Below are 71590 nucleotides of genomic sequence, written 5' to 3'. Positions count from 1 at the left end.
CGCCTGGAATGCAGCGATCAGCTCACCCTCTATTCCGTCGCTCGAACTGCTGGACGAAGACATGGCGTTGAGAGGGAGTGGAAATGGAGAGTGGAGGAGATGAAATGGGTGTGGAGTGAGTGAAACCAGATGGAGGTATTTATAGAGGGGGGGCTGAAATTTTAGGGTTTTTTGAAGTACCAACGGCTACCCCAACGGCTAGCTGAGGTGGACGAATCAGATCGCGCCACCTCAGCCACTACCGCCCCTCTCCCGCCCCACTCCCGCCCGCCCTCTCGCCCGCCCCACTCCTGCCCCGGCCCGCCAACGCGCCGCCCCGCCTCCCGCCCCGCTCCCGCCTCACTCCCGCCGCCAATGCGGGCGGTAGCCGGGCGGTAGCGGGCGCTACCGCCGGGCGAGCCCGCCAACGCCTGCGGCTCCAGTCCCGCCCGCCTCCCGCCCGCCTCCCGCCCCGCCGCGGGCGGTACTGAAAGAACATTTCCCGCCCTTTTGGGTTTTGTGTGTTTGACGTCAACACTATGTATATTTTTATGTGTGTCTATGTAGACAGGTACAAGCCATCAAAAATTGATGGATCGGTGTATTGGTTTTGTCTGTTCGAATGTTCTCGCGGGTTTTCCGGATCCGGCGGAAGTTCCGGCCAAGTCCGGCGGAAGTTCCGGCCTGTCTTTTTCAGCAGCTGCTTCTCGCGCGATCCGGACTCAGCTTTCTCTTTAGGGGCGGAAGTTCCGGTGGAATTGGCCGGAAGTTCCGCCAGCGGAAGTTCCGCCCAACTTTCGGGCAAGTTCCGAATTGCGAGTTTGTGGCTCGGCATGTCTCTGTAAGGTTTTTGCCAATTTCCGAACTTGGCCGGAACTTGGCCGGAACTTCCGGCCACCGGAAGTTCCGCCCAAGTTCCGCCCCTTCATGTGCTTTGCGGGTATTTTTACAGGGCGGAAGTTCCGGCCCGAGTGGCCGGTACTTCCGAGAAGCCGGAACTTCCGCCATCCTGGCCGGAACTTCCGGTGTTAGTGGTTTTCGTCCCCAACGGTCGGATCCGAAAGCTCCTCCCATATAAATAGCTTTCTCCTCCAAAGGGATAAGTTGCTCAATCATTGCAAGAAAAATCTGCCAAGCTTCACCACCATTAGAGCCACCTCAAGAACACAAGATTTGCAAGATCTTCTTCCTCCCCAACCAAAGCTCTTGATCTTTGGGGATTCGAAGGAGAAGACACCGATCTACATCCTCACCGAAGCGTTCTTCATTTCCCCTCTCTTGTTTGAGGGATCTCATGCTAGTGTTCCTATTTGGTTCCCTAGTTGATTTGTTGTTGATGTGTTGTTGTTGATTGTTGTATTGTTACAGATTTGGGAGCCTCCAATTTGGTTGTGGATGTGTGCCCCAAGAACTTTGTAAAGGCCCGGTTTCCGCCTCGAGGAAATCCCTTAGTGGAAGTGGGCTAGGCCTTCGTGGCGTTGCTCACGGGAGATCCGAGTGAAGCCTTCGTGGCTGTTGGTTTGGCTTGCGTAGCAACCACACTCCTCCAAACGTAGACGTACCTTCTTGCAAAGGAAGGGAACTACGGGAATCATCTCCGTGTCATCGCGTGCTACACTCTCGGTTACCTCTATCCCACTCTATCTACTATTGCGTAGCTATACCTTGCTTAGTTGATATCCTTGTCATATAGGTAAATTCACTTAGTTGCATATCTAGAGAATTTACCTTTCGTGTCAAGCCTAATTTGAAAAAGAACTAAAAATTGGTTAGCACCTATTCACCCCCCCTCTAGGTGCGGCATACGATCCTTTCAATTGGTATCGAGCCTCGGCTCTTATTTCGGGCTTAACCGCCTAAGAGTATGCCGGACGAGATGCCCTCGGTAGGGGCCGCCCGAGACGGTCTCCGTGGAAGACTTCAATTCATTGAAGTCCTCCATGGAAGCCCAAATGGAAAGCATGAAAAAGATGATTGCCGAGCTATTGGCTCCGGCCCTACCCAAGGCACCTAGTGTAGAGGTAAAAGACACGGGTGCGTTAGATGATGGAGAGGCTTCGGACTTACCCTCATCTACCAAACCCGTGGAAGGTGACAACTTAAACACTATCAAAGCTACAAGTGCATCTCCCAAGGGAACTAGTGAAAGTGAGAGCTACAATCGAGTACCTCCACCTTTCCAATCACCCGATATACCGGTTCCCATGCCTCATTTGAACATTAGGGGCGACCCACCTAAGTTTTCCGTTGATAATTTCGATACTTGGCAATTTGAGTTCCGCTCTCATGTTTGTAGTGCCTCCAATGAACTATGGAGAATCATCTTGGAGGGCTTCAAGCCATACAACCCCGACAAGTTGACTAGAAGAGAAGTCGTTGATAGTCAACTCAACAACACCGCCCTTCACATGATTCAAACTAGTGTGGGGACTCCGGAATTGCATCGTGTCCGGAACTACACCACCGCCAAGGAAGCTTGGGACGGCTTGGCCGCTAGTTGCATTGGAAGTGAGAGCACAAGGAGGAACAAGTATAATGCTCTTAAGAATAAAGCCGAAGGATTCTTGAGGCTACCGGATGAAGATCATGAACTCATGTATGGAAGACTTCTTACCGTTGCCAATGCCTTCCGGCTTATTGGTGCCACCCACATAAATGACTCTTGGATCAAGGAGAAGTACATTGAATGCATGATGCCATTTGTACCCATCGATGTCAAGACTCTTGTGGGGAGGGAATGCTATTCCTCTCTCACCTCTCAACAAGTCGTGCACGAGATGCAAGCTCTCAAGGTGCTTGAGGAAGCCTCTCATGATTCTCGCAATCGTGCTCTTGGGATGGCAAAAGGTTCCAATCTTGCCTTGGTGGTCAACTCCGTCGATGAAGTGACTCCTCAAGAATCTTATAGGGCATCTTGGAGCATGTCCTATCCGGAAGATTTACAATGCCACTACCATGATCACATGGCCTTCCATGCAAAATCCTTTTGGGTTGATCCCTCCAAGGCCAAGGAAGACAACATCAAGAGGAACAACAAAAGTGGTTTCACTAGCTTTGGTCCAAAGACAAGATCTTGCTACAATTGTGATGACAAGCGCCACTTCATTGCCGAATGCCCCTATGAAAATAGAGAGCTTCATAATGGAAGGCTCATTCCCAAGGACAAGAGCAAGGATACCAAGGGCAAGTATTCAAAAGCCCCCAACAAGAAGTTCTACAACAACAAGACCAAGAAGGGCAAGAGGCCCTCAAGAGTTGTGCTAGTAACAAGGGAAGAATACTCTTCGATGAAGTTGAAAGTTCTAGTGGTGATGAAGATGAAGAAAGCTCAAAGGAATTGGCCGCCATTGTCACCACCAACATACCCTCTTCATCTCTCTTTGAATCTCCCAATGAGAACCCTCCTATCAAGAATGCACATTGCTTCATGGCAAGGTCCTCCTTGGACACATCTATCGTGCTATCAACTCAAGAAGAGTATACCTCCGGAGATGATGATGTTGATGATGAAGAAGATGCATCCTCCAATGGATTGATTGCTCTTGCCTCCCTCTCCACTAACTCTTCATCACCAAGTGAATCCCCCAATGAGGTCATCCTTGTGGAGGAATAAAGTTGCCTCATGGCTAAATCCTCCGAGGTATCATCTCCTAACCCCTCTATCCCTAACATATCTAGTGAACTAGGGGTTGATGATGCTAGTCTAAAAGTGAAACAAGAAATGCTAGATTTTGATGATTTCATTCTCAACCTACAAGGTAACACTAAAAAGCATGTTTCAAACCTCATGATTCGTTTAGCTCAACAAAGTGCTATGCTTGAGAAAAAGGGTCAAATAGAGAGAGAAGACTCTCTCGAAATCCATGCTCTTAAAAATGCTCTTGAGGAATGTCAAGAAACCATATCTTCTCTTGAAGAGAGGTTAGAAAATATTGAAGAGCCTCAAGATAAAATTAACAAGCTCACTAAAGCTAGAGATCTTGCTAGGGCTAAGAATAAAGTGTTTACAAAGGAAAAGGCCCAATTTGGGGTTGATCATGAGAAACTTGTGAAGGATCTAGATGAACTAGACAAAGCTCACAAAGCTTTGAAGAGTGAATACACTCTCCTATCCAAGTCGTTTGAGCAACTTCAAATTAGGCTTGCTTCATATGATGTGCCTAGTTCCTCTACTCCTCTATGTGATCATGCAAACATTGTTGAGGAAAATGCTAGGTTGAAGGATGAACTTGCTAAGGCCTCCTCTCCCCAAAGTAAACTTTCTTTGGATGATCTTTTGAGTAAGCAAAGATCAAACAATGGGAAGGAGGGCCTTGGTTTTAATGCCAAGGCAAAGAAGGCAAACAAGCAAAAGGCCAAGCCCGCACAAGAAAAGAAGAAAGTCGTCACTAATGGTGAAGCCTCCAAGGGCAAAACCATGAATGATGATGATGCGGGAATTGCTAACCCTCACTATGTTTTATTTAAAGATTATTATGGTGATGTTTATGCTAAATATGTTGGCCCATATGATGGTTATGTTGCTTGGTCTATTTGGGTCCCAAAGACCCTTGTTGCTAACAAAAGAGGACCCATTGCAAAATGGGTACCTAAATCCAAGAATTGATCTCATGTAGGACTATGCGCTGGAGGTTCAAAGTGGGTACTTGATAGTGGATGTACAAGTCATATGACCGGCGGCAAGAACCTCGTCAAGGAGTTGAGGCCTAACATTAATGATATCACCGTCTCCTTTGGCGATAATTCTACATCCGAGGTATTGGGTTTTGGCAAGGTTGTGGTTGCACACAACATTACTCTTGTGGATGTCATGCTTGTCAAAACCCTTGGTTACAATTTGCTTTCCGTTTCCGCCCTTGGCAAGATGGGTTTCGCCGTCTTTATTGATAATGATATTGTGGTCCTCTTGTGGAGCAAGACTCTAAAAGTCGCTTTCGTTGGGTATCGCGAACACAACTTGTATGTGGTGGACTTTTCGGGGACCACCACGTCAAGTGCGATGTGCCTATTCGGAAAGGCGGACGTGGGTTGGTTGTGGCATCGCCGCCTAGCCCATGTCAACATGAGAACTTTGCAAAGTCTTCACAAGGGGAACCATATTGTGGGACTAATGGAAAATGTGTCTTTTGCCAAAGATCGTGTTTGTAGGGCTTGTGTTGAAGGCAAAATGCATGACTCTCCGCACCCAAGCAAGACCATTATCTCTTCCAAGAGGATCTTGGAGCTCCTTCATGTGGATCTCTTTGGTCCCGTTACTCATGCAAGTCTTGGTGCGAAGAAACATTGCTTGGTGATTGTCGATGACTACTCAAGATACACTTGGGTCTACTTTCTCAAGACGAAAGATGAGACTCAACAAATATTCATTGACTTTGCCACCGAGGTGCAACGCCAACACAACCTCCTCATTATGGCAATAAGAAGTGACAACGGCTCCGAGTTCAAGAACTACACACTCAATGATTTTCTTAGTGATGAGGGGATTCGTCATCAATATTCCGCTGCTTACACCCCTCAACAAAATGGTGTTGCGGAGAGGAAGAACCGGACTCTTATGGATATGGCAAGATCTATGATGGCGGAGTATAAATCCCGCTATAACTTTTGGGCCGAAGCCATCTCCACCGCTTGTCACTCCTCCAACCGGCTCTATCTCCGCAAGGGCTTGAACAAGACTCCATATGAAATACTCACCGGGAACAAGCCTAATATCTCATACTTCAAGGTGTTCGGGTGTAAGTGTTTCTACAAAATCAAAGGAGTTCGTTTGTCTAAATTTGCTCCTAAAGCTTTGGAGGGTATATTTGTTGGTTACGGTGCCGAATCTCACACTTATAGAATCTTTGATGTATCCTCCGGGATTATCATTGAATCTTGTAGTGTGAAGTTCGAAGAAAATGATGGCTCCCAAGTGGGGCAAGTTGATGTTTGTGCAGGTGATGAAATACCTCAAGATGCCATAGTAAGAATGGGTGTGGGATTTTTCCGCCCCATTGAGGGACACGGTGTGGCGTCTCGGGAAGGACTATGCTCTACCACGGTGGAGCCCTCATCTTCTCAACATCAACAAACCCCATCAAGTGAAGCAAATGATGCACCAACCCAAGAACAAGAACAAAACCCTCCCTCTAGTGTGCAAGATCAAGGTCAAGATCAACCAAGAATTCATGATGGTTCCGATGAGTATCCATTTGATATTTGCTCCGCACCAAATGATGTCCAAGATCAAGCACATGATGTTGAGCAACCCCAAGTAATTGAGGAAGCTCAAGTTGAAGGTCAAGACGGGGACCCAAATGATCAAGTTGATCAAGTGACACCTCCAAGGCCAAGAAGAACCAAGGAGGAGATCGAGACCCGTCGACTAGCAAGAAGAGAAAGGCAACTTGAGCGTCTTGGACACACTAATGACAAGGTTCTTGGTGATGTAAGGGCAAAGGTTTCCACAAGAAGGCAATTGGCGAACTTTAGCCATCATCATGCTTATATCTCCTTAGTGGAACCCAAGAAAGTATTTGAAGCCCTTGAAGATTCGGATTGGTTGGAAGCTATGCATGAAGAACTCAACAACTTCAAGCGCAACAAAGTGTGGACTTTAGTAAAGAAGCCAAAGGAGTGCCGCAATGTTATAGGCACTAAATGGATTTTCAAGAACAAGCAAGATGAGTTTGGAAATGTTGTGAGGAACAAGGCAAGATTGGTGGCTCAAGGGTTCTCTCAAGTTGAGGGTATTGACTTTGGAGAAACCTATGCTCCCGTGGCTCGCCTTGAGTCCATACGTATCCTTCTTGCTTATGCTTCGCATCATAACTTTAAGTTACAACAAATGGATGTGAAAAGTGCTTTTCTTAATGGTCCTTTGCATGAAGAGGTTTATGTTAAGCAACCCCCGGGGTTCGAGGATCTCAACTTTCCTAACCATGTCTACAAGCTTGATAAAGCACTTTATGGTCTCAAACAAGCTCCTAGAGCTTGGTACGAGCACCTTAAGGAATTGTTGGTAGACCGTGGGTTTGATGTTGGGCTAATCGACCCCACTCTTTTTACTAAGAGGGTCAATGGGGAGCTTTTCGTTTGCCAATTATATGTTGATGATATTATATTTGGATCTACTAACAAAGCTTTCAATGATGAATTCTCAAAGCTTATGACCGATAGGTTTGAGATGTCTATGATGGGAGAGATGAAGTTCTTCCTTGGTTTTGAGATCAAGCAATTGAGGGAAGGAACCTTCATCAACCAAGCAAAATATCTCCAAGACATGCTCAAGAGGTTCAAGATGACCGAGATGAAGGGTGTGGCCACTCCTATGGTTACCAAATGTCATCTTGCACTTGATCCCAATGGTAAAGAGGTGGATCAAAAGGTATATCGCTCCATGATTGGATCCTTGCTTTACCTTTGTGCATCTAGACCGGACATAGTGTTGAGTGTTGGTGTGTGTGCAAGGTATCAAGCTTCTCCTAAAGAGAGCCACATGATGGCTCTCAAAAGAATCTTTCGATATTTGGTTGATACCCCAAGATATGGTATTTGGTACCCCAAAGGCTCAAGTTTTATTCTCAATGGTTATACCGATGCGGATTGGGCGGGTGATAAGGATGATAGGAAATCAACTTTCGGGGCTTGCCAATTCCTTGGTAGGTCCTTGGTGTGTTGGTCTTCTAAGAAGCAAAATTGTATATCTCTCTCCACCGCCGAAGCCGAATATGTTGCCGCCGCAAGTGGATGCACTCAATTGTTATGGATGAGGCAAACTTTAAAGGAATACGGTGTCATTTGTGACAAAGTGCCTCTATTATGTGACAATGAAAGTGCCATCAAGATTGCCTATAATCCGGTGCAACATTCAAGAACGAAGCATATTGAGATCCGGAATCATTTCATTAGGGATCATGTTGCCCGGGGTGATATTGAGCTTATCTATGTTCCTACCAAAGATCAACTTGCCGATATATTCACGAAGCCTCTTGATGAAGCAAGGTTCTCTTATTTGAGGAATGAGCTAAATATCATTGATTCAAGGAGTATAGCTTGACCATCTTGCAAACACACTTTCGTCTCAAAACTTTATTTGGTTTAGATGTGGGCATGGAAATAGGGGGAGTGCGGTTTAAATTATTGAGCTATCCCTCCCCCCATAATGCCAACATTAAGAAATCATTCTCTTTATATCATATGTTGATATGTGAGCTTCAATGATGAGTAGTGGCTTGGACCCAAGATATATCTTCGCGGTGCCATGCCACAACACTCATATATGGTGGTCTAGGCCACCACCCTCTTCTTTGTGAAGAGTTGGAGTTGTTTGGATATTCATTGGATTTTATTGACATCTCCTTGTTTATGGGAAATCACTCATCTTTGGCCTTCATTTGATTTATTTGCAAAAATGAGTGATCATGTACCATCTCACAGTTTGGCGTATCTGTCCTAAGCCTATCTCATCTAAGACATATCTTTCACCCTCTCCTTGTGCACCTTGTTCGTGTCAAAATCCTGTTTTTGGGCACAGTTCCTTGTTCCACCGGAAGTTCCGGTCACTTCGGCCGGTACTTCCGGCTGGTATTTTCTTCGCCAGCTTCACTCTGTTCGTGTCCTGGAGAAGTGGTCCCTGCGAGACCGGAAGTTCCGGCTCCAACGAGCGGAACTTCCGGCCTTAAGTGGCCACTATATAAAGGGGCCGAACGGGTGAGCAGTTCATTCTTCCCCACTTTTCCCCTTTCCAAGATCTGTTTGGTGGTGCTCCTCCCTTGGCCGAGCTGCTTGCTCCTCCGGCCGGATCTCCCTCCTCCGGCGCTCCCCGTCGGATCGTCTCCGTGGATCGGCATCCTCTCCCTCTTCTCCTCCATGGCTCCCCCCCGGTTTGTGCCCTCTCCCTCTCTACGTGTGGGTAGACCTCACTAGATGAAATATAGGGCATACTCTAGGCAAAGCTTTGGTAGAAATCCTCTAGATGTCTTTCCTCTACTAGATCGTGTGTAGGATGTCATGGTAATGCAAACTAGTTAGCCATTGCCTCGGATCCGGTGGGAAACGAGTAGCTGTTTTCGAACAGCCGGAAGTTCCGGGCCTTCAGCCGGAACTTCCGCCCGAGCGGAACTTCCGCCGGTTCCCACCGGAACTTCCGGCCCGGAGAATTTTCTCCGCTATTACCCGAAATCCCGTGCATGCTCCGGTGTTTGGCCTCCTTGCTTATGTGCACTCATTCATCACTCCTATCATGTTGATTTCGTTATCAGGTGGTTCCAAGAAGAGAGGCAAGGATCATGTGGATGAGGTTGAGGAAGAGCTTGAGCAAATCCGACCATCCAAGCTCACCGCTCGCCGACAAGCTGCTCAGAGGCACAAGTCACCGGCTGTTCGTGGGAAGAACATACACATATCCGTGAAGGGAATGCAATACAATGAGTACAAGGAGCTTCGTGACTTGAACCCTTACCTCACCCCTCGGAGCAATAGGGTTGGGGATAAGCGGTTCCACAACAAGACCCAAGAGGAGATATTCTATGAGATCTACATTCCATTCAAGAAGGGAGTAGCCCCCCAACATGCTATTGACACCGGGAATATGGCCGCTAACAAGTACTTTGAAGAAGCCTATGCCATGTGTGGAGAGTTTGGGCTCTATCCCATTATGGAGCTCAGCAAGGACTATGATGTTGGGCTTATTCAACAATTCTATGCCACCGTTCACTTTGAGCAAGATGAAGCAAGAACATTTAGGTGGATGTCTCATGAGAGGCTCCTTGAGTCTAACTTGGCAAAGTTTGGAACCGCCCTTGGATATCCTCGCTACCCGGGCGTTGATGCAAATGGTTGGAGATGCCATGATAGCCAATGGGCTCAAACAAGGGAAGTCTTGGCGCACCTCTACATCCCCGGTTGGGGTATAGCGGGCAAGAGTGCGGATCTTCTCCCTACTTGGGATATTATGCTTAGAGTCTACCGGGAAACCATTGGACCAAAGGGTGGCAACCTTGATGAGATACATCTTTATGAAGTGGATCTAATGGCAAACTCTTTTGCTAAGAAGGGCACCGGTGAGAAGCTTGATGTGATGGACTACATCTACCATGATATGTGGTCATGTGTGTATGAGAAGAAGCTTCCCGCCTTTGCTCCGTACATTATGAAGCTCATTGAGGACACTTGGATGGAGTCTTGCAATGCTAGACTTGTTCAATCCATTCCACTCTCTCTCACATCCCATGAAGTGAAGACTTTGAGGGCCAAGCGCCACAACTCTGCTCTTGAAGAGGTTGACCCCATGGATGAGAAGCCACCAAGTTGGGCTTCCAAGCTAGCACGCCGCATGAGACAGATTTTTTGCCTCACCTCTGCAGTCAACCACCGTCAGTATCAGCAGCATGCGAAGCCAAGAAGTCTCGGGTTCGTCGGAAGAGCATCATGAGGGCACTTGCCGTGGACGTGTCTCCTCCCGGATCCGAGGAGAGCATCACTCCGGAGGTGGAATGGATATCTCAGCATGGCATGCCTCTCCCTCCAGATGGTCTTGAGATCGAGTCTCCTCCACACACTCCTCCCTACCCCGGCGCTACATCGAACCTCCCTCCCGGCTGGGCTAACGCCGACCCTTGGGGCGCGTAGTTTCTCTTTTTTCCTTTTTGGTGCTTTGGTGCCAAAGGGGAGAATGAGACCGTTTAGGTTTCTCTTCGGTGGGTATTTGCATGGGGGAGTCACAAGCTCGTGTTGACTTTGGTTTTTATTGCTTGTGATTCTATTTATCGTGTTATGGTGTCGAACTATGTCTTAGCTATTTGGTTTGTAAACTCTATCCATGTGCTTGGAATCTTATTTGTGTATGGTAAACTCCGTATGTGAGTCTTCCTTGGTTATCTATGTGTGCATGATCTTACTATGTATATGCTTATCACTATGTTGTATTGCTAACCCTTGGAAGACGGATGCAAGATATAGGGGGAGCTTCTTATGTACCATTGCTCATATCTAAGGGGAGCTCCTCTATATCTCTCACATTGTTGTTTACATTAACTATTCCTTGCAAATACTTGTGTTGTCATCAAACACCAAAAAGGGGGAGATTGAAAGAACATTTCCCGCCCTTTTGGGTTTTGTGTGTTTGACGTCAACACTATGTATATTTTTATGTGTGTCTATGTAGACAGGTACAAGCCATCAAAAATTGATGGATCGGTGTATTGGTTTTGCTGTTCTGATGTTCTGCGGGTTTTCCGGATCCGGCGGAAGTTCCGGCCAAGTCCGGCGGAAGTTCCGGCCTGTCTTTTTTCAGCAGTTGCTTCTCAGCGCAGTCTGGACTCAGTTTTCTCTTTAGGGGCGGAAGTTCCGGTGGAATTGGCCGGAAGTTCCGGCCAGCGGAAGTTCCGCCCAACTTCCGGGCAAGTTCCGGCATTGCGAGTTTGTGGCTCAGTATGTCTCTCGTAAGGTTTTTGCCAATTTCCGGAACTTGGCCGGAACTTGGCGGAACTTCCGGCCACCGGAAGTTCCGCCCAAGTTCCGCCCCTTCATGTGCTTTGCGGGTATTTTTACGAGGGCGGAAGTTCCGGCCCGAGTGGCCGGTACTTCCGGTGGAGCCGGAACTTCCGGCCATCCTGGCCGGAACTTCCGGTGTTAGTGGTTTTCGTCCCCAACGGTCAGATCTGAAAGCTCCTCCCATATAAATAGCTTTCTCCTCCAAAGGGATAAGTTGCTCAATCATTGCAAGAAAAATCTGCCAAGCTTCACCACCATTAGAGCCACCTCAAGAACACAAGATTTGCAAGATCTTCTTCCTCCCCCAACCAAAGCTCTTGATCTTTGGGGATTCGAAGGAGAAGACACCGATCTACATCCTCACCGAAGCGTTCTTCATTTCCCCCTCTCTTGTTTGAGGGATCTCATGCTAGTGTTCCTATTTGGTTCCCTAGTTGATTTGTTGTTGATGTGTTGTTGTTGATTGTTGTATTGTTACAGATTTGGGAGCCTCCAATTTGGTTGTGGATGTGTGCCCCAAGAACTTTGTAAAGGCCCGGTTTTCGTCTCGAGGAAATCCCTTAGTGGAAGTGGGCTAGGCCTTCGTGGCGTTGCTCACAGGAGATCTGAGTGAAGCCTTCGTGGCTGTTGGTTTGGCTTGCGTAGCAACCACACTCCTCCAAACGTAGACGTACCTTCTTGCAAAGGAAGGGAACTACGGGAATCATCTCCGTGTCATCGCGTGCTACACTCTCGGTTACCTCTATCCCACTCTATCTACTATTGCGTAGCTATACCTTGCTTAGTTGATATCCTTGTCATATAGGTAAATTCACTTAGTTGCATATCTAGAGAATTTACCTTTCGTGTCAAGCCTAATTTGAAAAAGAACTAAAAATTGGTTAGCACCTATTCACCCCCCCCCTCTAGGTGCGGCATACGATCCTTTCAGATACCGCCTCCACTCCCGCCCGCGTTGGCACCGGCCTAAGAAAACTATCTGAAAAACAACAAAGAACTAACTAATGTTGCAGGTAACAGTGAGAGTCAATTAGGGCATGGCCAACGCCTAGCCTCAGCATGATGCCTTGTCAGACTAGCTAGGCTCGGGTGTCAGGTCTGGAGGTTCGGTAGCTGCTTCGCAGTTGACAGAGTCGCTTGCAGAGGAGGATGCCTCTCCGATAGAAAAATAAGAGGAGAGAGATGGAAAGGTAGGAAAGATAGGAAAAAAGTGGAGAGAGAGAGAGTCCATAGCATGCAGAATAATGGTAAAGTTGAGATGAATTAAGGAGAGAGGGGAAAGTGTTCAGATTGGGACCATGCATGCAGCGGATGTGAAATTTAGGTTCGGGCTGACGTTTCAGACATGGAGCAGCGAAATGTATATGCTTCCACTGCTCATCCCTTTAGAGCATCTCCACCGGCTCGGTCCAAATAGTCGCCGGTAGAGGCGTCGGCACTGCCGTATGGAGGACGCCGGTACTGCATCCTTTGTTTGAGGGCATCTCCAGCGGCGCGACGTATTTTAGTGTCCGCGCGTGTCCGTTTGCGTCGCGCAGCGGACGCTGAAATGACCGTTTTCGTCCGCGTGTCCGTTTGCGTCTGGGGTTGGCTCCAGCGGCCCGACGCATTTTTTTCTCTTTTTCATTTCAACATACTTCCAAATATTACAAATTGGAAGATTATTTTACACAAACTAATACATAGTTTGGAACATGGTTTACACAAACTAATACATAGTTTGTACCATGGTGGACACAAATATAAATATTTTAAAAATAGAAACCAGTTGTGTTGATTTTCGTATGTTCGCTGCCAAGAAAGAACATTCGAGGGCACACCTGATCACCCAAAGCTGGAAAATCCAGCGGGAGGATTGACGGTGCCCTTGTTGGTTCTACCGATGAGGCGAACGTACGTAAACCTTCCACTACCGGCTTCGTCCGGCCGTAGCCAGATTCGCTGCAAAGAAAGAACACTCTATGTTCTAACTATCGGAGTCCGACTCGGATTCGCCGGTGTGGTAGTGCCTGCGGCAGGCCGTGTCGTCAAAGACCTTGACGACCATCTCACCGTCTCCCTCGTAGAGGAAGGTGAGCTGGCAGCCGGGCTCGAGCGCCAGGTCACAGGCGAACTTGCCCCACCCGGTGTGCAACTACATCTTGCCCTGCCCGTCGAACAGGACCTCCACGGCCCAGCGGCAGAAGTTGCAGCTGGCCTCCCGTAGCTGCAAATGCGCCGGCTCGACGCCGTCGACGAACTCGGCGAACTTGTCCGGGAGACGCTTGATGCCGAGCGGGTCGTCGTCGATGCGGAGGAGGAACTCGAAGCAGCGTCCCTCCACGTCGGAGGAAGACGAAGAGGGCGCAGGCGACGACGAGCGTGGGGCCGTAGCTGCTCCACCACGGCGGCCCCTGCCCCGTCCCCGGGGCCGTCCAGGGTCGCGGCCTCGACCGCCTCGCCGGCCACCAGGACCCGCCATGGTCTTCCTCGCGGGGCTGGCTGCGTCGCAGGAACACCTAGGCGGCGGAACGCTGGAGCTTTGTGGCGGCTAGGGTTCTATGGAGGGAGTGGATGAGGAAGAAGAAGGCGCGGCCCCTTTATATAGGCCGGAGGCATGCGGTGGCCGCGGGACGCGTGGTGACGCCATTAACGTGGTTGGCGGAGGTGGGCTGCGGCCGCTCGGCAGCCGAGGCATTGCCATTAACGTGGCGCAGACTGCCGAAGCGACGCAGCGGCGCCAGCTGCGGTGCGCGTTTGAGAAGACGCATCGACGCAGGGTCGCTGCCAGGCGGGCCCGACGAAACGTCCGCCGGATACGACCGGACACTTTCGGCGTCCGCGCAGTGTCCGCGGAGACGCATCCGAGGCGCATATTTGAGCCAGGTTTGCGTCTCCGCGGACGGCCCGGTCACTTTGCGTCGCCCCGCTGGAGAGGGTGCCAGACGCATTTCCGGTCACGGCGGACGAAAACGACCATTTGCGTCGTGCCGCTGGAGATGCCCTTAGAGCATCTCCACCGGCGCGGTCCAAATAGTCGCCGGTAGAGGCGTCGGCACTGCCGTATGGAGGACGCCGGTACTGCATCCTCTATTTGAGGATGTTATTCCCACACCGACGCCCCCAAACTGGCGGTCCCGATAGATGATTTGAATTAAATTCTCAAATAAAAGCATAGAAATTCCAATAAAGAGGAGGAACTTTCCGCAAACTAATACATAATTCGGAACATGGTTTACACAAACTAAGACATAGTTTGCAACATGGTTTTCCACAAACTAATACATAGTTTGAACCATGGTTGACACAAATTAAAACATTGGAAAATAAGGAAAGCTAACTAGTGTTGGCATCGCAGGTTTCGTGTGTTCGCTGCCAAGAAAGAACACTCCCAGGCACTCCCAGACACGCAAACTGGAAAATCCAGCTGGTGATGATAGCCATGTTGGTCCTTTCGAGGAAGAACATCCAAAAATATGTGTGCCTATTTTCGCTGCGAAGAAACAACACTCAATCGTTGACGAGGGTGCTCCCCGGCAATGCCCACCATGAGGGGCTTAGGGTTGATGGAACTCTGCAGGCTGACACGAGACATCGGATACCAAACAAACGGGAAGAGAGATTTACCCAGGTTCGGAGCCCTCGATGAGGTAAACCCTTACTTCCTGCTTGTCTGATCTTGATTATCGAATATATCGGCTTACAATGGGATAGCCGATAGGTTGTGGTTGTTGTTTCGTCGAGAGGCTAAGATTATAGGGTTCTAGCCCTTGACTTGTGGTGAATCTACGTGTTAAAGTTGTGTCTCGGCAGACCCTCTCCTGGCCCTTGTATAGTAGGCCAGGTCCCGAAAGTTCTATCTGGACTCGACTAGGTTACAAAGAGATCTATTCTAATCTTTCCTTGTATAGCGTCTTCTTGCCTTGTTCGTCAAAAATCCTTCTTCGGGTGAGTCTGCTTCACTGGAACCGACGCATAGGCCCATCTTGGTTGTTGGGCAATCTCCATGGGCCCTAGTTGGGCCGGAGGAGATAGTCTAATGTTGGTTACCCGAAGGATAATGCCCACATCGACCGTCCTCCTCATCAGTGTCGCTGTGGTAGTGCCGGCGGTAGCGCGTCTCGTCGAACACCTTGACGCTCATATCCCCCTCACCAAGAGGTAGGAGAATGTGAGCACGCAGCTGTCTTCAAGGTCGTGGTAGCGCGCGAACTTCTCCCAGCCGGTGTGGAGGTACATCTTGCCGCGCCCGTCGAAGCGCACGTCCACCGGCCACCGGCAGCAGTCGCAGGTAGCCTCCCGCATATGCAGCGAGGCCGGCTGGTGGCCGGCGACGAAGTTGGCGAACTTGTCCGGCTGCCTCTGGATGCCGAGTGGGTCGCCCTTGAGGACGACGATGAACTCGAACATCACTTCCCGCTCCTCCTCCTCCTGCAGGTCCGACGACGAATACGGTGACGTCGCAGGCGACGGCGAGCGTGCAGCTCTGCCGCGGCCATGACCACGGCCGCGGCCTCGGCCTCGGCCTCTACCTCTACCAGCCATGGCGTCGTCTCTTGAGATGGTGGCGGCTAGGGTTGGGGAGAGATGTGGTAGGGTTTGTGTGGGAGGGACGATGCGAGAGCACCCTTTTTTTATGCCGGAGGGAGGCGGGGGAGCGGTGGCGCTCATTAATGCCGGCACGGAGAGCTAGGCGTGACAAGACGGTTCGTTGCGCGTCTGCGGAAACTGCACTGCCGCTGCGCGCCAATAACTTCTGTCGCGAGGTAGGCGACGATTAGGTTAAAATTGAATGTGTCGCTGACGCATCGGCCCCGCCACTCCCCGCTGGCGTCGACTGTTGGGATGTGTGGCTAACAGGCGGCTCCCACACCCAAAATTTTCCGTCTCGCGAGGCGCCGGCGCGTCTGATTCGTGCCCTTTGCCAAGGGACCGGCACGGGATTGCCAGCGTTTCTATTGAGCTCGAAAAAGCACCGACGCTATTTAGAGTGTGCCGGTGTGGAAAATAGGTTGATACCAAATCAGTGACACTCCAACACATTGACACCTGCATGGACACGCACCATCATCCACACATAAACAACACCGTGTCCGGATTTGTTTCTTCTAGAGCACCGAAAACAGCTATTACCTGCAAGCTGAATCGCTCGCGCGAACGGCGTTGTGTCATTGCAGGAGGACTAAGTGCTCTCCCAAATCGTCCCCTAAAGGGATTTGGGACGCGCCGGACTAAAAAAACGTTTCCAGCCGAGCCCTCCAAAGCCGCTTTTTCTCCGGCGCAGCCTGATATGGTGTCCAGCGCCCCGAGCCCGTCCCCGCCCCACAGGGGACGCACCGGGGACGCCAGACACACCGAAAAGCGAGGCGGGGAGTGGCGGGGCCGATCCATCAGCGGCACATTTAATTTTAACCTAACCGTCGCCTACCTCGCGGTGGAAGTTATTGGTGCGCAGCGACGGTGCAGTTCCCGTAGAGGCGCAGCGACGTTGCAGTTCCCGCAGAGGCGCAACAACGGTGCAGTTCCCGCAAAGGCGCAGCGACGGTGCAGTTCCCGCAGAGCCGCATCGAAGCATCTCGTCGTGCCTAGCTCTGCATGCCGGCGTTAATGAGCGCCACCGCTCCCCCGCCCCACTCTAGCCTATAAAAAGGGCCGCCTCTCATCGTCCCTCTCACACAGAAACCCTAGCGCCTCTCTCCCCAACCCTAGCCGCCACCATCTCAAGAGTCGACACCATGGCTGGTAGAGGCGGAGGCCGAGCTCGCGGCCGTGATCGTGGTCGTGGCCGCGGCCACGGCAGAGCTGCACGCTCGTCGTCGCCTGTGACGCTGTCGTCGTCCTCATCGTCGGACATGCAGGACGAGGAGGGCCTCGTGCTATTCGAGTTCATCGTTGTCCTCAAGGCCAACCCACACGGCATCCAGAGGCTGCCGGACACCTTCGCCTACTTCGTCGCCGGCGATGAGCGCCCGCGCTCGCTACATCTGAGGGAGGATGACTGCGGCTACTACCGGTGGATCGTCGACGTGATCTACGACGCGCGTGGCAAGATGTACCTCCACATCGGCTGAGAGAAGTTCGCGCGCTACCACCGCCTCGAAGTCGGCTTCGTGATCGTGTTCTCCGACTTTGGCGACAGGGACATGAGCGTCAAGGTGTTCGACGAGACGCGTTGCCGCCGAAACTACCACGGCAATAGCACCGACGAGGACGACGACTGAAGAGTGTTGTTTCTTCGCAGCGAATATATGCACGAAGATTTCTGGTTGTTCTTCCTCGGAAGAACCAATAGGGGCACCCTCACCAGCTGGATTTTCCAGTTTGGGTGACTGGGTGTGCCCTCGAGTGTTCTTTCTTGGCAGCGAACCCACGAAACCTTCGATGCCTGGCCTAGTTAGGTTTAGTTCTTTTGCAATATTTTATATTTGTGTCAAGCATGGTTCAAACTATGTATTAGTTTGTGGAAAACCATGTTCAAAATTATGTCTTGGTGTAAACCACATTCCCAATTATGTATTAGTTTGTGGAATGTTTCTTCTCTTTATTGAAATAAAAATATAAAAAACAAAAAATAGTATTTTCATGTTTGGAGGCGGCATTTGGGGGACGCGGCTGGAGAGCGACGTCCCCCAAACGCGACACAATTGAAGCACGTCCCCCAAACGCTCAATCTGACGCCGTTTGGGAGCGGTTTGGGGAACGTGACTGGAGATGCTCTAAGAGCATCTCCATTCGCGTCCCCCAAAGCGTCCCTCAAAGAGATTTGGGGCGCGCCGGACAAAAAAACGTTCCCAGCCGTGTCCCCCAAAGCCGCTTTTTGTCCGGCGCCCCGAGCCCGTCCCCGCCCCACAGGGGACGCTCCGGGCACGCCAGACACAATGAAAAGCGACGCGGGCTCCCACATGTCGGCGACTATTTCCATAAACCGTTTGTTCACGCCTTTTTCCTCGTTGCTCCTTCCCTCCCGCGCCTCCCACCCCTTCGCCGCCGCTGGATTTGCCGGCCGTTTTGACGTCTGATCTCTTCTGAGATTCGGCACCGTCGTCGCGGCTGGCACTCCCGCCGGTCGTTCCGCCGCCGCCGCTTCCACCCCACCCCACCTCACCTCCACGCACACATGGTGCTCGATGACTTGCCAGGTAGGCACGATTGGCCGCTGTTCATTGCCTCGTCTGCCGCGGCGCAATTTTAACCATTGATTTTGCTTCAGACATGGATAGCGACGACGAGATGCTTGCCCTGCTACTGGAGGAAGAGCAATCCTTCGACGACGACCTCCGGGAGCATTTGCTGATCATCGAGTCCCTCCAGGACATGCTTGGCGCCGAGGCGGAGAAGAGGAAGAGGCCGCGCCGCGGAGGATCAAGGCCGGGGAGAAAGAAGTCCAAGCCCCAGCAGAGGATGGAGGGGCATACCATGCTGCACAACTACTACTTCGCAGATGATGCAACACATGCCAAAAAATTTCGGCGCCGGTACAGGATGAGCAAGGGTCTGTTCATGAATATCCTCCACGCCGAGAGTTCGACCACTACTTCAAGCTCAAGCACGACGCTGTAGGCGTTTTCGGGTTCTCGTCGATTCAGAAGTGCACCACCGCCATAAGGATGCTTGCATACGGAGCACCTGCCAATACACAGGACGACTACCTTCGCATGAGTGAGTCTACTGCCATTGAGTGCATGTACAAGTTTTGCCGAGCTGTGGTGGAAAAGTTTGGAAAATACTACTTGAGAGGGCCAACTGAGGAAGAGACTGCAAGGATCATGGCACAAAATGCTGCCAGAGGATTCTCTGGAATGCTTGGAAGCATCAATTGCATGCACTGGTCATGGAAGAACTGCCCGTTTGCTTGGCAAGGTATATAAAAAGGCGTCATGGATATTGCAGTGTGGTGCTTGAAGCTGTGGCAGATTATGATCTGTGGATTTGGCATTCTTTCTTCGGCATGGCGGGATCACATAATGACATCAACGTGTTGCAGCAGTCTCCGGTTTTCAGCAGACTAGTGGAAGGGAACCATGCAACTATGAGATCAATGGACATGAATATACCAAAGGCTATTATCTAGTCGATGGTATATCTCCAAAATGGGCGACTTTTGTCAAAACAATCTCGAATCCATCAGGTCTGAAGAATTCCCACTTTGCTATGCGACAGGAGGCTTGCAGGAAGGATGTCGATCGGACATTTGGTGTGCTTCAAGCTCAATTTGCAATTGTCCGGTACCCTGCTCTAAGCTGGTCTCACGACCAAATATGGGAGGTGATGCAGGCTTGTGTGATCATGCACAACATGATCATCGAGGATGACCGCAAGAATCATGCCAAGAGACATGTTGGTCCCTCTGAGTGCGAGGGCCCTCTTGCGGAGATTGATCATGAGTTGCCTCCAGATTTTGCTGATTTCCTCGCCATGCACGCAGAGATCCGTGACAACAATATTCATGATCAACTTCAAGCTAATTTCGTTGAGCATTTGTGGAGGATCAAAGGAAATGCTGCGATGCCTTGATCTAGCCCTATTTATTACATTTGTTTAGTTATTTTATTGTTTGTTGTATTTTAATTTGAAAATAATCTCCGCAAACATATTTATTTATATGCTATATTTGATAAATGGTTGTGTTTTCAAAAAGTTTTATAAAAAGTTTGGGAGCGACGTTTGTGGGACGCGGCTGGGGAGCAACATCCCCAAACACGGCAGGCATAAAATACGTGCTCCAAATGCTCAATCCAACGCGTTTAGGGGATTGAGGCTCTAAGTGCATCTCCAGCGGCGCGACTAAAACAGACGCTGAGCGACCGTTTTCGTCCGCCGTGACCGGAAATGCGTCTGGGCCCTGCTCCAACGGGTCTGGGCCCTACTCCAGCGGGGCGACGCAAAGTGACCGGGCCGTCCGCGGAGACGCAAACCTGGCTCAAATATGCGCCAGGTTTGCATCTCCGCGGACGCTCGGCGGACGCGTCGAGCGTCCTCCATTTCTTACCCGGTCCCGCAAGTCAGGGACAGCGAAATAGACCGCTTGGATTTGCTTCTTTTTCCCCTTCTTTGCTGCCCTAGTGCGACGCCACCACCCCAACCCCACCCGCCGCCGTCCCGCCGCGGCGCCGCAGTAGTCACCGCGCGGGAGAGCAGGATCGTACTCGGGCTTGGCTCCGCCGCGTACCTGCCGGCTGTTTTCGGGCCAAACGTTCCCGGTTGCGCCGCCCTTCCGCGCCGCCCACGACCTGTTCGGTCAATTGCGCCGGTAGGGTTCTTCTCCTGTTTTCGGAGCTATTTGTGCGCGGCCATTGATCAACAGTTCGTACCCACGCAGATGGAGATGTGGCATATGCTGGAGAAGTTCCGCGCGGAGGTCATTGACTCCTTTTCCGACGACGAGTCCGATCAGTCGGCGCAGACATTGGCAACTACTGCGGCCTCCATGATCCACGAGTTCACCTCAAACCCGGGGCCGGTGCACCGGGGCTCTGTGAAGGGGCGCTCCAAAAACCTGTCGCGCAACAGAGTGGCAGGGCAGGCCCGCCTCCACAAGGACTACTTCCACCTCACCAATCCGATGTTCCCAGAAAAAGTGTTCCGGCGCCGGTACAGGATGTCAAGGGACCTGTTCTTGGTCATTCTACGTGGCGTTAGAAACTACGACCCCTACTTCCAATGCAGGCCCGATGCAACAGGTGCGCTAGGCTTCACCTCCTACCAAAAATGCTCCGCGGCTATTCGCATGCTCTCATATGGAATGGCTGCGGATATATTTGATGAGTATCTTCGAATGGGTGAGAGCACCTGCCTTGAGGCCATGTATAGGTTTTGCCGAGCCGTGATTGCCGTGTTCGGCCAGTATTACTGTAGGGAGCCAACTGTTCAGGATACAAGGCGGCTCTTGTCTATCAACGAGTCTAGAGGGTTCCCAGGAATGATTGGCAGCATAGATTGGATGCACTGGGAGTGGAAAAACTGTCCATTTGGATGGTAGGGTGCGTACAGCGGGCATGAGGAGGGACGGACTGTCATTCTTGAAGCTGTCATATCTCAAGATTTATGGATTTGGCATTCATTCTTTGGTATGGCCGGTTCCAAAAATGACATCAATGTATTGCACCGATCCCCAGTTTTCAACAGACTCATGCAAGGCAAAGCTCCCCGGGTGACCTACGAGATCAATGGAAATGAATACGACAAGCCATATTATCTTGCTGATGGCATCTACCCTGACTGGGACACACTGGTGAAGACTGTCCGTAATCCAAACTCCGAGAAGACGAGGAGGTTTGCCAAGATGCAAGAGGCTTGCAGGAAAGATGTGGAGCGCGGATTTGATGTGCTCCAAGCTCGGTGGACAATTGTCCGTCACCCGGCAAGAACATGGTCGCTGAAGACCATGCATGAGGTGATGACATGCTGCGTGATCATGCACAACATGATCGTTGAGAACGAGCGTCCTGATGGGCGCAATGAGAACCACTGGGAATTCCAAGGTGAGCTGGTTGCGCCACTTCCCGGAGCTTCATCTTGGCAGAACTATCTACATATGAATGTAGAAGTCACTAACGAGAACGTCTGCAAAGAGCTGCAAATGGATCTGATTGAGCATTAGTGGAATAATAACTATGACTTCGTTGGATTCTTTATTTTGTTGTTCGGAACTTCATAATTGATGCAAACGCGAAAATGTGTCTGGCCGCTGCCACCCCCAGGCGCAACGCAGACAAAAACTATCTGTCTCGTGTCGTGTCCGCCACATAGGGCCGGCCCTAGGGGGGGGGGGGGGGGCAGGCAGTGCCGTCGCCCCAGGCCCCAAAAATTGAGGGGGCCCAACCCAGGTATACTACTGTGTATATTACTTGTACATACTCCGTATACTATATGTGTATGTGCAGGCCCTGTACGTGCAGCAAAGAAAGGCATATGGGCCATAGAAAAGGAGAGATCGATCGGAACTCACGATTCCAGAAAATGAAAATGAAGCCATCGATCGCGCCGCACAGAAACGAAAACGAAGCGACCAATCCCTGATCCCCGGACGCGTCAGTTTGTCTTCGACCTAGACGGCTATACCTCATCGCCTCGGCTTCGACTGCCCGGGCCGCCGATCCTCTGATCGCTGCGATCGGATCGCAGATAGCAATCAGGCCTTGATAGCAGCGAGACAAGGTAACATGCTAGCAGCGCAGGGTCTCCTTCAGTCTTCAGTTCATCGTCAGTTTGCGAGTTCATCAGTGCACAAGACCACAAAGATCAGCATAACAATTCCCGAGTTCGGAACTTAGAGATGGTCATTGTTTTCTCCTAAACTATCCCTAATTCTGAATTTCCAATTATCAGTTCACGGCTTGTCGTCTCGTCAGTTTTAATTTCCGGGGCCGTCGCAATACATCGCCGATTTAACCGATCTGAGGTATGTTATACTCTACCTTCCTATACATGATTATAGTTTTTCCCATTCAGAATTTGATTTGGTTTTTTTTCATTGTTATTCTAATATCTTTATTGCTTACCGCATCATGTTACTGTGCCCGTGACCGTCGGCATCAGCTGAAAGAAGCTTTTTAAAGTTAAAATTATTGAAGAACTATTTGAGATCAACAAAGACTCAACAGAGGTTAAACGATTTGGCAACATTATGCATCGAGAAGAAATTATTAGATGACATCGACATCGACCCCATTATAAGTGAATATGCATCAAGGAATGCTAGAAGAAAATTTTAAGGCAACATGTATAAAATGTTTGATATGCTAGTGCTTCTGGATACATTTAAATGATTTTTTTACGTATATGTATAAATATTATTGTGATAGCTATATTAAGGGTCCTAAGTTTTAGCCTCACCCTAGGTCCCAAAAACCCCAGGGCCGACCCTGCCGCCACACGACGTAAACGAACGCTAATGGACACCGAAGTGAGTCGTGCCGCTGGAGATGCTCTAAGTCTCTCTCGCCGCCGGCGCTCCGGTTCACCAAATCCCATCACACCTCCTCGCCGCGTACCCAGTGACCCAGATCCCAAACCTTTTCGGATTCAAATTCGTTGATCTACACAAAACTCCCGAATCCGGAGAGATTTCGATTTAATCGCAAGCGCGGTCGCGAGTGAGACGGATTTACTCGCTTCTCGATTCATCGCGCAATTCAGTCATGGCCAGGAGAGGGACCGGTCGATTATTGCACCCGGCGGATCGCCGTCGGCGGCCACCACCTCTGCTGCTCGCTGCTCGGAGCTGCAAGGATCTGCTTACGCGCCGGCGGGGTGAAGACCGGATCAGCGCCCTCCCCGACGATCTCCTCCTCCTCATCCTGCGCCGCCTCGACACCCGCGCGGTGCTCGGCACGGGCCCGCTCTCGAGGCGCTGGGCCCACCTACCCCGCGAGCTCCCGGCCCTAGACTTGAGGGTCAGCGACATACTCCCGCCGCCGTACCAGCGGCTGGTCCTCTTCCAGCGCGACATCTACAGTAAGGGAACTGATGTACAGTACAGAATCGGCGCCATGCATGGGGAGCTCATGCCGAACATAAGGAGGTACGAGCGCCGCGCCATGCGCGCCTTGACCAGATATGTCAAGATTGTTTTGGAAGCTGATGCCCTACAAGCTCGCCGGAAGTTGAGTAAGCTGAAGCTCGAGTTTTTTATCACCCCCAACACGGCATCCATCAACCAGTTAATCGCCAAGTCCATCGATGTTTGGGGGGTCAATGATCTGGAGGCCGTGGCTAAGCCATTCTATTGGCAACGGGACGTCCATGAGTTCCCCAGTCATGGCCTATGCAAGGATCCCCGCGTCTCATGCTTGCAAAGGCTCAAGCTTGGTGGGTGTGTGCTCCCGCCATTGCACGGATTCAGCGCCCTCACTATGCTAGTCCTGCAAGACATACCAGATTCTCCAGCGGCAGCCTACGAGGCGGTCTTCACTTCGTGCACCAAGCTGCAGGTGCTACATCTCAACTCCTGCCGCTGCAGCGGCGACATGGTCGTGGTGGTGGACGCTCCTAGCTCGGAGATCAGGGAGCTCGTGGTGAGCAAATGCAGATTCCGATCCATGTGGCTGAGGGCCCTTCCCAGTCTCGAGAGCCTAGCCTCACTGGGCACTCGAGTGCTCTTTGAGTCCGCTTCCTTTCCCTGCCTCAGGCACTGGAACATCAGACGTCAGATTGGGATCGCACTGGAGGGATTTCGCCAATTCCTTGCTCAGTACCTAGAGCTCGACTTGTTTCTTGGCTGCACCCCAAGCATAACTAATCTCATTGTCCGGTTCACTGGACCTGACAGATGGATCGTGCCATCAACCTCGCCATCCTTCTTGCTGCCTAACCTGAGGAAGCTACTGGTTGCAGAGTTGCCTTCATCCTGGGATGTCTCGTGGCCCCGTCTCCTCCTCGAGACTGCGCCTTCTCTCGAGACCCTTCACATCCACATAGCCCCTTGTTCAGAGAAGCCTGGTGACGAGATACCCTGGGAACCCACGATGCTTCGACACCATCACCTCAAGGAATTTGTCATGGCTGGTTTTGATGCAGCCGAGAGGCAGATCTACCTTGTTAAGTTCGTCATGGGTCTATGCACAGCATTGCGCCATGTCACTATGTTGAAGAATGCTCATGCTCAGGAAAAGGGGCTCTGGGACTGGGAGATTGTCACGCAGCAACACTCGTGGACCAACGAGGAAAAGGACAGCACACTGAAGCAGATCATGGACTCGTCCTCCTCAACTGAACTGATTTTTGGCTGATCCCATCCCCCTCATGTTTTCTCGCAGGCTTGCAAGGCTCTACTTAACACTTTAGATCTCGTTTGGCACAAATAGTTTCATTTTTCAACTGGAAATTCCAAGCCTGAAAATTCATGTTTGGCTGCCGCAGTAATTTATAAATGAAATGATTTACGGAAAAATGACAGGGTTATGTACATCAATCTTTTTTGTTACATATGTTCCTAGATATAAGGCGTATATTTTTTGCCTTGAAAATTGAAGAATGGGCATATAGAAAATATTACACCAGACTTAGATGAAAGTACCAATGGATAATTGATGTGAGAAAATAGAGGAGTTTATATAATATAAGAAAACACAATTAAATCCTAAAAAATGTTGTTCAGACCAGTGGTGCAAGGCAATACGCTCCATATTTTAGAATTTTCCTCAAAAATCATACACCTTATATCTGGAAATTAACGGAGGTAGTATTAAATGCATCTAGACCGGTGATGGTGAGCTCGGTGGAAACTCGCAGATGTAAGCATCATTTGTACTAGAGACTTAGAGAGACGCCTAACTAGGCACCTCTCATGTACAAAATAAGCATAGGAGCTTAATAAAATGTTTGGTTTATTTTTCTAAGCACCCCTTTAAACGACTCCCATTGTACATGGCTATGGAGCACCCGGTGCTCCACCAACCGACGTGAACATCTTGCTCGGGCCCACATGTATCTATGCTTTATTCCATCGGTATTCCAAATGTATTTCTACGTAGGGGCGGGGCTTAGTTGAAACAAAATCAGGTTATGTCCGCCCATTCCAAGAGATGTATGCATATAAATTTGTAAAATTTAGCCCGCTAACAGTTTATTTTAGTTCTCTTCAGCCTATTGGCCTGTCCAGGTTTTCTTGTCAAGCTCCGCTTTTGTTTCCACGTGTAGCTAGACATGGGCTCTAGAAATCTCTGGCCGAGCCGGCCCCAGAATTTCATCGTGTTGTTCTTCCCGATCCCCTTTCTCCTCATGCGGACAAGTCTTGCGTAGAAGTGAGGAGCCATGGCGTAGTGGGGGTCCTGAGGAGGAGCCATGGCTCCTGCGGCACTTCGCAAAATCGGCTTGGAACTAAGAACATGCACTAGTTACTAATCATTTTCTAGGTTTAACATGAATAAAATTGTTTGACTTGTAGAGATTTATCATGAATCTTACTATATACAAGATAACATTGAGATTTTTGTTATTCATACACGGAGAATTGGCGGTTTTAAATATTTCTTGATATTTAAAAGGTACAACATGTTTTCTCAAGCGATATTATCAGCTCATTGAATTGGTTTTGCTTTTCTGGTGGCGACGACAAGAATTAAAATGTATTTTTTAGCGATAAAGATCATTAAGATTGAGTTGCACATCAAACAAGGAATATTCATAAGTCTTGGCCGATCGAATTGTAGATTTTTTCTAAAAGGTAAAGCTTTTTCATTGAGATGAAAATTTGGTATGTTTGTAGGTTTCACTTATAATTAAATATATTTATATTTTGATAGTCCTAAGTAATGTGTTAATCATTTATATCATTAATATCTCATGAATATTTTTTGTATATGTATATTTTTCAAGAGTTTGCCATCCTACCTAAGATTATTTTCGTCCTTTGCCATTGGGTCCATTGGGTGAGATCCTATGCGGAGGACCTGGCGGAGCCCAGAAGCGGTGCAGGTCTCGTGCTCGGATATGATGTAGGCAGAGGTCTGGGACGCGCTCGCTACTGCCTCTGGACAGGGGAAACATCACCGCTGCATCTTGGCTCGGTCCAGCGCAACTAGCAGGGACGGAGCCAGGAATAAAGTATAAGGGGGCAATCTTAGTATGAGGGAAGCAGAACTAGCTAAAATCACACAAATAAGGAGCTGTCATGGCTTGTGTTCAAAGGAAAATCATGAGTATAGGGGGGGCAGCCCCCCCCCCCCCCACTCCCCCCTTGTCTTTGTCCCTGAGCCAAGGAAGATGAAGGGGGTCAGTATCTCGGCTCAGGTGAAGCAGAGGCTGAGATGGGTGCTACCGCCGCCGACCTGGCCTGGCTGGCCGCATCCGCTAACAAGGATGTTCCACCGCGACCTAGCTGAGATGAGCTCGATCTCATCCACGTGCATGTTCTCTCTCCGCGTCCGCTAACAAGGATGTTCTCTCTTAAGAACGCCATCGATCGAACGTGCCCTCCTAGACACCTGGTGGTCGTCTGCTACAAGCTGCTGACCCCGTCCGAGGTCGTCACCAAGCTCCCATTAGATCCAAGACACGTCGGACATGGTGGACCCCAAGCTCCGGATGCTGGCAACGTGCTTTCGTGCGTTGTGGAAGAGGAGGACGGCCGCCTCCGGTAGCGATAGAGCACCGCGACCGTGTCCAACTTTCTCATCCCCGATGACAACGGCGTCTCTAAGTTCAAACGCCTGATTCTGTTCTCACATGTTTGCATGGGCTTTCAATTCGGTGGGGCCTGGGACTGGCAGAGATTCTTTGTCCTCAAAGAGTGCACGTTTTAATTTTTCAATAGAGATTAAGAATTTTGCATTAGAAAGGTGTAATTTATCATTTATTCTCTCTTTAATTTCTCCACCTTCAATGAGGTAAGTGCATGCAAAAAAGAGAAAATCATGTGCTAGATGTTATTGGGATTGACTCCTATGCAATGAGAGAGAAGCAATTTTATTTATTTTAAAGTGCATTGAAAAGTGAGATATACGCTCTTTTGTGGATAATTTGTAAAGTTAAACGTTGACTTATTTAAGGAAGGAGGGAGTATCTCTCAGGTATACGACGTGGTGCAGTCTTGTATTGTAAATACTCACTTCTTCCTCAAATAAGTGGACATTTAGCTTTAGCTTTTTTCACAAAAGAGTGTACATCTCACTTTCTAATGAACTTTAAATTGGATAAAATTGCTTCTCTATCATTGCACAGAAATCAAGCCCAATAAGATATATCACATGGTGTCATCTTTTCCTACATGCACTTACTTTATTGAAGGTGAAAAAATTAAAGAGAGAATAAATGATGAATTGCACCTTTCCAATGCGAAATTCTTAACCTCTCTTGAAAAAAATCAAACGTGTTAGGATATACTGTATAGTGTACCGTGGCGTGTGTGTATTCTACTGTACCCAGTCAACACACCACGCACCCCACCTCGCATGTTCAGCAGTTAGAGAGCAGGTTAGAGGAGATCATGGCATCACACGATAACCATCGGTCGTGGAGGAACTGTATATAAGCTGTACCCCGACTGAATAACAAAGTGTGTTGAAACCTTTCTCTGTGTTCTGTCTCTCTTCATGGTATCAGAGCCCATCGATCTCCAACTGCTTCCGCTCCGATGGACGACGCCTTCTTCAACCCCATGGCCGACCCGGAGAGCTCTTGGCTCTGATCGACAACTGCGTGGTGCACTGGCTGTACACGACGGTCTCCCCCGAGCTCCTCGACGTCATCATGCAGCCCGAGGACACGGCCCTGACCGTGTGGACCGCGCTCCAGGAGCTCTTCCGCGACAATCAGCTCGCACGCGCGGTCTACATCGACGCCGAGTACCACGCGCGCTTGTCCGGGCGACATGACGGTGATGCAATACTGCGCCAAGCTCAAGAGCTTCACCGACCAACTGCGCAACCTGGGGCAGCCTGTCACCGAGGTGCAGCAGGTCTTCAACCTCCTGCGCGGGCTTGGACGCCAGTTCCACCACGCCATCCCGCACATCACGTCGCGTGTTCCTCTTCCTTCGTTCCTGCAGGTTCGCTCCTTCCTCATGCTGGAGGAACACCGTGCCGAACAGTCCGCGCGCCAGAACGCCGCTCACGCACTCCTGGCCGGGCGTGCGCCCGCTCCTGCGCCGGCCTACGGCGGCGACGGCAGCTCCGGCTCGGCGGTGGACGCAACCGCGGCCGCAACGAGGAACAAAGGAAAGGGCAAGGCTCCTGCCGATCCTCCGCCCGCCCCACCGGCCTCTCGCTTCCTCGCCGGCTCCGCGCCCACCAACGTACCCCGCTCCTGCACCCGGCACCAACTCCCGGACCGGGCTCGTCCAAGCGTGGCCCGTGCACCGGCGCGCCCCTGGTGCTGGCGTGCTTGGCCCGCGTCCCGGCACACCTCATCAACAGGCGCTGATGGCCGTGCACCCGTCGCAGCTGCCGTACCAGTACGGGCCCGGCATCGCTCCGCCACAGCTGCCGTACAACTACGGCGGCCTCCCTCCCTACGGCTCGCCCGGCGCTGGCCCCAGCACCCCTGCACCGCCCAACTTCGGCACGCCCGGCGCAAGTTCCAGCACGGCTCCTGCCTCGCCGCAGCCATGGGACATGGGCGCACTCCAGGCCGCGCTGCATGGCACCACGTCGTCTCCTTCTGGTGGCACGTCGGACTGGTACCTCGACACCGGGGCATCGTCGCACATGTCCTCCGGCGCCGGTAATCTCCATTCCCTACGTCCTTCTTCATGTGATTCTCAGATCGTAGTTGGTAACGGTGCTCATCTCCCTATCACTCACACTGGCACCGGCTCGATCATCACCTCCACTTCCCCTCTTACTCTTCGCAATGTGCTCCTTTCTCCTAGTCTCATTAAGAATCTTCTATCGGTTCGACAACTCTGTCGCGATAACCCTGTTTCAGTTGAATTTGATGCCTTTGGTTTCTCTGTCAAGGACCTTCGAACTCGGATGGTGATTCTGCGCTGTAACTCTGACGGCGATCTGTACCCGGTGGCCTCAAGCTCGTCAGTACCTCGCCGTCCGTTCGCTGGCGCTGCTTCAGTCACCCTCTGGCATCAGCGGCTTGGTCACCCCGGCCATGCCGCCCTTCGTAGCACATTGTCTAGTTTTTCCTTTGATTGTACTAAATCAGCACCGCACACATGCCATGCCTGTCAGCTCGGCAAAAATGTGCGTTTACCCTTTCAGGCTTCGCAAACAGTTAGCTATTTCCCTTTCCAGTTGTTGCATTTAGATATCTGGACATCTCCCGTTGTAAGCATCTCAGGATTTCAGTTCTATTTAGTTGTGCTCGATGATTTCAGTCACTACGTGTGGTCTTTTCCCTTGCGCCATAAATCTGAAGCACTGTCTATCATTACTGAATTCTTTGCCTACGTCCAGACACAATTTCAACGACCTATTTTAGCTCTGCAAACTGACAATGGACGAGAGTTTGACAATGCCGCCATGCGCTCCTTCCTTGCTGATCGTGGCACACTCTTTCGTCTGTCATGTCCATATACAAGCCAGCAAAATGGGAAAGCTGAGCGCACACTGCGCACTCTCAATGAGAGCCTCCGCACCCTTCTGTTCCACGCTTCCATGCCCGCCAGGTTCTGGGCCGAAGCACTGTCCACATCCACTTATCTTCTGAACCGCCGGGCATGTCGCTCCAGCTCGCCCAGAACCCCGTACGAGATCCTGCTTGGTGTCGCCCCTGACTACTCCTTGCTGCGTGTCTTCGGGTGTCTCTGCTACCCAAACACCACCTCAACATCTCGTCACAAACTCGACCACCGCTCTGTTGCCTGCGTCTTCCTCGGATACCCTTCCGATCACCGCGGCTACCGGTGTTTCGATCCCGTCTCCCGCCGCGTCATCACCTCGCGGCATGTTCGCTTCGATGAGGAACGGTTCCCCTTCTCATACCCGCACCTGCACAGCAGCTCTACACCACCATCTGCTGCCGCGCCGCCGGAGCAAATTCACCATTTTTTGCCAGTGCTGCAGGCTCCTTCGTCAGCTCGTGTGCTCCCGTCAAGCACGACCGGCCCCGGTTCCAATGGCGCTTCCCGTGCCACCTCGGTTCCTGACGGTGGTGGCGCCTCCCCGGCCACCGCATGTTCGCGTGCTGCCGAGAGTTCCAACTCTCCCGTGCCCACGCGTACAGGCTCGACCGTCGATACTCCATCGACCGGCGCCGCGCCCAGCTCGTCCACGCCTTCAGCATCGACGTGCTCCTCGCCGCTGATCCTATCTCCACCGGTACGCCGCATGGTGACGCGCGCTCAAGCCGGTGTGTTCAAGCCGAACCCGCGCTACGCCCATACTGCTTCGACCTCGCCGGATATCTCGCCAATCCCGCGCTCCGTTCAGGTCGCTGTGCGCGATCCGAATTGGCTCGGCGCCATGCGTGAAGAGTTCGCTGCTCTGGTTGGCAATGGCACCTGGGAGCTGGTTCCGCGTCCGCCTCGAGCTCACCTCATCACCGGCAAGTGGGTGTTCCGGCACAAGACCCGCGCCGACGGCTCCCTCGAGCGCTACAAAGCGCGGTGGGTGGTGCGCGGCTTCACGCAGCGCGCCGGCATCGACTACGGCGAGACCTTCTCCCCCGTCGTCAAGCCGGCCACCATTCGCACTGTGCTCACCATCGCTGCGTCTCGCCGGTGGCCCGTGCATCAGCTCGACGTGAAGAACGCATTTCTCCACGGCACGCTTGATGAGGAGGTGTACTGCTTGCAGCCTGCAGGTTTCGTCGACGCGACCAAGCCGGACCATGTCTGTCGCCTATCCAAGTCTTTGTATGGCTTGAAGCAGGCGCCGCGCGCCTGGTTCCTTCGCTTCGCCAACTTCGTGAAGACCATCGGCTTCGTGCCGACGCGCTCTGATTCATCGCTGTTCATCTACATCCGCGGCGCCGACATGGCCTACCTCCTTCTGTACGTCGACGACATGGTGCTCACTGCCTCATCTGCAACACTACTTCAACGGGTCATCGCGAGGCTCACGAGCGAGTTCGCCATGAAGGACCTCGGCGCCCTGCACTTCTTCCTGGGCATCCGCGTCACGCGCACGGCAGCCGGCTTCTTCCTCTCGCAGCAGCAGTACGCCGAAGATGTGCTGGAACGTGCCGCCATGGACAACTGCCGCTCAGCTCCTACGCCGGTGGACACCAAGGCCAAGCTGCCCGCTGCTGACGGTCCGCGCGTCGCTGATCCGTCCTCCTATCGCAGCATCGCCGGTGCACTCCAGTACCTTACAATCACGCGACCGGAGCTGGCCTACACCGTCCAGCAAATCTGCTTGCACATGCATGATCCCCGTGAGTGCCACGCCGGGTTGATCAAGCGTGCGCTGCGCTACGTCCGTGGCACCGTCGACATGGGGCTGCACATCCATGCCTCCCCTCAGCTGGACGTTCGTGTCTACACTGACGCGGACTGGGCCGGGTGCCCCGACACCCGGCGCTCTACTTCCGGCTACTGCATCTATTTGGGCGATGCGCTGGTGTCCTGGTCGTCCAAACGCCAGGCCACTGTCTCGCGCTCCGAGCGCCGAGGCGGAGTACCGCGGCGTCGCCAACGCCGTCGCTGAAAGCGTCTGGCTCCGGCAGCTTCTTGGGAGCTGCGCTGTCCCATCTCCAAGGCCACACTTGTCTACTGCGACAACATATCTGCTGTCTACATGTCTGTGAACCCGGTGCATCATCGTCGCACTAAACACGTCGAGCTCGACATCCACTTCGTTCGCGAGCGGGTGGCTCTTGGCGAGTTTCGCGTGCTGCACGTTCCCACGCGCCAACAGTTTGCAGATGTCATGACCAAAGGTTTGCCAACGGACATTTTCCAAGAGTTCCGATCCAGTCTTTGCGTCTCGACAGCCGACATCACGACTGCGGGGGGGTGTTAGGATATACTGTATAGTGTACCGTGGCGTGTGTGTATTCTACTGTACCCAGTCAACACACCACGCACCCCACCTCGCATGTTCAGCAGTTAGAGAGCAGGTTAGAGGAGATCATGGCATCACACGATAACCATCGGTCGTGGAGGAACTGTATATAAGCTGTACCCCGACTGAATAACAAAGTGTGTTGAAACCTTTCTCTGTGTTCTGTCTCTCTTCAAAACGTCCACTCTTTAAGGAGAGAGGGAGTAGGTGCTTTTCTGCTCGATTTGCTTTTCGTAACTTTAGATCCATCTCAAAGAAAAAGAAAAAGATCATCTCAAAGAAACCATAGATGGTGGGTCGGCGTTGTGTGGCACCCATGCTGCACCGGCTTGACTGGGTTGGCGTACTGTCGGATCTCGCATTGCAGGTTGGCGAAGCTCGCTGCACCGGCGAGATATTCTCAAAGTGGGCGGTGACCTCGCGCCATCACCGAGTGGTGTTTGGCTTAGGCACCGGCGAAATTCCGATATCGTCGTCATTCATCCTGCACCCTGACGACAGAAGCATGCCGGGCGGGGCGAGGTACTGGTGCTCGTACGCAACCCAGGCCACACCTCAGTCACACCTGCTTGCCATGGTCTTCACTAGCGACGCTCTGGGTGGCGGTGATGCCCTGAAGCTATAGGATTTGGAAGGAGGCGAACGGAGTGAGCGGCCCGCGCTCTGCCGAGTCCTATTTATCGCCGGGAAGAGGTCGCTGCAACATTTACACAGTGCCTCGCGTGGGAAACCCACACGTAGCTGCGTGGGAAAGTGGAAGTATCGACGACAGGACATCGTCCCTGCCGCCTGACGAGAAACCAGGGCCGCCATAATGAGATAAACCAGACCACATGGGTCTTTATTAATTTTGACCAGCTGGTGTGCCTCTCACAGGGCTGGTCCAGATGACGGGTTCCAGTGTGGCATGATTCGTGCCCGGCAGGCCCAGGTCATTCCCTATGGGTTGGGGGCAACATGGAAACGCCGGACAGAATATTGAGCCACGCCAAACGCAAAACTCGTTTAGGGACGATCACTAGCGATGAATTTTATCCGGCGCGTCAAAAATCTTTTGGAGGCCTCTTTGAATCACACAGACGGTCATTGGAGCTGCTTCCGACAGGACCTAATCTCATGGTGGCGTCGCGTTGTAATCTCAGGTGTTGACTTTTCTTGGCATTGAAAAAAGGAAAACGCTTCTCATCCGGCGACCAATCGAGGAAAAAGATCGGTTGCTCGGTTCCCGAAAACTCTAGAAAAAAGCCGACCTTCGCGAAGGTAAGACAACTCGCTCCGCACGCGACAAGTGGCGCGCCGTGGAGCCAGAAATTTTTTGGGAAGTGGTCTCCCTGCTTGTCACGTGTCGCAAGGGGAAGCAAGGTGAGGATGGGGGAGGAGAGAAAAGATTGAGTTGTGTCAGTTTTTCCCTTTTTCTTCTAGATTTGTTTTTTCAAAATGAAATATCTTGAGAACCGTAAGTCCAAATTGCGAACCGTTTTCACTTTTGAGATCCTCGCGTCGAGATCTTCAAAACTAGATCCCATATTGATAGGTTTGGAGATTTTTTTTTCGTACTTCCAATAATATTATGATTGTACATGTGGTGTGTATCTAACTGTACTCGTGTTTCAACTGATAAGTACTTCTGTTTTTAGTGTATTTGGTGTAATTTTTCCCTTTACTCGCTAACTGTACTCGACTGTGTGCGAGACTGTACATGTACTTACGCGCGACTGTACCTGCTCGTGTGCGCCACTGTACTTCTGTACATGTACTTGCTCGTGTTCACGACTGTACTTGCTCGTGTTCACGACTGTACATGCTCGTATGCGCGTTTGTATCTGCTCGTGTGTGTGACTATACTTGTACTCGCTCGTGTGTTTAACTGTACTCGTGTGTTGTGCGTGACTGTACCTGCTCGTGTGCGCGACTATACCTCCTCATGTGCGTGACTGTACTTGTACTCACCCCGTGTGTACAACTGTACTCGTCTGTTGTTCGCAACTGTACTCATGTATTGTACATAACTGTACTCATGTGTTGTAAGGTACTTGTGTTGTGTGTCAACAAAAAAACCTACATATACTAGCTAGCCATGATGGTACGTTGTGAAGGTAGCTGTGCAATGCATCGATCGATGATGGCTTTGCTTGTTTTGACATGCATGCGTGCGCGCCGCCTTCGATGCGAATGAATTCAGCCGTGCTCGCCCGCGCCCGCGATACGTACGAGGAAGTACGCGCGCTCTCGTCCGTGGAGGTACCCTGATCGCTCGCGTCACGGTGGGGAGTTCTCGTAACGCCAAGCGTCTTACGGAGAGCGACGCTCGCGGAGGGATCAGACCTTTAGGCCTTGTTTGGTTGAAGTGTATCACCGACTAACTGAGAGTGTTTTTTTCAAGGGGATTGGGTGAAGACACTCTTGTCACCCAAAACATTTTGTTACACCAAAAAACTCTTCCGCACCAATACTCTCCATTTATTCATCTGTTTGGCAGGCAGGGATAATTCTACAACCAAAAATGCAATTTACACAGCAAGGCTATGGACGATCATAGTAATTCGAATAAAAATTAAACTTTTACACTATGGTCACAAGCACAGTACAAAAAAATTGATGCTGGATCAGAGGCGCGGTGGCCTTGACTTCTGTCAGCTTGTGGACATAAGAAGGTGATGCGACTTAGGGATGGACACGGTAGCATCGGCGGATAAAAAGTCGGCGGAGGCTACGCGGCCAGGCAAGCGGCAGTGTCATCGCTCCGCCGCGCCAACGGAGCCATGCATCACGTTGAGAAGGTGTCGCTGATGCACTTCCACCCAAAAAAAGTTGCTCCGCGGTTTGGTAACATAGAAGTACCTAAAGATGAAACTGATGGACTGGAGCTTTTTCCCTCCTACAAAACCAAGAACAAAAGATCAAATCTTCGCACTTTCTTTACAAAAAATAGTAAGAGCTGAATCATCATGACCCGTACTCTCCCTATTTTTAACATGGACAAGAACAACAAAACATAATTTTCATGAATTCTCCCCAAATTATCATGATGCAACCAGGACTACAAACGAAGGGCAAAAGCATAGCTAACTTGAAGCACTAGGCAGCCAAACTCAATCAGGAAGCACCAAACCAAACATCTAGCAAAAGTAATCATTATATCCTAGCTAAATTACAATGATGCCATGAATAAGAAATAAAAGACGGATATTATAACATGGGGTGATGAATAAATTTCATGTTACCGGTTCAGTAACATGGCAATGGTGAAATGGTTACAGATATAGAAACAGGGCCAAGATTAAATGGTTCAGAAGCATGACAATAAATGATAAAAAAGAATATTGTTTAGCAAAATATACTTACCTCCAGTCTTCTCACAAAGGATGAAATGGACTGAAATCAACATAAGATACAAAAGCATCAGCTGATTTAGCAAACTATAAGCATCAGTTTTTGTATGCGAAATTCCTTCTTTTAGAACCTATTGTCAAGACCCCATCCTGCAATGCAAATATATTTGGTTGTAAAACATCTGTGTGTTAAAGTGAATTCAATTTCATTGATGCAAGATTTGCAACAAACTGCATCTAACAATGCATCAGACCATATAAGCGATATTGCACATTAATTGTATAACCATTCCAAATGTCATGTTTGCACAGGGTCATCCTACAGATCACAAGTTCAGTTATTTACAGTAGCACAAGTCGGCTCTGAATTCCTCACACCGTCGGATCATTGGAACCTCCATCGCTACTAGACTACAATGATGATAAGTAAAAAGTCAAGGCTTGTTCCATCTACTGAAGCAAACATAACCAAGAAATATTAATTACAATTTGTGAGTATTGGCCATGGACTGAATCGGCATATGCACATCTATCAAATTAGAGGCAAACACAAATCGGCACTGTAGGCATCTAGGGCAATTAGCAAATCCAAAAGGAAGTGCAATGGAACACAAATCATATATTACTAGACGCAACTAACAGATTCAAAAGGAAATGCAGTGGCATCAAGAACTAGAGGCAAATACCGTAATTATAGTAATTGACAGAATGACAGATCCAACAGAAATCTGAATGTGTAGCCACTAGCTCACCCTAGGCATCACGAACTAGCTAGAGGCAACTAACAGGATCTCACGGGAGGCATGAAGAACCCTAGGCCATTCATCTAGCAGTTGTATCTAGCACTAGATAGGGAGGGGAAGGGCGAGTTGAAAGAGAAATCACAGGAGAGGACGGACGGCCAAAGGAGCCTACGTCGGCAGGAAACTCGGCGGCGGCGGCGCCAGGTGCTGAAGCGGCGGCAGCATCAGGTGCTGAAGCGGCGGCAGCATCAGGTGCTGAGGCGGCGGGGGCGGGTGCTAAGTCAGCGGTGGCGGCGGATGCTGAGTCGGCGGCGTAAGGTGCTGAGGAGGCATCGCCGGAGCTGTTACTTTTGTTTGCAGGGTAGCGGAGCCGCCGGCGTCGCCGCGACGCGCGTGGACCGAAAAACGCGAGATGGGTGGAGCGTCTAGAAAACTCGTCGGGTCGACGTGTATTCCGGAGTTTACTCGGGCTGAGCCCGGCCAAGACCGGCCTGCCAAACGGCTCATTCGCCGTTTCACGTGTATAAAATTTAGGTCGGGATAATACTCCACAAAACCGGTTAAAACTCCTGTGCCAAACAAGGCCTTAAGAAGGTCGGTCTTTTTCTAGTTGTACCCCTCAGTTCCACGTCGCTGCTGGGCCCGCAGCTCGTTGGCTTGCCTGGAATTTGGTCTATTAGCAGTTCGCTCGCATGGCCCATCCCCTGTTCGTTCGTTCGGCCCAGCACTGAATACACATAGAGATCAATTTTCTGGTTCACTGCTTCGCTTCTTTGTGCACCCAATTTTTGTTGTATTCATGTGTGCAATTTTGTAAAGATAGTTGGTGTTTTTCGTTGTAATTTAATATGTACCAAATTAAATTTTGCTTGACCACTTTGCAGTGTTTGCAAAAAAAAAATTTTTTTAAATCGTTTTTGACTTTTGCATAAATAGTTGGTGGATTTTTTTGTAATTCAATATGTAGCAAATTAATTGTTAATTCACCACTTTGCAGTGTTTGCAAATATATAGACTTTTGTTGTAATCGTTTGACATCTTTATAAAAAAGAGTTTGTGACTTTTGTTGTAATTCAATCTGTAGCAAATTAAATGTCGCTTGACCACTTTCCATCATTTTGCAAACATATTAATTTTTTATTGTAATCGTCCGTGACTTTTTGTAAATGAAGTTGGTGACTTTTTTTGTAATTCAATATGTAGCAAATTAATATTTTATTTTCTATTTTTGTAAACATATGGATTTTTGTTGTAATAAACTCCGGTTTTTGTTAATAATATTGGCTACTTTTGTTGCAAATCGATCTCCAGCAAAACAATTTGTTGGTTTAACCATTTTATTGTGACATTATTTTTTAAAAATGTTGTGACTTTCTATTGTAAAAGTATATTTTTTGTATACGGGGTGAGTGTTTTTGTTGTAACACCCTCTACCCTAGGGACAAATCAGCACGGTGGCATATTTGTCGTAAATACTGGGAAGGATAGAGCCAAAGAGATACACCTTTTCGTTTTTAAGTGAAGAAGTTAGGACCGCGGGTTGATTTCTCAAAATCTAGGGGTTAAAATGCTAAACTGCGCTGCGGCATGTTCTGGTCGTTGGATCGCGATCGAACGGCGCAGACTGCAACCGATTTTCTGGCTCAAATCAGCCGACCGATGCTGAGCACGGCCCTTGAAAAAAATTATCCTTTTATCAGTACACCAAGACGTAAAGCTTTTGCATTTTCTGGAAAGAAGTTAGGCAGATGTTGGTGTTCTAATATCGTGTACACATACACATTCTAAGTAACAATATTACATGAACACGCCTACAACTATAATTTTTCGATAAAGAGACCGGAAACTCAATTCGGCTCCCGGGTGCGTATGAACCGTCTACCATAAAAACATATTTCCAAGTGTTAAAAAAATTTGACAAAAAAATTTACATGTACATCTCCATAATATATGTGTATTCGTCAAGTTTCACGAAAAAATGATATTTTTTGTAGTCTAAGCGAAAAAGAGAAAACTTATCTTGTGACAAGTCTTTGTTTCAGCACCGAATTTTGTCTTTTTTACACATACCACATGACATGTCGATTTTTCATGAAACGACTTTGTGAGCGTGTAGCACATGAAGATGTACGTGCGAAATTTTTATTTCAATTTTTTGACATTTTAAAATGTATCTAACATGTATTTCAAAATAAAGGGAGCATACGGTCCCATGTGCCAAAACATCACTCCCGAGCCCCTCAAAAAAAAAAACATCACTCCCTAAAGAGACTATATTAAAATCGAGAGATATCAATTACACTCAGTCTCTGCAACAACGCAATAACCTAACGCCAGTACGGATGCATAGAGCCAAAAATAGAAAAAGAAACTAGGAAATAAAAGTCCCGCTATGGTATTCTAGCACTAGTAGCAACAATACAACCACCACCAAGACAACACCGAACTCCAAACTTTCCAAAAGCGACGCCTCCAAGAAGGAAACAGTCCACAAGCATCATCGTCGCTAGATCAAAGATCTTAGGTTTTCACTCTGAAGATAGTCTCTGATCTCAAAACAATATCTTCAACAAAGCCATTGCCAGACACAACCAATTAAGGCTAGACCTTGGATTTTCACCCTGAAAGGTAAGACTCTGAACTTCACCAGTGTTGTCGCATCCACTTGCATACACCAAGCAAACTCCTCAAAAGTGCAAAGACTGAAATCTCCATTGCTAGTCCTCAAGTCCAGCCATCATGATATTCTTCACCTCTGACTTCACCATGGACCAAAATGTCATCTGATGGAAACACGGAACAGAGCTTTGCGTCTCTCCCTTCGGAACCAAACGGTCGGAATAAAAGCATGGGTGCGCACGACCGATACCTCTTGATCCAGCAAACTTCAGGCATAAGGTGCACCATTACATTCGTCGGCAGAGCCTTCCGGAACTCAGCACTCCGGCTAGATCAAGAAGGACACGCCTTAGGCAGGTCTTCATCTTCACACAAGAGGAACCCTAGGACAACCACCTTTATTCAAAAGCCGGGCCAAAATCCCCACGCCATCGGTCGACAGCAGAGGAGAAGACAAAGTGCTGGGACCGAGGAATAGCCAACTTGCTCGGCCGTCAAGCGCGTGACATGGGATCCAGCAAGACAGGAAGCCGAATCAGGCCCAGATCGGCCCAAATCGGCCCATATCCCCGAGCCGTCGTTGCCCACCGGAACCACCACCGGCCGCCTCATCTGTACACGCCTCCCACCACATCCCTCTTTTGAACACATCCCTCTGCTGCAGAACGCCAAAAGTCGTCGTCACCTCGCCCCACCACCCTGATGCGAAGTCGAACGCGTCCTCTCCTGCCCTCCACCGAGGGCAGCGGCCAGGCGAGGCCGAAGAACAGCTGGGTAGAGGCGGCGGCGGAGGTCCTTCGGGATCACCCGGGCAGGGGCGACCCGAGAGGTTAGGGAAAGGTTAAGCCGAGAGGTTACCTGGATACACACACGGCTAGACTTAAATCAAAATCTACTCCGCTACAAACTACATGATTACATATGTATTTACATAGCAAGTCTATAAGATGCACCATTGACCCCTTTCTTTATCGAAGTAAAAAAGTAAACTACTCCCTCCTATCCTGGAAATTCAATTCGGCTCCCGGGTGTGTATGCTCACTCTACCAAAAAATTATATTTATAAGTGTTGAAAAATTTTAACAAATTTTTTTACATGTACATCTCCATAATATATGTGCATTAGTCAAGTTTCACGAAAAACCAATATTTTGTGATCTATATAAAAAAGAGAAAAGTTATCTTGTGAAAAGTATTATTTTAATACCGAGTTTTATCTTTTTTACATACATCACATGACAAGTCAGTTTTTATGAAACGGCTTTGTGAACGCGTAGTACGTGAAAATGTATATGCGAGTTTTTCGTTTAAATTTTTTTGACATTCAAAATATGTGTAAAGTGCATTTCAAAATAGAGGGAGCATACCCTCCTATCCATACTTCTTGTCCCTGAATCGGATGTATCTAGATAATTTAGCGTGTATGTTCACTCGTTTCAGCAACAAATATTATGCGCCAAAGGAGTATATATTTCGAGACTTTTTTTCATGAAAACTGATTGGCACTTCTTACACGGAAAGTGCTTTTGGCTCCTCAGCTCTCCTCAGCTCTAGTGCTCTCGTCATTTCAAAAAAAATACAATTTTATAAATTATCAAAAAATCTGAAAATAATTCTGAAGTTTGTCAGTGATACATCTTACAATCATGCAAAATCTCAATCCAAAATTCTTTTTATTTTGTGCTAGATAAAGTTAACAAAATCTGATATATTGGAGATTTGAAAATGGCTACTCAAGATTACACTTTTGTCATATTTGTGTAGCTCAGAATATAAACGATTTAAAATGATATTTTGCATGTTTGTGGGATCATCATTGGCTATATGCGGAACTTTTTTCAGAATTTTTTGAAACTTCGAAAGAAAAAAATTCATTTTAAAAAAAAAAGATCACTGGTGCCCGTATGCACCAAATCTTTGTCCTTAAGGTCATCTCCAACGCCACCCCCCCCCCCCCTCCCCTTTCCTTGGCCTCGCGCTGGAGCTGCCTTGGCCATCGTCGCTGACGCGCATGGCCTCGACGGCCTGGCACATCCTATCGCGGGCGTTGTATCTCCTACCATGGGGCAGGCCCACTTCAATTCAAGGGTATTCAGATGAATACCCAAACATTTCAAAAAATGTACTGATATATGAATGTTCCACGAATATTATAAAGAGAAAAACTGCCCATATTTTGCATGAATGCTGAAGTAGTTCCAATGGTTTGGATGCCACTCTTTTTTCATTGGGTCCTGAGTTCAAGCCCCATGTAAAGCAATTTATTTATTATATTTTTAGATAACTTTTTTCATGTATGAGTTGTTATAGAAAACTCATATAGTTTTTGTTCTACTCGATGCACTTATTTTGGTGAATTCATACATATGTTTCTCAAGCACAAATATTTTTCATTATGAGGGTTTCTCAAGAAAATATGAGTTCCGCGCCATTTAATATTTCACTTGTTCGTACTCAAATATGAGATATGTGTGATCACTAATTCGTATTCAAAATGTTTCATAATTTTGAGCACCCATACTCAAAATTCTGGGCCCGCCCCTGCTACCATGGTGGGCGAGGCCATCTCCTCTCTATCCCGCTAGAGGCGCTCCGCAGCTGCCTAGACGGCGGCACTGACCGCGTGCGAGCGGGCCGCCTCTTCAGCCTCCAGCGTAGCTGCGAGGGAAGCCTACTATAGAGCGGCCTCTTCGGCGGTCCGCTTCTCCTTCATCTCGTACCATGTCCGCCGCTCTTCCACCATTCCTTCATCTCGTACCATGTCCGCCGCTCTTCCACCATGAACTAGCGACCGCACTCCTCCAAGGCTGCTGCATTCACGCGCACTTTAGAAGGACTCGAGGATGACACTCTGGTCCATCGTGGTAGTTGCGTGAAGAGGGTCTTCGTCAGCATCGTCCTCCGAGCGCCCCCCCGCGCGCGAGCACACACACACACACTCAGTCCTCGCCACAGGACTTGGAGGGTACCTCTCAAGGGCGACCTCGCTGATCTAGGCCCACGTGGGATAATTGGTGGTGCGGGCAAGACGGGAAGGACACAGCCGTGTCCCCCACACGCCGGTTAGCAGCCGTGGCCACCATTAACATTCGCTAAGATTAAGTGCAGGCAGCTAGATCCACGAAAATTCGGGGAGCCCCTCTGCCACCTGCATACGGACCACGGCTTGTCTACGGGCCGCTGCATCCGGACCAAAACAGACCGAAAAGTGGTCCTTTTTGCGGGGGCGCGTTACACCTAAGTTTTAAATTTACCACTTGCTAAACATAGACCAATCTGATTACGCTCTGGGTACTTTCCAGAACGTGTACAGTATTTTGGATAACACAGTTATGATGAATACAGCACATGAAGCATAGAAGCAGAATAATAAAAGAATCTAGAACTCTCATTTTCATTTTTTTCCTCCAGAGTAATAATCTTTACTATTAAATGGGAGTTGGTCGTTTGACACTCAACGCACTTTGGTGGTCGTCATTGAAAGCATCCTGTCCGTCCAAAATAATCAATGGTCTCAGGTTAAAATCCATCCGTCTGATCCACTTTTCCATTCGTCGTGATCTATTTTCGTAGAAAGTGGCCGCTCATTTCCTTTGTTAGCGCAAATTATGGTATCAATCATGGTAATCAAGCAACCATGGGTATGAATGCTCGTGCGCTCCAAATTGAATGGTATCAACCCACAATATTGCATGGTATCAATCATGATTTTGCTCCAGGAAAATTGGTAAAATATCTCTTCTTGCCCCAAAAAAATCTCCAATTGAATGCACGTGAGCTCCTTCCCTTCCTCAAAGGTAAAAAGGAAGATGAGACGGAAATCCGTTTCCTTATTAGTAACGTGCGCCTCTTTCAAGAAAAGTATCAGAACACAATCTCTCTTGATCAGAAGACCGGGGTGTGCAATTCCTCCCCCATTAATTTCTCGATTAAGTTCCGCCAAGACCTAGCGGAAGTTCTCAACAAGGTGTACCTCCTGATGAGGAACCCAACAGCGCGGCATGTATGCGATCTGGAGCACGCGAGGCGACCACTCTACCAATTGTTCGAAGGGACGGCGAGGCACGCTCTTCAAGTCGGCCTCGTCAACCGATTTACGGCTCTACCAATTGTTCGCAGGGACGTACATGAAGTTCGGGTCGACGAGGCTGAGGCTGCGGCTGCCGGCCGCTCTACTCTTCATGTCGCGGTGGAAACGGCTACACGCGGTCCGTGCTCGTCGACGAGGCCACCTGCGTCGATTGCCTCAAGTGCACCCTCCACGACGGCCGAACCTTTGGCATCAAGCCCATCATGGCCACACCCGCGTTGTCACACACTGGCCGACATCCGAGGACCACATCACCCACGCCATCCGGTAGAAATTTTCATTCCACTCCACCCTCTGCTAGATGGAGTACTGCTACTATTCTCTGATTTCTTCATGCCAACATGATCGATATATTTTTTCAAGAACACGCGCTAGCCTCGTGTGTCTTCATTCATTAAGATAGGGAAAGAAAAGCAGTTTTTACAAGATAGAGCATGTCCACGGCCAACAACACCGTCGATCACATGCTCCGACCACCATGCACACTACAACTCTGCGTGATCCCTCTTCGATCTCCGCTAGCGAACAATTTGGCTTGTTTCCACAGCTGATACTCTGCCTTGATGCACCGAATGAGCTCCAGGTAGCACTGCCATCTTGTCGAACACCCTTGCATTCCTTTCGAGCCAGAGCTCCCTTGCGATGAGAATGACCTTGCGATGAGAATGACCAGCGAGTTCACTTCCTTCCGATCGGCCTTAGGAGTGTCATTTGACAGCTTTGGCCACCAGGATGCCAACTGGGAGTTGGCCGCTGGCGTGTGTCTGTGCATGCGTTGTGGCAGCAGCAGGTGGTACCAAATCTCCCGAGCATATGAGCACTGAATCATCATGTGCTCGACCGTCTCCTCCTCCTGGCAGCAGAGCGAGCACATCGGCGGATGTTGCAAGCCTCTCCTGGCCAGTCTGTCAATCGTCCATAGCCTATTCTTAAGGACCAGCCACATGTGCACTATTGACTTATCTCTTGGAAGAATAATTACATGAAAACTTCGTGTCGCGTTCGACTTCTATGAACTATACTTTGTGACTCTTTGACAAATATTTGTTGATAGTCTATATGTTGATTGTTCCGTATCAAGCCATGAATAATTAGGTAGCTGATTATTAAAATTTAGAATAGCAAAAACTGACTCTTGGCTATGGGAAGTTAACTTCTGAGATTTTTTTTTTTTTTTGCAAATAATGCCCCTTAGCTAACAAATTATTAAACATTAGCTAGGTAAAACCGACTCTTGGCTATGGATAGTCAACTTCTGAGGTATATATTTTTTGCAAAAAATGTCCCTTGCTAATATCAGTCTAATGGTTTACCCACTATTTTTTTCTTGTATATTTAACGAAATAACCATTTCTATTATTTTTGTAAGACCAGATTTTATAGGATTTAACTTGGTACGTCCTCTACCAAGCAAACTATCACTCAGACATGGATTTTTGTTTACTGCAGTTTCAACTTATTAATTAGTAATAGTTTGTTGTGTGTGTTTGTGTGTGAATTAATATTTATGTATGAGGATCTTTGCTCAACCATTGTTGATATTCTTTATCTATATTTTTGTGGGTAATTTGTTTTTAGGTAAACTTGCAATGAGTTAATGCGGCATGAACTGAATGCTCTGTTTGCTTAGGTAGATGTGAAGTCCTAGCCAGAGGCGGAGTGAAGCTACAACCAAGACAACCATCACTTACATTGCAAGTCGGGTGTTTCAATATGTAAAAATGTGGTTTGGTACGGGTGGTTAATTGAAGGCAGGGTGGTTATTGATTGAGCTTGATGAGAAGAGTTGTATGTGAAGGAATGATATAATTGCTTGAAGAATGAAAATCATTGGATGTGTAATGCAAACAGCTGAATAACTTCTGATCTTTGCAGGTTGAAGTTATACTGTTGTGGGGATCAGACGATCAGTACCAGACAACTAAACAGTTAGTTGTATATGGCTCTCCGTCTTGTGCTACCAACTGATCTAGTGCACCTTGCTGGGAGGGAAGTTGAAGCTTAGGCGATCATCCCAGAGCAAATGAGGTCGAGCGCAAGGTCTGGGATGGGCTAGGGCAGCATGTAAACTCAGATAACACCATCTCATAGGTGGGGAGAAAGATTGAACATATGATTCTGTGTGTATTTAATGTTTTACCTTGATTAAAGTATGGGTGGGAAGAGAACAAAAGTAGGCGAAGATTTTCGAATACAACTGCACCTAGGAGCTACCAGAGTGTATCCTACATTCCGTGTGCCCGTGATGATAAATCCCACAACTCCCTCAAGATGAACGCCAATCACTTTTTACTACTCCTTGCGAGTGTTTGTCTCACTTTATTTTTATGTGGTATTTCTTCAACGAACGTAGTTTCTGTAAATATTCCTTGCGAGTCTATTGCTTGAACTGAATTAGAGACATGTTAAATAGTAGGCGTTTTATTTCAAAGTTATGAAATCATTTATACTCATGTAATAAATTATCATTCGATCCAATGTATGAAATCAGTCAATCGTGTAGATTGTAGCCAATCAATTATCAGTATACTTCTAAACCTTTGTGTGTTTGAGCTTCTTTACATATATGAAACAAATAAACAAGAACAAAAAAATGAAAGGCACGTGATACATAGTACATCCATTTTTGCATGTAATGTATTGGCATGTTACGCGAAAAAATAGAAACCGTAGCAACGCACGGGCATTCAACTAGTGGTAACTAAATTTCACACCATATCACTTATTATATGACCATTTGCCAAGTTGGTAAGAAGTTGGCGTGATGATAATATCCAAGAAAAGGGCACCTATTCCAATTAATCGAACCACATTGTTCCTGTGTTGATAACAGGAAAAGAATGTTCTTCTCCGGCACCGGTAGTGCAAAATTAACTCTCCAGTGGTGCGAGGAACTGAAGATGTGAAATCTGGCTTGCTTTATTTACGTATGAGCTAGTAACCACGAAGCGGCAACCTGAACACTTCCAGAGAAACATAACAGGATGCTATTAATCAGAAGGGCCAATCATCTTCTCTGGAACAACAAGTTCATGGAATTCTTTTTCCGTCAAAACTCCAAGGCTTAAAGCAGATTCCTGGCAAAAAGGAAAAGATCAAAGAATTATTAATATAATTATGGTGGACAATGGCTATCGTTTAAAGTACATGGCACCAGCATGCAGTACATTAACATGATGATACATGATTGAATAGCATAAGAACAGGTGATCAAGAGCCCAATAGCAGGTAATGTAATAAGTCTAGATGTCAACGTATTTAGCGTTCTAATCCAAAATACACGATTTTATGCCTTACAGAAACTAGATGATTCTCGCATTCCAGCCAAGACATGAGGTATGTAGTGCACACATGATCTTAAAACTAATGTGAAGTAAATGCACTACAGGGAACAAAGCAAACAGAACAAATGCAATAATCACCTTCAGTGTTGTTCCTTCCTTGTGAGCTTTCTTAGCAACAGCTGCAGCATTGTCATAGCCAATTTTCTGTACATACATTGGAGAATTAAGCATAAATTCTCACAAGTTTTATAACAAAAATGAAGTTAAGACAATGCAAATAATGCAATTTACTTACAGGGTTCAAGGATGTCACCAACATCAAAGACTGGGCACAAAGGACAGAAATTAATCAACTATAATAGTCTGAATGTAAAATAAGGATAGTGCATCAAAAAAAGATTAATCAACATAGTTACCTCATGCAACAATTGTGAAATTCTCTTGTGATTTGCTTCTATTCCCCTGACACAGTTTTTCTCGAAGGACACAGATGCGTCGCCTAATAATCTCAATGACTGGCAGAAAAAGGATGGCACATCAATCAGATTATAGCGTGGTAGAAATAACAGAAAAATGAGATAATTTGGCAACTCACGTTAACAAGAGGTACACAGATTTATCTTTCACGAGGGTCTAGTGTGATTGTTCAAACAAAAGTACAGACAATATTAAAGATATTGTATAATGCATAGAGAATAGAGATCATACTCGAAGCAATCCAGCAGCAATCATTGGTTTATAAACGTTCAGTTCAAAATGCCCATTTGATCCACCAATTGTAACACCAACGTGATTACCCATAACCTGTGATATCACGAATACAAACAAGAGTTTATTACCATATTCAATACAATATTCAGTTGAACAGTAGGCCACAGAGAATTCCTTATACCACCGAATGATTGCCATATATACCCAATACTTTAGCAATAATGATGTAAACAAAAGAGTGATAATACACATGGGGTTCAGAGACAGGTCAGTCAGGTAGCGTATGCATGGTTTATTTCTGAAGATATTGCATTGCAGAACAGAAGCTAGATGGAACATGCCATAGTATTATTTGCCACCAATCCCTATTTAGATGCTCAGGTTTCTTATTAAACGTTTAATTTTAAGCAGCGTAAAAGCCATTGTGCAAACAAAGTATAATCCCTCCATTACTTCCTGCAAACACTCAGGAGTACCTATGCCTCAGAAGGTCTTACTGCATACCTAACTAATCCAGCTCGACAGAAAATAAATAAGTTATTAGGAAGTACATAAAAAATATAATGAGTATAAGATAGAGATTAGTAGAACAGAATAGCATAGTGACCACAGAAACGATTTAATAATTGATGGGAAATAAACGATATTTCAGACAAGCAGCACTTGTTCATCAAAAGCATAGATCAAATTGCATAAAGCATCTAGACTAAAAACAAATGTAGATTCGATATACTCAAACAAGAAAATAAGGTACAAGTAGCATACCTGAGCACAAACCATGGTCAAAGCCTCACACTGGGTAGGATTAACCTTTCCCTGAAAGAAAGAAGTAGTTACAAATCAATCTAGACAACAAAGCTTGAATTGGTTAACATGTTGAAACAACCAAATGATAGTGATATGCTACTTACAGGCATAATGCTACTCCCAGGCTCATTTTCTGGTAGGATAAGTTCACCAAGTCCACAACGAGGACCGCTGTGATCATATAGCAAATGTTAAAAGTAGGTTCCCAAAATATTAGAAAAATATGATTACAAAAACAAGACAAGAAGATTGGAGTACTGACCTTCCCAGCAAGCGTATGTCATTTGCTACCTTCATAAGAGATGCAGAAACTGTGTTCACGGCACCACTACTCTCAACAAAAGCATCATGTGCTGCCTATTATGGGAAAAATGAGATTAGCGCATAATTATGAAATACTAGACAAAACAGAACAATCATAGCCATAAAAGTTGTGTGTCTGTGTGGGGTTTTGGGGCAATGTCATATTCGACCGGCACAGTCCTAGCAATAAAACCAGAAAAGGGGAGCATTTGCTACTACAGACAACAAAGCTGAACAGCTAGCATAAACGTAACTTTTTAAGTAAATGGTTTCTTAACTGCCCTGGGTTAATAACTACTAAGGATCATCAACAAATCATCTTTTGCTGACAATTGCCATCATTCCATGTTTCTGTGTTTTATTTAAAAATATACAGTTTCTCTGAAAATATTTGGTGGGATATGAAAGGGCAGTTTCTTCTGCACACTTGGTGGGAGCATATGTCCCACATCTCAATTACACAAGTAATTTCAAATGAATTTGCATGGAACCTCCAACTAACAAACCCTATTGGCGATTTAAGGTTGTGTCGACATAACAACTAACCAAAGCTTCAAACTTGTTCTCTGCTGTCACAAATGGTAGATCTGTTTCCTCGGCCACTGCAGCAGCAATTTTGACATCAAATCTGAAAACGAGATGAAATTTTAAGCATGTAGAAGAAATGGCATGCACAAAGAACTTGAGAAATGCAAGGAATGAATAACCAACCAAAAACATACAGTAGTAAACTTATAGTACTACTTATTTTGAACAATCTAAATGAGTCAAGACAGAAATACTTGTCACTTGAGAGCAACTGATATACTCTAAACTAACAGTTTGTTTCATCTGGATTGTTATGGTCATAACACCCTGGATAGATGGCTACATGGATACTCTACACAAAGGAGACTAATAGGAAATTATGAAAAGGGGGTAATTAACAAACAACAAGAATAAAAAATAATAATGTAACGATTTATGCAAAACAAAAGAACTGCAATTACCCTTTCTTGGTGTTCAAGCCAGTGCCAACTGCAGTCCCACCTTGAGCAAGCTGCACACGAGCGAAAATGATCAGCAGATACTCATGTATGCCTAACATTTGAGAAGGGAAAGAACATTAGTGCAGTACCTGATACATCCTTGGTAAGGTACATGCAATTCGATCAATTCCATACTTCACCTGCAAATACAGTACACTACAATCCATAAGCCTCTCTGGCAATCTAAATTGCATAGTGATCAATAAGGCGATAATAAATGCTGGGAGAATTCCTACCTGTGTAGCATAACCACTGAATTCTTGCCCAAGAGTCAACGGGGTGGCATCTTGGGTATGTGTGCGCCCAATTTTAATGATGTCTTTGAACTCATCAGACTGTACCACAGAGTTGGCAAATTTATCAGATTATATTTACCCATGCTATATGTACAACCAAACCATATGCCATCTAGGTACTGATAACAAACAGAATAACATGTCATCCAAAGACCAAACCAGAATATGGGGTTATGATAAAGTATGGGAAATGGTGAAAACATGTGTTCTGTGGCTCTTAACGCATTCGCGGATAATTTGCAAGCAAGGACATATAAGAGAGCTGGTTATAATCAAATACTAGCTATTAGCTTATATCCATTAGCATAAAGAAGACTCTCAAATGATATGTGGCCCGTGGAAACCACATTAAAGCCTTATTCATAATTTGAACAAATAAAGGACAGTGGGCCACTACTCAATTAATAGCATAAATATCCAAGGTTGGCCAGACAGATACCTAGATATTTTGAATTTTTAATGCATTTATCTATGCTGCTAGAAAACAAGCAAAAGAGCTTTGATAAGATTACAGGAGACTTGAATTTCTAATGCATTCATCTAGGCTGCTAGAATACACAGTAAAAGAGCTGAGATAAGATTACACGAGAATTTGAATTTCTAATGCATGTATCTAGGCTACTAGAATACGCACTGAAGGACCTGAGATAAGATAACAGGAGACTTTTGAAGGTAACTGTGATTTAGGACACGGGCTTGTACAAACTGTAACCGAGTCAATAGTTGAAAAGCTAGGCAAGGAACGAGACAAGCACGGTAGCTAATATTCTCAGAAAAGGAAATCTAATATTTCAACCTTTGAATGAAGTGACTTATGCAACTGATCCAAACTTGGGATAAACCTTGAATTGATCTCTACAGCTGCTGCTATGTGCATAACCTGGAAACAGCATCAACAAGATTCATACATCTGCAGAAGGAAACAGCGAAATGAATGAATATAAGAAAGTAGCGAACACTTACAGTGGGAAATGTATCATTTGAGGACTGTGACCTGTTCACATGGTCATTAGGGTGTACAAACTTATCACCACGCTTATGTCCAAGTATCTCAGCTGCCCTATTAGCAATTACCTGGAGAAACAGATCATAAATGTTAATGGTGCAAAGTATGAACACCGGCATAAGCTCATAGCATGTTAACATGAGAAATAGCTTAAGGTATTTAACAAGTTTTTGTCTTCAAAACCAACAGAAAGTACAGAAAGAGGCAACAGGTTTAACTTACCCAACTATTGGGACAGTACAACACTAACTACTCACATTTGGCAGGCATTGTGGCCTCATATTTTGGTAACAATAATAGCTATAGATAATTAAATATTAAATGAATAAATGTTATATGCAAGAAGCATGTGTAGGACATAAACCTCATTGGCATTCATGTTGCTTTGTGTGCCACTGCCAGTTTGCCAGATAACAAGCGGAAAGTGATCATCCAACTTTCCCTCTGCAACCTCCTCAGCTGCCTGCATTATTGCCTTCCCAATCGTTGGATCCAGGCCATACTCCATATTCACCTTGAAAAGTCAAATCATAAAGTAGTAAGGCTTCCAGGCATACATGACAGGTAAGCTAAGTATCCTACAAAGTACCCAAACGAAATGTGTAATTACTCAGAATCTTGTAACTGCACACCAAATAAGATTTCTAAATATTATCAAGATGGCAGTCTGTTATTTTCTAAAAACAACGTGCAAAAAATTTACCAACATATCATTCAGTTAACTTTTGCTGGCAGTGAAAACTGAAAGGAGCACTTGATTGCCATGTACTATACGAAACAAAGTAGTATTGAAGTTGTCATAACACTAGTCTATCAAATCTCAGCCAGAATGATGTAGCGATTTCAGAATAGGGGCCTCCTACTAGTTAGTCAAATGCTACTAGTAGTTACCTAATCGTTTACAGAAAACAAAATTGGGCGTGCAGCTTTTCCTACATGAGGCAGAAATCGCTTCCCAAGCTTGCAGTGCTCCGTTAAGACAAGCTATCAACCAAATGCATTTAACCCTCCACCCACCCACAGGCATTAGGGCGTTATTGGAGTATGTACCTTAGCGGCGCACTTTTTGAGCACGCCAAAGGCGCGGATGATAGGCACGGGCATCCGCTCGCGCTCGCCGCCAATGTCAAAGTTCTGCAGCGATCTCTGCGTCTGCGCGCCCCACAGCCTGACAAAAAAACAACGACAAGCAGCAGCCACAGCCCAGATCAACCACGCCATCCGTAACACGAACAGATCAGAAGCCAGAACACGGGGACTAGGAGGGGCCACGAATCGAAAGGATCGATGAGCGCGAGCCCCTGGGAGATGAAGAGGGCGAGCACGTACTTGTCGTTGGGGACGCGGATGGGGCCGAAGGTGTCGCGCTCCTCGCGGAAGCCGGTGGAGATCGGGCGGGTGAGCGCGGGGCGGAGCAGCAGCGCGGCCGCCGACGGCGAGCCGGACGCGCCCGCGAGGCGGCGCAGAACCATCGCCATCTCGTGGCGTGGAGCCGAGCGGGGGGAAGCGGCGGCTGGTGAACGGGGTGGGGAAGGCGGGCGGGGCGGGGGTGGTGGAAGGGAGGAATGAGGAGGAGTACTGAAGAAGGAGGGATGGAGGGATTTGATGGGCTGATCTCGCACGTGCGTTTTGCATCGGGTGGTGCCGGGTTGTTGCAGATTTGCCTTGGTGGAAAAGTTGGTTCTCATTGGTTTTTCTTCATTCCTCGAAACTGCTTTTTCCCAATTATTTGCCTGTTCTCCGGATGAAAATTCTTCATCAGCAAACTCCAGCTTATTTAGCTTTTTTTCCTACAAAGAGAATATATTAATATCACGAATAAGATACCAATTACACTTAGCATCTGCAACAGCGCACCGTAATGGCAATACGGATGCACACCCCATGCGCCTCTATGGTGGCCTCCCCTCCTTCGTATATAATGTGTTGTTGTGCCCACTCCGCTCCTCGAACCACATAACGGTATCAGGTAGTTGGATCTAGCTAACTGATCGTCCATCGTCACTCGACTTGTTTACCTACCATTCTCGCCACGCCGTAGGATGAGGAAGCTATGGCCACTAGCGGAGTGTCCATCCCCTTGTATCTCGACCTCGCTGACGATACACTGTAACCTGATATCGCACACTGTTGAAAGGGCATTTTCCTTCCTAAGTGGATTTGGTGTAGAAGGCAACGTAATTACTTGAATAATGGTGTGCATATGCTATATATGTTGAATTCTTTGATGGCACAAGGCAGTTCGAGGCCCCTCGAAAAGGATAATAGCAGAGATGGTTCGCCATCTTTTTTTGTTTTGTTTGAGTCATACAAAGGCATACTATCAAGAGGGGGTCCCCTTTAGGAAAAGTATGGGTGGATTCAGCTTCAACTTCTCATACACAAACCCAAATTGCACCTCAAAGCCTTCCCATTGGTTTAAGGAGTTTCATCTCCTTATCAACATGTTGCAAACTCCTAGGACCGGAAGTAGTAGGGCAACCCCCGGTAGTATTGCCCCCTCATAGGGCTAGCGGTGGAGGGTTTTGTTCTAGATCCGATAGTACCAGGTTGGAGGTCGGTACTATCGCCCCTAGTACTGGGCTACTACCGGACCGGGTTTCCTAACCCATGTTACCTCCTAGATCTTGAGCGGTAGTAGCCTAGTAGGCCAGCAATAAGGTGGTAGTACCACTCCATGTACCATTGCCTCATGATTGGGCGGCTGCAGTACATGGTGGGCAGTAGTACCGCCCCGCCTGCCGGTACTACCGGTCGTCTCGTTTCTGCACGCAGCGGTTAGAAGGGAGCCCCAATATAAAGTGAGTCCTCTTCTCCAAAGATCTCCCACCATAGCCGTTTAAAGTCCTTGATTTCTTGGGATTTGGTGGAAAAACAACTAGACATAGGGTTTCGCCAAAGCAAAGCTGCCCCTTGCAATCTATTGTGGATGTTGTATTGTTGTTACTCTTGGGTTCTTTAGAGCCCTAGACGTAAGAGGTAGTGTCATTGAAGCTCAGTCATCATGGTTTAAAACTCTGTGGTTATGTTGGGGCCCTCCAGTTGAGTTGTGAAGATTGCCCTAACCTTATTTATAAAGAGTTTGGTCAGCGTGCCTTTAAGGCCGCGACTTAGTGTATCATGTGCTCACCTTTGTGTTGTGTTCATAAGGAGAATAAGGTGAGCCTTTGTGGCACCATTGGTAGCTTTATGCCTCCACACCTCTCCAACGAGGTGTACTTTCCATCCCTTGAAAGGAAGGAACACCCGAAATGCATCCTCGTCGGTTATTTCTATTCTTTACTTACTTGTATCTTGTTTTATTTACTTCGTGATTACTTGTCATATAGGTTGTTTACCTTACTACAGATCCAATTAACTTACGTTCTTGCAAAGCCACAAAATTGGAAAAGGTAATAGAAAATTGTTAGTCGCCTATTCACCCCTCCTCTAGTCGTCCATATCGATGCTTTTAGCTGCGCCAATGTGCATGGTGTAACCCTTGTGGCGTGTTCCCAGTAATGGTTGATGTCTTAAGTGAATGTCCTAGCCGTTTTTGCATTGTTATGTGTTGACTGCATGTAGGATATATTGATATCCCTAGACAAGCCGCGTAAGGTTTTTATCTAGATGTGTTAATTGATATACCCTAGCCGAATTGCATTGTATTATTGTCAGTGTTTGTATCTTGATTATGTTATCTTTTTGCTTATGTTTAATTGTGTTAATCCTATTTTACTCTACATAATTGTTAAACATTGTGTATGTTAATCCAAATTCCATTTGCCAATAATATAAAACCACATAATAATATGATAATAAGGTTTTCGTTCAAGTATTTGGTTGGAATTAGTACTTCAAAGAAAAATTGTTAGACCTACACTGTAAAACCCAAACTAAGTTGGATAATATTGAGGCCGGCTTATACAACTCCCTCTGCTCTGAAAGGACGATGTTGTATATTTGTCTAAAAAATTGGATATATCTATTGTGCATAGATACGTGCAAATTTAGACAAATCTGCGACATTTTTGTTGGGACGAAGGGACTGGTTTTTTAAACTAGATTTTTCAAATAACAACTTTGTCCTATCACACTATTCTCGTCGATTGTAAGTGTGCTCTTATTATGTCTAGTTTATAAGTGTGCATTGTTCACAATCATATGATATTCCAGGGGAAAGATTTTTTTTGTGTTGAGGGAACATTGTGCTTAATCCGATTTACATGTTACCGCTCCCATGGTTACTATACAGATTTTTACATATAAAGAAGATAACAAATTATGTAATTTTATTCAAAACAGATATATTATTCATTTTTGGGTAGCCATGGGAAGACATATTTCTTCTCATTGCTATCCCGATATTTTATTGCACCGCACAAGCCATTTTTTAGAGTGTTCTGTCCTATATGTACAATGTCACAATTGATGAAAATGATCTATTTCGGTGATAATGTATAAAAAGATGATGAGAACAATGGAGAAGAATAAGTTGGGAATGATGTGGTGTTTGTCCCATCATTTTTCACTATATTCTTTTGAACCTAATATTCTTATTTAGATTTATATTTTTCTGTTCATACATGTATGCCCATTTTGAGTATACATTAGTAAAATCTTGGAATTTTTTTGAATATATATTATTTGTTTTTAGTATCTCATTACCCATCGAATGATGAGATTCATACATGTATGCCCATTTTAAGTATTCATGAGTAAAATCTTGGAAAAACTTTGGATATATGTTATTTATTTTTTAGCATCTCATTATCCATCCAAACGTTATTTATTTAGAACAATAAATAACGGCATCCCTCTGGATATATGTTATTTATTTATAACAATACTTTGTTCACATATAACATTTCAATTCAGTTGGGATTCATTATGAACTGAGTGGATGTGGATCACTTTGGGATATCCGCAGTTTCAAAGGCAAGAACAGATATCACTTTGGGACATCTGAATGCATACAAGTTTGCATCAGATTTCGGACACGTCTCTTTCAAGTGTTCATACCTGACCTCTGACCAAAAGGGACCCCGGCCCGGTAGCTATTGTACCATTACACAATATAGGTTTTCAAAGGGTAATCTGAAGTAAACTGCGGTTGCTTCAGTCGAATTCAGGTGAAGTTCAGTTGCTCAGACATGGGCAAAGACCCCTATCCCTATATACAGTACCACCCCCACATGGCAAGTTCTGGTTCAGCAGCTCAGAGTTTTGATAGCGCAATGTCCATGACATCGACGAAGAAATCTGCATTCATCACCAAACAGAACGTTTTAGTTTCGTGTGCAACACGTGCCCAAATATCATGCAGCATAGGAATCGAACTGAGTGAAACATCGTACCAGCATCTTCCTTGGTGAAGCACAGAGGGGGAGTGATCCTGAAAACATTCCCGTAAAATCCCCCTTTCCCGACCAGAACGCCCATATCTGCTCACTCAAATACATGGTAAGAAATCAGAACAGCAAGCTTTTGCAACAGGTCGAAGCAAAAGAATTCGTGCTAGTACCTTTCATGTGCTCCATGGCATGGCAAATCTCGTCTTTCGCCGGAGTCTTGAGCTGCCGATCGGTCACAAGCTCGACGCCAAGCATGAAGCCTGTTCCCCTCACATCACCAATGACTGCAAGAGCAAAAAAAAATGAAGTCTGTTGGAATCTTTCGAAAGTTAAATCTTCTGAGAGCCAGGTGGTGAAGATCAGATGCATGCACATACTGTCGTGCTTCTCCTGGAGACCGCGGAGGCGGTCTTTGAGGTAGGAGCCGACGATGAAGGCGTTCTCCTGGAGCCTCTCCTTCTCGAGCACCTTGAGGACGGCGAGCCCGCCGGCGGTGCAGAGCGGGTTTCCTCCGAAGGTGTTGAAGTAGCAGCGCCGTGTCAGGACCTGCGCGATCTCCGGCGTCGTCACCACGGCGCCCAGAGGGATGCCGTTGCCGATGCCCTGCGTCGCCAGTTGCAGACGAGTGGTTAGAAAAGGAAGTAAAGAAGGAAGAGAAGTGACAAAGCGCTCGTCGTTGTTTTGTGCACCTTTGCCATGGTTACGATGTCGGGGATCACGCCGTGGGTCTCGAACCCCCAGAAGTGGCTGCCGACGCGCGCGAAGCCTGCCTGAACCTCGTCGGCGATGCAGAGGCCGCCGGCCTTCCTCACCGTGTCGTAGGCGAGTGGCAGGTAGCCTGGCGCCACCTCGACGATCCCACCAACGCCCTGCGATTAGGACCCGCGAAAAAGAAAGCTTCAAGGTCTGCTCGCGTCATCTCCACTTGTGCATTACTATCATGAGTTCTGACTGAGAGAAAAGCTCTGCTTTGGTAAGGACAGCGATGGATCCGAGAAGAAGTACGTCGTACCTGGATAGCTTCGGATATGAAGCCAGCAACGTGGCCAGTGGTGCCGAACTCGATGATCTCCTTCACGTCTCGCGCGTACTTCTCGGCGTCGGAGCCGAAGGCGCCTCTGTAGGGGTCCGGGTTCACGGCATGGTGCACCCCACTCTTCAGAAATGCAAATCAGACGATCAAAGAAAAGGTTCAGAGTTCCGGTGACGAACTTGTATCACTCGTCAGTGATCTACTGTCGTCGCGCGGCGCTTCCGGCGCGCGATTCTCTTGATCATACCTGAACAACATTGAACTTCCAGTTCTTCTGCGCGGTGGCGCCCATGGTGCCCGAGGCGTTGCCGTGGTAGGAGTTCCTGAGAGATATGATGTCGTGGGAGCCAGTGTACAGCCGCGCCATCATGATCGCGAGCTCGTTCGCCTCCGTGCCGGAGTTGGTGAAGAAGACAACCTATATGATTTTATACTACACTCCGTCAGGCAATGAACGAGCAAATGTTTCGTGCAGCTGTTTAATTTGGCATGTGCGTGCCTTGAGATCGCCAGGCATCTTGGAGGCGAGCGCCTCGGCGAAGTCGGCGATGGCATGGTTGAGGTAAAGCACGGTGGAGTGCTGCAGGCGCCTGGCCTGCGCGGTGATCGCGTCGATGATGTCCGGGTGGCTGTGGCCGCAGCACACCGTGGCGATGCCGGCGAACGCGTCCAGGAAGCGCCGCCCGTGCTCGTCGTACAGGTACTGCTTCTTCCCCTCCACAATGTTCAGCTGCAAGGAAACCAATTAATCGTTTCAGCAGAGCTCCAACTGATTTACCTTTTTTTTTTCAGATAATGGTTCTTCCGACTGAGAGATCGAGAAAGAATAACACTGACGGGGTTGGAGTAGAAATGAAACAGGGACGGGCTGAGGAACTCGGCGCGCTTGCGTGCGATCTCGACGGCGCTCGGTCCGTCGTAGGGCAGCGGCACGTGGTCGAAGGCCGGCATTCTCGGCACGTCCACCGGCGCCCTGACCGCCGCGGCGAGCCTAGAGAACGATCTCCTAGCCATCGTAGCCCCCTGCATCTCTTAGTACGTACACACCTGAAGAATCCAACAAACTATGCGTTCTCTAACGCTTGATATATATGGCTCGACCTCAAATGTAACAAATCTCAAGAATCCAAGAGAAAGTTTCTATGTTCTCGTCTCCTCTATATCGTCGTCGAGCTTTCTTCCTTTGGGTCTAGCTCGTGTAGGAGAGGATGTGTGAAACAGGCGTGGGAGACTACTTGAGGGGACGGGGTGTGGAGGGGTTTATAACGTGGCGCAACCTGCAAAAAAGTTACTAGAAATATATTAATCTGTCGCTTGCTTGCATCAATAGAACAGCGCAGTTTATTACGTGCAGCTTAGCCATGGAAATTTTGAACATCCCGTTAGAAGCCCTCCCCAGGAACAGAAGCAAGGAGTTACAGTAGGCATGAATCTGGACAGTTTCCGTTTTGGGTTAGCCGTGCGATCGGAATTGGGCTCGCATGCAGAAAAGGGTTAGAACACTGTGCGGTCTAATCTTAGCTAACCGATGTGTACTTTACGTCTTTACCTGAGTGCGTTGATTGAAACTCGGACTGGTTCACTGAACCTAGACACACCGTAAGAAGATGGAAGCCGTTGGAAAGACGAAATGATGAAACAGAAGCGAGGTATACAAGTGATAAGCCGATGACATGTTTGTTTCTATCCCTCGATGCGTCCTAAAAGGACATTGTCGCCGCATGCAGTTTGATTTTGACATGTTTTTAATTGCTACTGCTACGCTGTTTACAAAAAATGGTTTCGAAAGAAATCGGCGACATCGCTCGTTTAATTACAATTTGCTTTGCAAATCAGATCCACACATGCAAATGTAGGGCTTAATCCCTCGGTTCCATAATTATATTGTGATTGTAGTTTAAATTTAAGCTAAATCCACGAGTACGAGAATTATGGTACCGAGGGAGTAGTTAAAAAATGAACAATGGTTTGAAGGATTTAATTGAACCCTTTTCAACAGCCATGGCGGCTGCGATTTGATTACTGCATGGAGTAGTTTAGATGGTCGGTACATGCAGTACATATCATGTACTATCCATAGTTCCCTGCATTCTAAATGCCTTCTGACGAGAAATGCGGTGAGTCGATTGAGTGCTTCTTCTGCCTTTGTACGTAGGAGGATATGGATGTGCCTACTGCCTACACATCACAATCCGCGCTGTCCATATATTAAGCAAAGTAGTACTAGCTGAAATGCAACTAGTAGTTGCGCGTATCGACAGACACACGGCAGCGCTTCCCTTAAACAAACCCATGGATTGGATTCAGACGTGTATGGCGTGACATTGATTAGGGAACAAACTGTAGTGATCTCAATCAAGCAAGTACAGTTAATTGTGACGAGACATCAATTAGCAACAACCAATGGCATGGGCAAATGTATAAACAGGCCCATGGTCCATCTAGGTATGTGTCGCGGGCTCATATAGTAGGTCTAATTCTATGCATGATACATAGTGCTGTACATTATTTGAAATAAGTTAAATTGGACGACTATGCAACTCGGTTTTGCCCTGTAGTTATATTCAATCTGATCTAGCTTTATAAAGAAGCACACCAAATTTGGTGCATTCACGTTCACAAGATAATAAATTTGCCGCATTCCCTCTCCTTTAAGAAGCTAAGCAACTTCCCACATAAAAAAGATACTCCCTCCGTTCCACGAGGTTCTCTAATATTTATCAAAATTTAAATATATTTAGACACTAAATAGCATTTAGATACATCTAAAATTTAATAAATCTCAGACAACTTTCATGAAACGGACAGCAGTAATAGATTTGATGCTTTCCCTCTCCTTTAAGAAACTAAGCGACTTCCCACAAAAATAAAAGGCTAATCAGCTAAGGGTTTGCTCTTTTTTTTTTTGAGATGGTTTTGCTAACTCTTTAATGGGCTGAGAATTGAGTTATAACCCAGTCATGTCCGCAGCCGGCAGATTTGCATCATCGTGATTGTGCCGGTCTCAGATCGCACATGGGTTGCATCCAGCTTCAACAGATATTTATTTTTCTCACACGATACACGGTAATTCTTCAGGAGGCTAATACTCCCTCGGTCTCAGTTTACTAGTCTTTCCCGTATCCTTAGGTCGCCGAATTAACCTATATAATTTAAATCATTTAATGTAAAAATTATATTATTAGAAAATATAACATCTAAACTTTCTAATGATATAATTTTTATAAATAATTACTGCTAACTTGATCAAATTTACGATCTAGATGTACGCGCACGCTTAATAAACTGTGAAAGAGGGAGTAAAATTCTTTACGCGGAGCATAATCATACCCGACTAAGAAGTAAGTTAATTCTTAGTCGTCTGAGCTCTAGTGTCTCCTATTTTCTACAAACTAAACTGTACGTCTGATCACTGCATAAATGAGTTCGAACCATATATCAATTATATGTATATAAGTAGGAAAACGATTTGATTCCCCCGGGGGATCGCGTCCTCCCATCCCCCGCACGCAGCGCAGGACGCGTGTCCTATGGGCCCCACCTTATCGCTTCCCGTCGATCTCCTTTCTTCCCCATGAGCCTACCTTTCTGCACGCGAGACAGAGCAACGCTGCCCCAACCCCCAACTCCATGGGCGACCTCGCCGGAGGCGCAGCGCTTGCGCCGGACACCGGTGCCTCTCCCCATCGCCGTCGCCCAACCACCGCACACCCCATCGCCGGTCCCCATGGATACCTTGGCCGCACGCTCGAGATCTCGCCGCCGCGCTACCATAGGCTCCCGCTGCCACGCGGCGAGGCCGAGCTCCGGCTACCGTCCGGGAGTAGCAGCACGGTCGTGGACCACTGCCTGCTGTTTCTCTTCCGTGTCGCCCCGCACCTCCCTACGGCTGAATGCCCTCGATCTCGTCGGCCACCGGGCGCTACCACGACCCTGCCGCCGGCGCTACCACGACCCTGCCGCCGGCGCTACCACGACCCTGCCGCCGAATCTCAGGCTCCCATTCCGGCGCCAAGGCTCCCCGCCGCCATCTCGGCCGCCGGCGAGCGCAGCAAGGATGCCGCCACCGCGTACCATGGATCCCCTCCGCCACACATCCAACCCCGTAGGCCTCCGCCGCGCCTCAACGTCGCCGTCCTCCGCCGAGCCCCAAGGGAACCTTGCCTCTTCGCCCCAGCCTCCGTGAGCTTGCTCGGCAGGGAGGCTGCAAAAGGCTACCACAGGTGCTACCATGGCGGCAGAGCTGGGATGATCTTCGATAGGATGCTTGCCACCAAGTCATACACAATCACGAGCAGCGATGCTGCAAATGCTGGCCAATTTTGCAACCCTCCATAGTCGAGTATGCTATTGATGCTGTTTGACGTTGCTACCAGCCGGGATCGGAGATGGTAGACTTTTTTTTTTTGCTACAACTATTCTGCAATGTTGCTAAAAAGGGATAAATATTTTGCTACAAGATTTCCGGCGAGGTCTCCGTTGATATCTCCGACGAGGTCTCCGTTATGCGGATTTGCAACCTAGGAATAATATTTTTGCTACAACATTTTTACGGTATTGCTACAATTGCAAAATGTATTTGCTACTGGGGTCTCCGGTGAGTTCTCCGACGAGTTCCTCGTCGACGTTTTCGATGATATTCATTTTTGCTACAATAGCTTTTTTATTTTGCTACGGGATCTCCGGCGAGGTCTCCGGCGAGACTCCGGCGAGTTCAGACTTTTTCTTTTATTTCATGAGCGAACCGTTTTTTGCTACATGAAGTTGCTGCCGGGGTTGATTTTTTGCTGCCGGGAGGTGGTTTTTTGCTACATGTAGATCTGACCGTCCAGATGATTGATCCGACGGCTGGGGACCCGGGGGCTGGGGAATCAGATCCCCCGGGGGACGCCCAGCAGTTAAATTTGGCATTGAACAAATACATAGCTAGTGCCAACAGATTCCGGGTGGTTGCATGGGCTCCAACTGTGAAACTCCTTTGGTTTATAACAGAAAATGTTAGTTCAACTAGGAGTTTGTTGGTGCAAACTTTCATCAAAATGGCCGCACCCAAGTCTAGCCCATGCGTGAAACTCCTTTGGCTTATGACAGAAAATGTTAATCCAACTAAGAGTTTGTTGGTGCAAACTTCCATCAAAATGGTCACAATTAGAGCATCTTCAGCCGCGTCCCCAAAACGACCCCCAAAGCAACCCCTAAAGGTATTTGAGGCGCGCCAAACAATTTTTTGTTCCCAGCCGTACGTACCAAAGCCTCCTTCCGTCCGACGCGGCCCAATACGGTGTCCGGCGCCCCGAGCCCGTCCCCGGTCCAAAGGGGATGCTCTGGGCACGCCGGACACAGTGAGAAGCGAGGCGGGAAGTGACAGGCCCGACGCGTCATCGGCACATTCAAGTTTAACCTAACCGTCACCTACCTCGCGATGGAAGTTATTGACGTGCAGCTACGGTGCAGTTTCCGAAGAAGCGCAGCGACGCGTCTCATCACGCCTAGATCTCCGTGTCGGCGTTAATGAGCGCCACCGCTCCCTCGCCTCCCTCCAGCCTATAAAGAGGGGCGCTCTCGCATCGTCCCTCACACACAAATCCTAGCGCCTCTCTCCCCAACCCTAGCCGCCACCATCTCAAGAGTCGAGTGCCATTCCATGGTTGGTAGAGGCCGAGGCCGAGGTCGCGGCCGTGGTCATGGCCGCGATCGCGGTCGTGCTGGAGCAGCAAGGCCTGCACTCGCCATCGCCTGCGACGTCGTCGTCTTTCGAGGGGTAGTAGGAGTTCAAGTTCATCGTCGTCCTCAATGGCGACCCACTCGGCATCCAGAGGCTGTCGGACAAGTTCGCCGAGTTCGTCGTCGGCAATGAGCCGTCGGCGCTGCAGCTATATGCCGGAGGCTGGCTGCGGCTTCTACCGGTGGCTGGTGGACGTGCTCTTTGACGGACGCGGCAAGATATACCTCCACACCGGCTGGAAGAAGTTCGCCCACTTCCACGACCTCCAAGCCGGCTGCGTGCTCACATTCTCCTACCAAGGCAACGAGAAGATGAGCGTGAAGGTGTTCGACGACATGTCCTACCGCCGGCACTACCACGGCGACGACGAAGAGGAGGAGGACGATTGAACACGCCGAGTGTTCTTTCTTCGCAACGAAAATGGTCACGGAGGTTTCTGTATGTTTTCCCTGCAAAGGACCAGCATGGTTATCATTACCAGCTGGATTTTCCAGTTTGGATGACTGAGAGTGCCTAAGAGTGTTCTTTCTTGGCAGCGAACATACGAAATCTGCGAGACCAACTATAGTTATGTTTCCTCATTTTGCAATATTTAACTATGTATTAGTTTGTGAAAACCATGATCAAAACTATGTATTAGTTTGTGTAAAACCATGTTCCCAATTATGTATTAGTTTGTGTAATATTCCTCCTCTTTATTGAAATGAAAATGCAAAAAAGAGTATTTTAATGTAAGAACAAGTTTGGGGACCGCATTTGGGGGACGCGGCTGGGGAACGACGTCCCCCAAACGTGGCACGAAGAAAACGCGTCCCCCAAACGCTCGATCCAGCGCCGTTTGAGGGTCGCTTTGGGGACCGGCTGGAGATGCTCTTTAAGTCTAGCCCATGCTTGAAAATCCCTTGGTTTATAACAGAAAATGTTAGTCCAACTAAGAGTTTGTTGGTGCAAAAACTTCCATCAAAATGGCCACACTTAAGTCTAGCCTCAAACGGACGGTCAGATGCTTGAGATGAATACATGTACATGCAAGCTATAATATGGAAATGCACAAACATGAGATCACAAGAGTGATGACCTTGCGACCTGTGGCAGGGCTAGACCAGCCATGGGAGTTGTTCGGAGACTATCATAGCCTTATTGAGTCTCCTTGTTGGATGCATTATGTCGATGTAGAGGGGAGAAGCACCTGAGCAACGGTGAATGCAGGTCTCGATCGAACTTCGTCAACAAACGTCATGCACTGGTGTTGTATTGCTGTGATTGCTACTTAATAGATAAACCATTGCTTTGGGTTCCTAAGAAATTATGTGACTTCTTTTCCTTATGTAAGCTCTTAATTTGGACATAGAAACTGGAAGGTGTCTCTTGTGAACAAAAGTATAGTGAGTAAGTAGATGCTCCCCCACAATAAACAAGGAAAAAACTGTTGCTACCATTATTGGCTCATGGTGCATATTATTTGCTCTCGAGTAGTGTGTGGGAGCATGCTTCCTAGTTGGATCCACAATGGAGTCACACTTAGTCCTTATCTGATTGCCTAGTACTAGTTGATTACCTTTCTTTGTTTAAGCTTTTTTTTGAGTTTAGACCCTTAGATGATCCCCAACCCGCGGCTTGCTCAGACATCACTATATTTCAGCTAACGAATCAGCTCACCCGTTCACATCATCGTATTTGTTCAGTAAGTGGAGCAACCCTGAGTGTCTAGCACCGAGAAAACGTTCTAAAAAAAATATGACTTCAAGTTGGAGACTAGCACCGTAAAACCAAGCTCGAAAGCACAATTTTTTTATTGAGATAAAACGCACAATGAAAAGCTAAAGCTGTCAAACTCATTTCCCATAAGAAAATCTCTAGTACTACTTGCTCCGTACTATGTTTGCCTGGAATTAGTTAAGCGGATGAAACGATGAACCATTTCTAGTTAATTGGCCTCCTTTGACAAATGCATCGTGCCATGTCACGCATCACAATCACCTATACTAATGATAATATAAATTTTAAGTAGGAACTGCTTCTCTGCAAGGAGTCACTGTCAAAATTCACGACCTGACCAAACGTGACGAAACCGTAACTTGTAAGAAAAAGACCACCGTAGATATCTTAAGACATTCCCACTTTAATATGGAGTCATGGATATTACCCTCCTCCATACCAATTTATTAGGGTGCTATTCATTTCGAGAAAATACTATAACCATTAATTTGATCAACAATGTATGAGGTATATGTTATATGTTTCACATTTTGTTGATCAAATTAATAATCTAAGTTTTTCTTTCTCAAAATGCTTAATATCCTAATAAATTGGTACTGATGAAGTAATTAATTCACAATGATCCAATTAATGGATATTATTGCTCATGCCTCGTACTTCCCTTTGAATTGAAAAACCTTTTGCTAAACTCATAGAAAGAGAACCACAAAAATGTCTTCATATCATATATGTTTCTTAGATGGCATATTGGTTTTCTCTAAATGAATTATTAATTCATCATAGCAAAATATTTTGTATTAAAATTTATAGTCTCTTGTGAACTGACTCTCCAATAAATAAATAAATAAATAAAAGGTCATGTGCATCGGTCGATGGAGAGGCTGGGGTCTCCCCCCCTCCCTTTCTGAAATTGATAGCTCAACCTGCACATAATTTAGAACTCCGTTAACTCAGATTAATCTCATATAATTTTGTAGGTGCAAACATTATTTTCTGTTTAACCTTTAGATTGGATGATTGCGATTCATAATTGATCTTACCACACAAGAGATAAGATGGTGTAGCTTAAAAATCTCCAGTAATAAATAGAGAGTAAAAAAGCTAGTCCATCTGATCCATAATTCTTGTCGTAGATTCAGATGTATCTATCAAAAAATGTGTCTAGATACATCCAAATTTTGCGACAAGAATTATGGAACGGAGAGAGTACCACATGTATCATAGAACTAGAAGCGCAACCCTGGATAGCAACTAGCATTTATATAAAGTAAATAGAAAATAGCGTTTCACTTAGTCGCTGGATTCTAAAAACACATCTGTTGGGAGAAATGCAAGATTACAATATCATGCCCAAATGCTTTCTGTAGGATTATATTGCCAAAATATATTTGGTTGCACCGGCAAAAAACAAAGAAATATTTCTACGTTAATTGAATGGAAAGTTTACAACATAATGTAACGCAAAAGCCTTAGGGCTCATTTGATTCATAGATATGAAAACACATAAATAGGAAAAGCATAGAATTAAAATATCATGCCCACTTAAAAACGTGAAATGTGTTTGATTGTAGTAAAGAATTTTTCCATGAGATATGGTCTAATGTTTTTTCAAGGATTTACACAACAAGACTCCTATATAATATGTTCCTATGAATCAAACAACATATGTAGACTTTTTTCACAAGATCCAAATTCTACATAATTTTTATACAAATCCTATGAATCAAAAGAGCCCGTAAATCAGTGTGTTCTTATATAATTCAGTCCACAAAATTGAACAACTCGCACAACAAATTTTCTAAAATTTTCAAGTCCAAATTTTCTACCAAAATCCTTTGAATCCAAGAGGCACTTATTCAGTACTACGACTAACCTAAGTCCATCCGTTTCAAAGAGAAAAACTAACCTAAGTCCATTGAACGTGGACGAAGCACATCCCATCCCCATAAAGTCGAAGCACATACATAGACTGATCAGTCGTTTGGCGTCATGCTGTGTCAAGCTATATACCTAATCACCAAACACCAAATAGAGCTACATATATGATTGACGATCACGTCTGTGTCCCACCTGCAAGAATGAGACGTCGAAACGTCAGCGCTTGAGCTGAGGTTTTGTAGTTTCCTTTTTGTTTTATTTCATAATGCTTCGAGACACTCCACTTAAGCTGAAGTACATAGGCCGGAGCTGAGTGTGCGCCCAGTTGGATGAGCTATCGGCTTGTGTCGTCAATGGCGAGCATCGTCGCGCGGAGACAATTGGCCGATAGCAGCACGACACGCTTATCAGAGCAAATACAATAGAGTCCAGTCAGCTGACTATAAGACATTAAATAATATATTTTAGATGAGTTGGAGGAGAGAGAAGAGGAGAGAGAAGGGAGGTAGGCTACTATGCAATAGCCAGCTCTTGCACGTGCTCCTGACAAGCCTTGTGAGAGTGAAAGGTGGTCCATATATTAGTAAAGTACTATATTCTTATAGCCAACTATTGTACATGTTAGCTATATGATGACTACAAATGATATGACATCTTGTTATAGCCAACAGTTGGCTATACTATTGGAATTGCTCTCACGCGACTGAGACGGGTTTTCTTCTGGGATCGAGGTGTGCGTATGTGTGTGGGGGTGAGAAGTGGAATAAACCTTAGGAACTAAAGTGCACCAGTACTGCACGCTGAGGCAAGACGAGTCACAGAAGCCCCAGCATAATTGTCTTAATTATTAACATTGTCGACATGAAATAATACTGAGCCCTTGTGTTTTGCTGCTTCGATATCAATAATCCTAGACCCACGGATGATTTGGTTTACGGGGAGTTTTATGGCTGACGTGCAACGAATGTATTGGTTGAGTTTTGATTCTCTCCGTGAAAGCCGGGCCACGTTCTAATTGTGTAGCCTTCCTGGTGCATTGCTCCTTCGATATTGAACATCCCGAAGTTGCTGCAACACCTCAACTACTCTTATTTCCAACTCTATTTTTGCTAGCTTATTTGTTATAGGAGTAGTACAGGAATGATGAATCTCTATTACGTTGCTAGTTGTTAGTACTACAGTATATAGTTTCCAGAATTGGAAACGGGAACACTGAAGACCTCTTTCTTAAAAACAAAACGAGTGTTGACATGGGACTTTGTTTGCACCCTGACACCCTGTGCACTGCTTTCATCAGCTGGTGGATATATCCTCCTGGCCTAACATGTTCTTTCTTCGAGAAACAACTGCCTAATATTTGGATCCCATTTGCTCCATGACTCCATCGAGGTGTCGACTCACCGCAGAAAGCTAAGAGCACCATACACATCCCCTCTAGCTTGTCTATCAGTACCGCATCTCCATCAGGCATCAACAAGTGCAAACCTAAAACACATCCACATCATACGTCACTCCAGCCAAGCTAGTTGGCTCCTGATGAGGATCTCCACGGACTAATGCGAAAAAAAAATCGGTGCATAGTTGAATTTCTAGCCCAATCGCACGGCTACATCGGCGCTACAACACATGCAGACATTAGTAGTGAGCTCAGGTCTACGATCATTATAGTTGTAGGATTCTAATGGTAGTTTTGCCATCAAGAGCATCTGGTGTAGTGGTATCATAGTACCCTCCCACGGTACTGACCAGGGTTCGATTCCCTGGATGCGCACTATTGATTTTTATGGTGATTCGGTTTTGTTTTTGCGTTTCTCCAATTGGTGTCAAATACCAGTATTCTGACTAACTGAAACTTGTAAACACCACCTGCTACCTTTCTTATGCAACCAACATCTAGTCTTCTGGCTACATTTTTCTCATTGTATTCACGCATGCTGCGTACTCATTGAGTCAAATTTGGTTGCAACGTGTATTCTTTTTCGAAGGCTTTACCATAATAGAATAGTAACATGTAAATGTTACTAATCTATATTATTACTCCTACTATAACTAGAACATAAACCTTCTTCACCCTATGCTTAAACATGGTGAGGTCACACCTTTTCCAAAAAGAGGAAAAAATCTCGGCATCTGAACCCTTATTATATTATTGCATTGTTCCACAGTTTATTACACCGAGTTACAGTCCATGGATTTCACTACGTTCATATGTATCAACCATCTAACAAAGCTAATGCCATGAAGCACCAATGTATCAACATCAAAGGCCAGCCGCATCAGTTGAATCAATTTCGTGCTACAGTTTTCGAAGGCTTGCACAGCAATGCACACCTAGTAGACATGGCGTATTTGTGCTCCGCCGTATGGAGAAACAGTAGCATGTGATTTACTCAATCGATTCACTTATTAAGTCTAAGTACCGATCCGGCTGTAAACCCCATCTAAAATTATCACGCCCTTCTGATAAATCAATATCCATTAACCAGAAGACTAAATGCAGCGTTACCGCTCACATACACATGCATACACTCACTCATATGAACGCACACACCCACATCCTATCCCTATGAGCACCTCTAGAAGACTGAGCTAGTTGATTGGATCTTGAAATTGACGAAGTCACCACAGACGCCTCGTTGTCGACGAGAACGTCGCCTCCCACTGAATGAAAATTTCACCTTTATGAGACACGCATATATCAAACCTGGAGTTTAAACTCTGGTAGGCTGGGGGTACAACCACCCCCTAACCATCTAACCTTAAATTGGTTTGGTCCCTAACTTGAGGAGATTTAAAAAATAGAAGTACAATTGAGCAGACAGTCTACAAGAGGGCAACATGCTACAAATTGTGGGCATGCTGCCCCTATCCAGCTCAAATTCGTGGGAAATGAGAAATATGTTGGGGATTACATGCTCCGGGGCTCGACCCTGCGCAGAGCGGCGAGCGGCGCAAGGGGCGATGGCTGGTGGGCGGCTAGCCGTGCGACATGCCGACACAAAGAGGCAGGGGCCGGTGTCTGGTGAGTGAGGGCGGTGCCCGCGACCGCTCTAGTTGGGCTGCTGGTGCCTGATTCGCGCAAGCGCTCCTCGTCTAGGGATGCACCGGTTGCACTGAAACGATTGTTTTTTTTTTTGAGAACACTGAAACGATTGTTGCATAGGATGTGTATATCCTACCCATTATGTGGACCGGCCCATGTTTATATGGACCAGCCCATGTGGTGGGAGTGGTTGCGCGATTCGACAGTGTTGGGCTGGGCTTTCATATTTCTTGATGGCAAATGGCAGAATTATCCTCGCACCGAGTTTTCGTCGAGCCGTCACGCTGTGCTCTGCCCTTCCTGCAAAAAATGTCACGGCCACCAATTGATTCATCAGCCAGTCACCCGTATGCTCAGATTTTCCTTCTGCGCTGCTCCGTACAGTACTGATTACTAGTTACTAGTTAGCCACACACACATAGCTCTACCTTCATGCTGTCATGCATATCAGCACTAGTCCATGTCATCGTCCCTACGACCATACGCTACGGCTGAGAAGACGCCAATGCAACGCCACGGCATCAGCTGCTGCCTCCATGGCAGGCTCCCGGCCAAACCAAGCCCCTGGCCTCGTGACTTTGTCCCATGCACGCCATGCAGAGCAGAGAATGCATGCTGCCATGCATCATGCATTAGCATGTCTGCATAACAGCATCTTCACCGCCGGCTCTGTAAGGCCGCAACTATATGCGGCAACAGTCCACACACTAGAGCAGCGCATTTATTCTCGATTATCATGTTCTACACGATCACATGAGCGTTCTTAATTAACCTTCCACATTCAAGCTGTCGATCATTAATTAGATCGAGAGGAAGGTACTAGATAGCAAAACGAGCTTAAAGCAGCGGCTTCCTGACTGTAGAAAGGGATGCAACTCACATGTATTGATTGGGTGCATATGGCGTTACATATATAGGCCACGTCCTCGACTATACAAGGAAGGAGGCGGGCCCAATAATCAATACAAAGATATGTATCGCTATAGATAACTACAGAAGATACACATCCGGATATACAAGGATATGTATCTCAACCCCCCCCCCGCAGTCGAAGCGTCGTCTGGCCGTACGCATAGACTGGACCGGAACTCCTCAAATGATGCCGTAGGGAGACCCTTGGTCATGATATCCGCAAATTGTTGGGAGGTGGGCACATGAAGTACTCGAATGTGTCCAAGGGCCACCTGTTCCCGAACAAAGTGGATGTCCAGCTCAATATGCTTGGTGCGGCGATGGCGGACCGGGTTGGCGGAGAGGTAGACGGCGGAGACATTGTCGCAATAGACCACGGTGGCTTTGGCAACAGGACATGAGAGCTCAACGAGGAGTTGCCGCAGCCAAGAGACCTCGACAACCGCGTTAGCAACAGCCCGGTACTCCGCTTCGGCCGCCGGAGCGAGAGACCGTGGGTTGTCGCTTAGACGACCGGGAGATGAGCGAAGGTCCGAAGTAGACGCAGTAGCCGGACGTGGAGCGACGCGTGTCGGGGCAGCCTCGCCCAATCGGCGTCCGAGTAGGCGACGATGTCCGTGGCGGTGGAGGCGTGGAGGGAGAGGCCGAAGTCCATGGTGCCACGAATGTAGCGGAGGATCCGCTTGACCGCAGCCCAATGAGGATCCCGCGGAGCATGCATGTGAAGGCACACCCGTTGGACAGACATACCGCAGCTCGGGGCGGGTCAAGGTGAGGTACTCGCGAGGCACCGACGATGGAGCGATAAAGTGACGCATCCGTGGCCAACGAACCATCCGTGGCGGAGAGCTTGGACTTCGTGTCGACAGGCGTGGCCGCAGGTTTGCAATTAAGCAT

The 71590-nt window shown here is 47.5% G+C and overlaps 3 protein-coding genes and 1 non-coding gene across 4 annotated transcripts; 2 read left to right on the top strand and 2 right to left on the bottom strand.

The window, feature by feature from the left end:
* Window positions 1-23573: 23573 nt before the first annotated feature.
* Window positions 23574-25163, top strand: LOC124695504. Its single transcript, XM_047228343.1, has one exon. It carries the CDS (start codon window positions 23574-23576, stop codon window positions 25161-25163), a length of 1590 nt encoding a protein of 529 aa, XP_047084299.1.
* Window positions 25164-46310: 21147 nt separating this feature from the next.
* Window positions 46311-52528, bottom strand: LOC124702309 (fumarate hydratase 1, mitochondrial-like). Its single transcript, XM_047234431.1, has 17 exons — window positions 52380-52528; window positions 52101-52218; window positions 51415-51564; window positions 51008-51118; window positions 50841-50924; window positions 49985-50083; window positions 49838-49888; window positions 49710-49759; window positions 49267-49348; window positions 48680-48774; window positions 48522-48588; window positions 48376-48426; window positions 47608-47703; window positions 47316-47414; window positions 47195-47224; window positions 47038-47103; window positions 46311-46692 (listed from the first exon to the last, which is right to left on the bottom strand). The coding sequence occupies exons 1-17, from the start codon at window positions 52526-52528 to the stop codon at window positions 46606-46608; spliced, it is 1485 nt and encodes a 494-aa protein (XP_047090387.1). The 3' UTR covers window positions 46311-46605.
* Window positions 52529-56014: 3486 nt separating this feature from the next.
* LOC124698211 (alanine--glyoxylate aminotransferase 2 homolog 3, mitochondrial-like) lies at window positions 56015-58382 on the bottom strand. The gene is made up of 9 exons (XM_047230722.1): window positions 58254-58382; window positions 57916-58146; window positions 57664-57834; window positions 57396-57539; window positions 57073-57252; window positions 56761-56986; window positions 56554-56667; window positions 56387-56473; window positions 56015-56291 (listed from the first exon to the last, which is right to left on the bottom strand). Exons 1-9 carry the CDS (start codon window positions 58365-58367, stop codon window positions 56248-56250), a joined length of 1311 nt encoding a protein of 436 aa, XP_047086678.1. The 5' UTR covers window positions 58368-58382; the 3' UTR covers window positions 56015-56247.
* Window positions 58383-68438: 10056 nt separating this feature from the next.
* On the top strand, window positions 68439-68509 carry TRNAG-CCC. The gene has a single exon. It is a non-coding gene; the product is annotated as a tRNA-Gly (tRNA).
* The last annotated feature ends 3081 nt before the right edge of the window (window positions 68510-71590 follow it).

Source organism: Lolium rigidum, chromosome 3 (genome assembly GCF_022539505.1).
Source record: "Lolium rigidum isolate FL_2022 chromosome 3, APGP_CSIRO_Lrig_0.1, whole genome shotgun sequence".
NCBI lineage: Eukaryota > Viridiplantae > Streptophyta > Magnoliopsida > Poales > Poaceae > Lolium > Lolium rigidum.
Note: the sequence above shows the minus strand (reverse complement) of the source record. Positions and strands in the feature narration are given on the sequence as shown.

Excerpts from the sequence above, each read along its gene's own strand:
- LOC124698211 (XM_047230722.1), bottom strand. The coding sequence starts at position 58,367 with ATGCCGGCCTTCGACCACGTGCCGCTGCCCTACGACGGACCGAGCGCC. Across the intron at positions 57,835-57,915 it reads AGATGCCTGGCGATCTCAAG|GTTGTCTTCTTCACCAACTC; the intron begins GCACGCACATGC and ends AAAATCATATAG. Across the intron at positions 56,474-56,553 it reads TGCCATGGAGCACATGAAAG|ATATGGGCGTTCTGGTCGGG; the intron begins GTACTAGCACGA and ends TTGAGTGAGCAG.
- LOC124702309 (XM_047234431.1), bottom strand. The coding sequence starts at position 52,528 with ATGGCGATGGTTCTGCGCCGCCTCGCGGGCGCGTCCGGCTCGCCGTCG. Across the intron at positions 48,589-48,679 it reads GACATACGCTTGCTGGGAAG|CGGTCCTCGTTGTGGACTTG; the intron begins GTCAGTACTCCA and ends ATATGATCACAG. Across the intron at positions 46,693-47,037 it reads AGGAAGGAACAACACTGAAG|GAATCTGCTTTAAGCCTTGG; the intron begins GTGATTATTGCA and ends CCTTTTTGCCAG.
- LOC124695504 (XM_047228343.1), top strand. The coding sequence starts at position 23,574 with ATGGCCAGGAGAGGGACCGGTCGATTATTGCACCCGGCGGATCGCCGT.